General features: G+C 49.2%; 1 protein-coding gene and 1 long non-coding RNA gene across 4 annotated transcripts; both read left to right on the plus strand.

Moving 5' to 3' along the window:
* Positions 1–4,329: 4,329 nt before the first annotated feature.
* LOC309518210 (uncharacterized protein) lies at positions 4,330–31,961 on the plus strand. 3 transcript variants are annotated; one of them, XM_082198112.1, is made up of 7 exons: positions 4,330–4,423; positions 16,806–17,162; positions 18,173–18,565; positions 20,224–20,328; positions 20,433–20,457; positions 20,550–20,581; positions 30,558–31,961. In XM_082198112.1, exons 2-7 carry the CDS (start codon positions 16,934–16,936, stop codon positions 30,743–30,745), a joined length of 972 nt encoding a protein of 323 aa, XP_082054238.1. In that variant the 5' UTR covers positions 4,330–4,423; positions 16,806–16,933; the 3' UTR covers positions 30,746–31,961. The 3 variants fall into 3 exon arrangements, with proteins under 3 accessions (XP_082054238.1, XP_082054237.1, XP_082054236.1); XM_082198110.1 differs by lacking the exon at positions 4,330–4,423 and adding an exon at positions 7,070–7,306; XM_082198111.1 differs by lacking the exons at positions 4,330–4,423; positions 20,224–20,328 and adding an exon at positions 7,063–7,306.
* Positions 31,962–41,354: 9,393 nt separating this feature from the next.
* LOC309519206 lies at positions 41,355–44,867 on the plus strand. The gene is made up of 2 exons (XR_014213754.1): positions 41,355–41,479; positions 44,706–44,867. It is a non-coding gene; the product is annotated as an uncharacterized lncRNA (long non-coding RNA).
* Positions 44,868–53,195: the final 8,328 nt, after the last annotated feature.

Raw genomic sequence — 53,195 nt, forward strand, 5'->3', positions numbered from 1 at the left:
GGTGTCCTTGGTGGTCCGCACCATGCGTTCTGCTTGGCCATTGGTGGCAGGGTGGAATGGCTCCGAGCGGATGTGGCGGATGGCGTTCTGCGCTGTGAAGCTTTGGAATTCTCCTGACGTAAATGCAGTCCCGTTGTCTGAGACGAGAGTGTCAGGGAGCCCATGGGTTGCAAACAGCCTGCGTAGTACCCGGATGGCTGCGGACGTGGAAGTGGACGGTACCAGTGCGACTTCCAGCCATTTGGTGTAGGAGTCCACCACTATGAAGAATGTTTTCCCCTGAAAGGGGCCAGCGAAATCCACATGCAGGCGTGACCATGGTGCTCGGGCGGACTCCCAGGACTGGACTTGGGCCCTTGGGGGATCTGGGCGGGATTCTTGGCAGGCCTGGCAGTGTTTGACCCAGGCCTCTATCTCTCCATCGATCCCTGGCACCACACATAACTTCTGGCAAGGGCCTTCATTCTTACTACCCCAGGGTGTGTCTCGTGTAGGGCTGTGAGGACCCTTTTGCCGAGGGGCTGGGGAACGACTCTGCTTCCCCATAACAGGCACCCCTTGTGGGCCGACAGTTCATGTTTGCGGGTTGTGTAGCTGGCGAATTCTGGCCCGGGGCTGCTGCTGGGCCATCCCCTCCACACCCAGTCCAGGACCCGGGAGATGACCCTATCTTTCTTGGAATGGTGTGCAACTTCTTGTGCCTGAATGGGGCGGTCGGGAAGCAGCTCCAGGCTCATAACCTCTTGTGCAGGTGCTGGGTCGGGGCCTGTTTCCGGTAGTGGTAGCCTGCTGAGGGCGTCCGCATGGCCCATCGCCTTCCCAGGTCGGTGAATCAGTGTATACTGGTAGCTGGCAAGGAAAATTGACCACCTGAGGACGCGAGGAGACAGCACTTGGGGGGTCTGCTTTTCGGGGGCAAACAAGCCAAGCAACGGCTTGTGATCAGTCACCACGGTGAAGGGCCGCCCGTACAAGAAATCATGGAATTTTTTTACTCCCTTCACGATTGCCAGACCCTCCTTGTCGATTTGCGAGTAGTTCCGCTCGGTTGTGGTGAGTGTCTGGGAAAAGTACGCCACCGGTACCTCTCTTCCATCTGGGAGTTGGTGCCCCAGGACAGCGCCAATGCCATAGGGTGAGGCGTCGCATGCTAGCACCACCGGCAGCCTCTCGTCGAAGTGTGCCAAGACAGAGTTTGAGACAAGCAAGTCCTTGACTGCCTGGAATGCGGCCTCCTGGCGCTGGCCCCACACCCAAGGGGCCCGCTTGTCCAGGAGTCTGTGTAGGGGCTCCGCTACCGCCGCCTTATGGGGAAGGAAGGAATGGTAAAAGTTCACTAGTCCCAAGAAGGCCTGAAGTTCAGTCTTGCTCTTGGGCGCTGGGGCATCACAAATGGCCCGTACCTTGTCCCCAGTCGGGTGGACCCCTTCTGCGTCCACCATAAATCCCAGAAAGTCCACCTGAGGCACTCCTAGTAGACATTTTTCCCGCTTCACCTTGAGACCCGCCGTCTGGAAACGGTGCAGAACGGTGCAGAGGCGGTCCTCAAACTCCTCTGGTGTGGGCCCGGCAATCAACACATCATCGAAGAAGGGGGTGACGCCAGGAATCCCTTTAAGGAGCGAGTCCATTAGATTCTGGAATATGCCTGGTGCCACACTGACACCAAATTGCAGCCGCTTTACCCTGAACGCTCCTCTGTGCGTCACAATCGTCTGTGCCTCTGCTGTGGCCTCATCTACTGGCAGCTGTTAATATGCTTGGGCCAAGTCCAGCTTGCCAAAAACTTTCGACCCAGCCAGGGTGGCAAGGACATGGCTGACCACTGGCACTGGGTATGCATGGGCCGTGAGGGCCTTGTTTATGGTACATTTGTAGTCTGCGCAGATGCGGACTGAACCATTAGGCTTGACGGGAGTGACGATTGGGGTTTCCCAGGGGGCATTAGGCACCGGCTCCAGCACTCCTTGCTCCACGAGTCGGTCCAATTCCTCATCTATACGGGGTTTCAAGGCGAACGGGACCCGGCGGGCCTTGAGCCTGACCAGTCGTACTGCGGGGTCAAGCTGTAGCGCAATGGGGGGGCCCGTATACTGTCCCAATTTCCCGTCGAAAACCCCTGGAAATTCCTTGCATATGGCGTCCACGTCCACTTGTAAGTTAGTGTGGTTCACCCCGGTGACAGCTAGCCCCAGTGGTCCAAACCATGCCAATCCCAGTAAGCTAATGTAGGGGCCCTTGACCACAAGCAAGTCCAGTTGCCGCGTCCGCCCTCGGTATTGCACCCTGAAGGTCCCCACCCCCATTGTGGGGACCTTACGTTTCTGGAAGTCCCGTAGGGTGAATGGGGCCGTCCTGAGTTTGGGACCCCCAGTAGGACACAGTTTCCTTAAGGTCCTTGCCGAGATTATAGATAGAGTTGAACCCGTGTCAAGCTCCATGCGGCATGGGGCCCCCTCTATCTGTACCTCTACATAAATTTTCTCTACGTTGGGGTGGGGCAACTGGTATACCTGGCAGTCCGTGAGTTCCGTCGAGTTGCCTTGGTGCGTTGGGCCCCGGGACCTGGGGCTCTTGGATTGGTCATCTGATGCCTGGCGTTGGGTGGGTCGAGCTCGACACACCTGGGCGATGTGTCCCGATTTTCTGCACTGCCTGCACTCTGCGTTGTGGAAATGGCAGGTCCTCCTCTCGTGACTCTCCCCGCAGCTTGCGCAGTTTCCTCCTTCTCGTCGAGGCAGCTGTGGTCTGTGCGCTGCTTGAGTGCGCTGCTGTACTCGGTGCACCTCCTCCCTGTCGGATCCTGAGTCGTCGGTGAGGTCTTCGTGGTGGACCCTCGGTTGGGATGGCAGGCTCAGCCGTGCCTCTTGCGTCGACCTCTTGGCAGCTTCCGTTGCCAGGGCCTCCTCCAGAGCGACCTGGAACGTTAGGTCCTTCTTAGCGTAGAGGCGTCGTTGCAGCTTCTCATCCTTCAGGCCACCGACGAGGCGGTCACGAAGCATGTTCTCCAGCTCTGAGAAGTTGCAGAACCGGGCGGCTTGGCGGAGAGAGGTCACAAACCCAGTTATGGTTTCCCCAGGGGCTTGTCGCTTTGCGTAGAAGGCATTTCGACGAGCCACCACTGAGGGCTGTGGCGAAAAGTGCCCCTTCAGCTGTTCCATTATTGTTTTGTATGGAACAGTAGCGACGTCTTCAGGCGCAAGTAGAGCCCGGGCAATTTCAAACGTCTCCTCTCCGCAGACGCTGAAGAATATCGCCCTCTTCTTGGCGTCTTCTTCGTCGGTGACCCCTTTGGCTTCTAGGAGGAAGGTGAAACGGGAGGCGTATGCTTCCCAGTCTCTGGATGCTGGGTTGAACGGTGAGAAGCTGCTGTCGGTTGCCATTCTGAGTTCCTTGTGTCCCGGAGCTGAAGCCTGGATACATGGTGCGAGGCAGCGGTGCGGCAGGTGGCGGTGCTGCGGTGCTGTGTGTGGCAGTCAGCTCAGCGGGATCCCACCTTCGTCGCCAGTGAAATATACTCAGAGTTGCAAAGTGATTTCATGCTCTTTATTCAGCTCATAGTGGTGAGGAGGAATGAATGAAAGTCCCCTCACAGTATCTGCTTTATATACATTATTTACACAATGGGCTGCACATGATTGGCTAATTCCGGAATTCTACTGTAAGCCAATCAGGTTGTGGATTCACTTCTATCTGGAGCAGGATTGGGTGGTTCCTGCCAACCAATCATACTGCTGCATTGTTCTAGGACCAATCAGACTGCTGCATTCTGAATCCTATTGTTCTAGGACTAATCAGACTGCTGCAATTTGGATCCTATTGTTCTAGGACCAATCAGACTGCTTCAGTTTGGATCCTATTCAACTCAGTACATAACATTAACAATGGAATTATTTAACTCCTCCAAGTATTTTGGTCTTTAAGTTTCAACAGCTGACATCACTTTTCAGACATGCAGAAATGGTAAATGCAATGAGTTAAGGAACAACCCTTCCCCCCAGGGGCTATGAAACTGAAACTTTAGTCAAACTGAATTGAAAAACACCCAGAGTTCCACAGCAGAAGGAACTCGATTCACATTAAGTTCAGCTGGAAATTATAGGAAATACTTTCAGGTGCAATTCCAAGATTTCTGAATTAATTCAGTGAATTAGTTAACATGAATCAGAGTTCAGTCCAAGCCCTGTTCCTGTTTTATACTCCTTTCCATGCACAGTGAGGACTCTCACTCTGCCTACACTAGGCATATAATCTTGCTTTCCCGCTCAGAGAGAGGAAATGTTCTGCCACCTCGTGGCTGATCAGGGCAATACACGCAGAGGCCCAGAATGCGCCGAGCAAGTCCGGAGCATTTATGGATCTTAAAACTTTCGCGTTCGCTCATTTTCACCCGCTGCAGTGAAGGTCTCCTGGGTTTTATCAGGCGAGGACTAAAGGGAGAGATGGTTCAAGGGGGTGGGGGTGGGACGAGGGAAGTATTAGAGCACAGGCTATGCAGGCAACCCCCCCCTGCTCTTTCCGGGGGGGGGGGCAGAGCTTTCTGGCAGCCACAGGAGGGGGGCCGAGAAGGAGCAGCAAGACAGGGCCTGGGATGGGGCTGGAGGGGTTAATGGAGCTACAGTCATTTAGACCACATCTAACATTGTCTTGGGAAGTGTAATTTACCTCTCCTGGATCTACAGTTCCCAGCACTCTTAACAAACTATAGTTCCCACAATGCTTTGGGGGAAGCCATGCAATTTAAATCAGATTTAAATGTATGCTGTGGATGCGACCTGGAATTCTCCATGTGGAGCCAAGCCTGCTCCTGGGGTGCCACCAAGGACGGAAGAGCTGGAGACTGAGGTCTGAGCTATGGGCAAGAGTTGCTGAGAAGCTCTCTTTCAGAGGCTCTGTTGTAATGACCAGGAGTGGTGCTTGTGCAGTAGAACGTCCCAGGTAAGGCTCCTCCATTTGAGCTACTGGCTAACAACCCCACAACCTCTCTCTTTTTTTAAAAAAAATAAATCTTAATTTTCAATTACTAAAATCCAATATAAACCACATTTTAACAATCTCAAATTACAATTCAAATTCAAATATATATCAGTTATAAAGCCAATTATACATTTTCTGTGGCCTCCTGTGTACTAGATTTCAAGGTGAGATAATTTTATTTCATCTTGCTTCCGAAGTCTTAATTAATCCATTTACATTCCGTCTTGATCTTAATCCCTTATCAACAGCTACAGAGGTTTTTTTTACTTCCATTCATATTGGCACATTTAATAAATTTTATTTCTGCAAGAGGAGTTCTGTATCCCATATATTTCCTCTGTGTGATGTTTATTTTGTCCACGTTGTTTCTTCATTCTTCCTATTCTCCATCATGTCCTGCACAGCACTGCTGCTTCCGCTTCGCTCTTTCTTTTCCTTTGTACCCAGAGAATGAGGCTGTAATTTCAACTGTGTCACACACCATCTTTTTGTTGTTACTGTTTGAGTTTAGAGAGAGAGTAATCTGGTGTCCTGCCAAAGCCTTGGCCGATCTTCAAAGCTCAAAATCCAGGTCCTCCCATGGCAATACAGTGAAAGTTTGATGCTTTAAATCCATTTCAATTTTCTCACACAGTTCTATTTTTCATTGTAATCCATGAATATGATCCCGTTCTCTTTTGTCTCCTCTTGCCTTTTATCAGTTTGTTAGCATTCAAAGCGGGGGGGGGGGGGGATTGCTGAATCATTTATGTAGAAAGAAAGGGTAAAGACTCCCCCCTCACATACCATATTTTACATGGAAGGAAGTCTTCTTTCCAGTTTGAATTGTAATGGCTTTGTAGCTGTTTCAATTTAGCAGTTTATGATCTTGTTCCATCTGCTCCAGCACGTGTCTGTATATTAGTCATAATTTCTGTTATGTACTGAAGTTCTCACCCTGGGCCAGCAGGGGGATACTGTAGATAGTTATGCAAATGAAGGATCGAAAGTGATGTTCAGTGATTGGATAGTTTTAGAAAATGGCAACAGTTACATTGTTCTGGAGCTCTATATAAGCAGGCTGACTGAGCTCCTCAGTCAGTTCTGTTCCAGCTTACAAATAAAGAGCTGCTTTGGAAGAATCGCTGTGTCGTCTGATATGTTCACCCACAACTTAACAATTTCACTCTAATAAACAGAAGTACGTCTGCTTCCTAATGGCTGCGTATGAGGGTTACCGATAGGCGAAGTACTTTTGCACTCAGTGCCTCCCTGCCTCCCGTATTCCATGCCAGAGCGAGAGCCAGGTACTGAGACAATTTGCAAGTGAAGCTCATCCCCCCCCCCGCCCTGGGCCCTGTGGGGAGCTTGAAAGGACAATTACCCTCAAATCATCCTTGTTTATTCTTCGCTAACTGTCTCCACTGGGGACGCGGGTGGCGCTGTGGGTTAAACCACAGAGCCTAGGACTTGCCGATCAGAAGGTCGGCGGTTCGAATCCCCGCGACGGGGTGAGCTCCTGTGGCTCAGCCCCTGCTCCTGCCAACCTAGCAGTTTGAAAGCACGTCAAAGTGCAAGTAGATAAATAGGTACTGCTCCGGCGGGAAGGTAAACGGCATTTCCGTGAGCTGCTCTGGTTCGCCAGAAGTGGCTTAGTCATGCTGGCCACATGACCTGGAAGCTGTACGCTGGCTCCCTTGGCCAATAAAGCATGATGAGTGCCGCAACCCCAGAGTCGGTCACGGCTGGACCTAATGGTCAGGGCTCCCTTTACCCTTTACCTTTAACTGTCTCCGCTATTGTGGGAGTGGCATCCATTAAGGGAACAACCCCACCAACCTCAGTCCACCCTCATCTACCCACTGGTTGCATGTCCTCTAAATCACAGCCAGTCTATGGAATGGCACCACCAATCAGCTTCCAACTTGGCAGGGAGGAGGATGGACACAAAACTAGAATTAGTTGTCTCTGCCTATCATTGACTTTGATCTCGCCAATATAGGCTGGTCTTCCTGCCTTCTGCCCTGCCAATGCCATTGGGCACCAGCCACCTCTGAAACTTCCTAGTTTGGTTGTATCACGTGTTAATTCCCCAGAGGAGGTGTTTGAGGGGGAGTCAGTTGTGGTTAAAGTTTCAACCTTGAGTGATTTCTAAGCAGACGGGAAGTGAAAGGCTGTAAATAACTGCTGCACTTGCAAGTTGCTTCATGTCAGCTGTCTCTTCTTCTGCTTTCCTTTCCTTTCTCAAGCGAAGAGAACTTAAGGCGACAAGACCATTTGCCTTTTTTTGTTTTCCATTTCAGGATTATGTTTTTCATGCTGATCCTTCTTTTCCTAAGGGAAATTTCAGGTACGTGTCCTACAAAGAGATCTCATGGTCTCTGCTCCTGTTGGTTTCTTAAGGAGAGGAACTGTGAGGGAAGGTCCACCAAGGACCACGCCAGGCAGAGCTGTTGTGAAGTCATGGAGAGCCCCTGGCACTTCTGCAAAGCCAATTTTGGGCTCCTCAGAGCAGATGGAAGATGTTCAGTTTGGGGCAGTGCCTGAAACAGCCTTTTGTTGGTAATAGTAAAAACGAAATGTGAATCTACGCCACAGACTGAAACTGACTTAACCATCCTTCCTTTTACACCATGAGAGTGAATGTGAGAGGCCTTGACTGTGCTGTTTTCAGTGCATGCTTAAAGCATCTTGGTTTAGACATGCCTACCCAAATATCTCAACTGCTGATGTATTTTTAGTTTATTGCTGGTTTTAATTTTCTGAATCTTTTAATTATTTTTACTAATGATTTTACTGTTTTATTCCTTTCATAAACTGCTTCAAGGTTGTTCACAATTGGGCCACGTATACATTTTATGAAATAAATAAGCAATAACAATCAATGGGCTGGAGAGGAAAGGTTATTTCATTTAGGGAAAATGGCAGGTGAGGGGAACATAATGAGGGGTGTAGGAGACATCTGGAGAAAATGGAAACAGTAGCAGAAATTGCTGATGTTTGCTTACTTCTTCCATGCCCAGAATGGAAATCAGTCTAGCAAATACAATCAGTATTTGGTGCTGTTGCTATTTTTTCAACCTCCAAATCATATGTAACTGATTACAGTTTCCCTGCCCCCATTTGCATTGCATTAATATTAATATATTGGAATAATGTGATGGAAATGTAATTTACATATAATTGATTGTTTAAGTTCTGTAATTTTGTCACAGCCGATAGCTGCCCTATATCCTTTGGCATGGCAGAGGTGTCTAAAAGTCTGCATGATGTAAAGAAAATGGACAGAGGTCCATTTTTCTCCCCCTTTGTTGGTCATCCAATGAATCCAAAGGGGGTGAGATTCCCAGTGGCCCAAAGGAAGAACTATCTTGCAAGGCATTTACTTAAATTATGAAATATGCCTTCACAGGAAAGAGTGACAGCCACCCATTTAGATGGCTTTAGACAAATTCATGGAAGATAAGGTTCTGAATGGCTACTGGCTTTAGTGGTTACATACCACCTCTGGTGCTCTGAATTCCAGGGGCTGAGACTCGCAAGGGAGTCTTGCCATCAGGTCCCCTTGGGCCAGTGGTTCTCAGCCTGCGGGTCCCCAGATGTTGTTAAACCACAACTCCCATCACCCCTAGCCAGCAAGGCCAGAGCTCAGGAATGATGGGAGTTGTAGTCCAACAACATCTGGGGACCCACAGGTTGAGAACCGCTGCCTTGGGGGCTCCCCATAGGATAGGCATCTGGTTGGCCCCATTGAGGGCAGGATGCTGGAGTAGAAGAGCCTTTGGGCTGATCCAGCAAGCTGTCCTTAGGCTCTGTCAGCCACCCTCCAACTCCAGCTCTGTATTTGGGGAGGTGATGGCAGTTAAAACGGTGTAACACTGAAGAAATATATACTATCATAGATACCGTATTTTTCGCTCTATAACACGCAGATTTTTTTCTCCTAAAAAGGAAGGGGAAATGTCTGTGCGTGTTATGCAGCGAATGTGTGGTCCCTGGAGCCGAAAAATAAGGCAAAAATCAAACCGCGCTTCAGGGAGAAGGGAGCTCTGTGAGACAGGAAGCTGTTGCTTTCCTGCATTCTGCCTCAGGGTCTTACTGCCCTCCCTGCTCTGTTTCCTTGCTGTGTTTGCTCAAACGGAACAAAGTGCAGGGAAAGCCCCTCCCCTCCAGGCAAGAAGAGAGGAAAGCAGAGCGTCGCTCTATCCTGTCCCTGCTCCGGAGGGAACAATGTTTGTGAAGGGAAGAGAGATTACAGGTTCGGCTTAAAATTCTGATTTGACTTCCTGCTTTTTGTTTTTGGAGACACACAGCATTCAAATATGCTTTCTTCCATTTAAAAGGATGAAATCCTTAAACAGTGGCTGGCTTGTGTGGGTGGGTGGGGGGAAACTTTTGCCTTCCTTTCCTCACGTTATAGCCCTCTCCTGCATTCTTAGCCTTCTGTGTTTTTCCTTCCCTCCCCACTTAAAATGTGGTTACAAAGCATGGATCCACATGGATCCTCAGGATCTTTGCATTGGGTCACCCCAAATTCACCATCAGAGCACACAGCATGTCCATGGCTACAGCCTGTTCCCCCCCCAAAAAAAAATCACGCACCCACTGTTGCCTGGGGCTGCAATGGTGCAAAAACGTGGTTACAAAGCATGGATCCACATGGATCCTCAGGATCTTTGCATTGGGTCAGCCAAAATTCACCATCAGAGCACATAGCATGTCCATGACTACAGCCTGTCCCCCCCCCCAAAAAAATCACGCACCCACTGTTGCCTGGGGCTGCAATGGTGCAAAAACGTGGTTAAAAAGTATGGGTCCACATGGATCCTCAGGATCTTTGCATTGGGTCAGCCAAAATTCACCATCAGAGCACATAGCATGTCCATGGCTACAGCCTGCCCCCCCCAAAAAAATCACGCACCCACTGTTGCCTGGGGCTGCAATGGTGCAAAAACGTGGTTACAAAGCATGGATCCACAGGGATTCTCAGGATTTTTGCATTGGGTCACCCCAAATTCACCATCAGATCACATGTCTGTGGCCACAGCATGAAGCACAAAAATGATACGTCCACTGTTTCATTCAGAATATTTTTTCCCTTGTTTTCCTCCTCTAAAAACGATGTGCGTGTTATGGTCAGGTGCGTGTTATAGAGCGAAAAATACGGTACTGTCAGGGGTTCAGAAGCAGAGACGCAGAGAAGGGTGGAAACAGAGAGCGAGGGGGAGGAAGCCGAAGGGAGAATGAGTGATGATGACGACCCGAGATCTCCAAGCCTAAGCAGTGAGTCAGAGGACTCCCAAAAGGGAGCCCCAGTGAGCAGAGCAAGGGGGGGATCCGGGGGGACACCCCAGGAGGAAGGGAACAGAGGAGACTCAGAGAGCAGCAGCTGGAAGTCGGGACCCACGCTCAAGACTGAGAGCAGCAGGGAGGAAGGCAGCCAGGCATCGGGTTCCGGAGGCCGTCAGCAGGAGGGAGGGCACGAGTCAGGGGTGGTCACGCCCTCCTCAGAGAGCGAGGCAACGGTCAAGAGGAAAGTAGAGAGTTGGGCGCGCGCGCCAAGTTCAAATGCAGCGGAAGCTGGAGCAGTAAGCAGCCCGGAGAGTGAGCCAGGTCCCAAAGCCCGCCGAAAGGAAGCGGAAGGATCAGGGGGGTCAGCGTCAGAGGAGAGTAGAAGGGAGGAGTCCCAGGGGGGCAGAAGGACCCAGAGACGTAGGGAGAGGCGAAGGAGGTGGAGCAAGGCTAGGGTATTAAGCTGGTGTGCAAGAGGCGGGGACTCAGATGGGTCTTCGCCGACCTAGGGCAGAAGGTGTAGAGCTGCACGCTGCAGTTCGGAAATGAAACCTGTAACTCAATAAAGACTCTTTTAAAGTGGACGCTGTGTGGCGTGGTCCTATGTGAGCTGGGACCTGGTAGCAGCTCTGACAGTAAGACCCATCCCATCAAAGCTTCAGAAACCTGAAACCTCGCAGCGGGAGCAGAAGCCGCTAGGGGAGGAAGAGGGGTGTCTGTAAGCAAGCTCACAAAGGTTAGCAAGATGACGGAAGAACAGAGGATCTCCGCGCTGCAAGAGGCAGTGACCCAGTTGTCCTCAGAGGTATTGGCTTCCAAGAAACGGGAGGAGGAGACTACAGCCGCCTACAGAGACCTACACGCCAGGTTTGAGATGCTTGTTAAGCAAGGGCAACCGGGACCCAGACCGGAGGGCGTGGGATTGGCACGGAGAGCAGGAGGGCTTGTGGCTCACTTCGATAGGACTTTGCAACAGTACCCTAATTTTAGAGCAGACGTAATGTGCGCACTGCAACTGCTGGCAAAAGACTTTAGAGATGAGGAAGAGAAGGTGGGGTTCATATTGTCCCATTTGCATGGGGATGCCAAAGCCTGGCTGCGCAATTTGTGGAGGGATAAAGATCCGGCGCTTCAGAATGCAGATGCCTTTATCAAAGCGATGGATGCGTGTTTTTTGTCTACTATTGATGTGGATCTTGCCAGACGGGAGATTCATGGACTAAAACAAGGGAGGGCGAGCGTCCGGCAGTATCACGCCCGATTTTTTGCGCTGGTCAGTGCTTTAGAATGGGATCGGGATTCGCCCCCTGTCAGAGACCTCTTCTGGGAGGGTCTAAGTTCTGCGGTTAAGGATGAAATTGCAAGGGGGGAGAGGCCCCGAAGCACGCAGGAGGTGGTCCAAAGGGCGCTGACTGTGGGGGTGAGGCTGGAAGAACGTCCATGGTGCAGAGATGAAGGACGTGGAGGGCGCGAAGCAGCGAGAAGTTTCTCTTTCGTTCCGAGGGAAGCAGCGCGTGCGCAATCCACACCTCCGCCAGGAGGGGGAGGGGAACCGATGGAGGTTGGAGGTGCAAGGGCTCAGTCAGCAGCCAGAGCCCTAGCACCGGCAGCAGTGAAAGCGAAGCCTCCTAGAGGGAACAGGAAGTGTTACATCTGCGAGGATCCAGGCCATTTGGCGAAGGAGTGTCCCCGGAGGCTCCACAAGCACACTGCAGCCTCAGCAATGGTGACTGCAGCAACGCAGCAAGGAGAACCACAGCAGGGAAACGACGATGTCTGGCTGGAGACGGAGGCACTGGGGCCCAGCCAGACGCATCTGTGAAGCAGTCCCCAGCGATATTGCAACCCACGGATCCCCTCCCACCCAAACCAGTAGTGCAGCTCACAGCGTCTCTCCAGCTACCCGACGGCGTCACTATCGAAGTGCCGCTTTCTGTGGATTCTGGAAGCAACGCAGACTTTATAGCGCAGAGCTTTGTGGAGCAGCACGCTATACAGCTATTGCCTGCCACTCTGCCCCTGCAAGTCGTCACAGTGGATGGCAGAGAGTTGCTAGGGGGGCAGGTGGTGAAGCAGACGCCACCGATGGTGATGCGCCTTGGCAACCACAGGGAAGTCATCAGTTTTAATGTCACCCAACTGTCGGACACGCCCATTGTGTTGGGCATGAGTTGGCTGGACAGGCACAGTCCGACACTGGCTTGGTACCAGAGACAACTGATCTTCGGCTCCTCTTATTGCGCAGAACACTGCATCCTGCCCCGTCGGGAGGGAGAGGAGGAGGAATCACAACTGCAGTTGGGAACGTTGCAAGCGGTCCCCCACAAATACGCGAGCTTTTTGGAGGTCTTCTGCGAGAAGGAGGCGGACAAGCTACCCCCTCACCGGCCATATGACTGCAAGATTGACCTCCTACCGGGGGCGACGCTGCCGAAGGGGCGGCTATACTCCATGTCTGAAGATGAAATGCAGGAACTCAAACAGTTCATCGAGCATAATCTGGAGCGTGGCTTCATCAGAGAGTCCAAGGCAGTGGGGGGCAGTCCCGTTTTCTTCGTGAAAAAGAAAGACACGCCCCAAAAAAGACTCGTTGTGGACTACCGCCTTTTGAACCAGATGACCAAACCGTCTGATTACCCCATGCCCAGGATTGACGACCTCCTCGCGACGGTGCGCAAGGGACGCGTGTTCACCAAGTTGGACCTGCGAGGGGCGTACAATCTCATCCGCATGCGGGAGGGCGATGAGTGGAAGACGGCCATGTTCACACCGCTGGGCACCTACGAATACAGAGTTATGCCCTTTGGATTACAAAATGGCTCTCACTGTTTTCAAGCTTTTATGCATCACGTGTTGGAGGGACTCCTCTACAAGACATGCGTCTGCTTCCTGGATGACATCCTGATTTTCTCTGACTCGCAGCAAGCTCACGACCGAGACGTGAGGGAGGTGCTCAGCAGGTTGCAACAACATAGACTGTACGCCAAGCTGGAGAAGTGCCAGTTCGACACGACGGAGGTGGATTTCCTGGGATACAAGTTGTCGGACAAGGGGATAGCCATGGACAGCACCAAGGTTCGTGCGGTATTGGATTGGAAGAGCCCGCGCAACCGGAAGGAGGTCCAGCGGTTTGTCGGCTTCGCCAACTTCTATCGCAAGTTTATCAAGGGGTTCGCGATGCAGACGGCAGCAATTACGGACACGCTCAGCTCCAAAAAAAAGAAATTCATCTGGACGGAGCAGGCGGAACAGTCCTTTCAAGCGCTCAAGCATCTCTTCGCATCGGAGAAGCAACTGCTGCATATCGACCCCAGTAAACCGTTGAGGGTAGAGACAGACGCGTCAGACAGAGCCGTGGGAGCTGTCCTGCTGCAGCGAGACCCGCAGGGGGTGTGGCGGCCGGGAGCGTTCTACTCCAGAAAGCTCAGCAAGTCGGAGCAGAACTACACCATCTGGGACAGGGAGTTGCTGGCCATTCATGCAGCTTTCAAGGCGTGGAGGCACTTCCTAATCGGCGCCAAGCACACGGTGCAGGTCTGCACGGACCACAAGAATCTGGAGCACTGGCGCACGGCTCAGTTCCTGAACCAGAGGCAGATACGTTGGGCGGAGTTCTTTGCTGACTTCAATTTCCGAATAGAGTACGTCCCAGGCGACACCAACATCATGGCGGATGCACTGTCCCGAAAACCGCAATACCTAGAAGAGGTGACGCCAGCGGCGGCCATGCACATCTTCGCACCGACGGCGTGGGCGTGTGCCTCAGCTACAGTAGACCTGGATGCGGTGCGACGTGCATTGCGGGACGACTCATTCGCGCAAGACAAGATGGCGGAACTGCTCAGAGGCACGGCTACCACGGACGAGTTCCAGGTGCGGGACGGCTTGCTCCTACGCAAAGGGGCTGTCTATGTACCAGGAGACGACCTTCGCGCCAAGGTACTGCAACAGTTGCACGACGCACCCACGGCCGGTCACTTTGGCACAGAGAAAACGATGGAATTAGTCGCGAGAGACTTCTGGTGGCCCAGGCTGAGAGGGGAGGTCGCGGACTACGTCGCGAGGTGCGACACCTGCCAGAGGGCCAAGCCGGTACACAGACCACCGGCGGGACTGTTAGAACCGCTGCAAACGCCGTTTGAACCGTGGGAGAGGGTGGCCCTGGACTTTGTGACGGATTTACCCAGCTCGAGAGGCAAGACAGCTGTGCTGGTGGTGGTGGACTTGTTCACCAAGATGGCACATTTCATTCCGTGTGCGAAGGTGGCCACGGCGGAACAAACCGCCAAACTGTTCATAGATCACGTGTTCAAAGTGCATGGCCTGCCACGGTCTATCCTGTCCGACCGCGGACGCCAGTTCATCTCGTCTTTCTGGCAGAAGCTGATGGGTTTTCTAAATGTCAAGGTCAATCTGGCATCAGCAAGACACCCGCAGACCAACGGGCAAGCAGAGAGGGTCAATGCCATCATGCAGCAGTACCTGAGATGCTATGCCAATCAACAGCCTGCGACGTGGGTGGATTACCTGCCGCTAGCCGAGTTCGCTTACAACAACACGAAGCACGTGTCCACAGGAGTGACGCCGTTCTTTGCCAACAATGGGAGGCATCCCAGAACCTTCCCGGGACTGGAGAGAGTGGGGGAAGGAGAACCACAGACGGCGGACGCGTTCGCGTCAGAGCTGCAGGCGGTCCACGATCAACTCAGACGGCAGCTGGAGCTAGCTAAGCACGCCTACAAGGTGCAAGCTGACAAGCACAGGCGGGTTGGCGAAGTGATCCAAGTGGGAGACTGGGTCTGGTTGGCAGCCCACGCAGTGCCGACCAGGTCACTTGCCAAGAAGAAGTTGGGGCACAAGCAGATCGGTCCGTACCAAGTCGAAGCGCAGATCAACCCGGTAGCCTTCCGACTGGCGCTGCCGGAGGGTTCCAGAATGCATCCGGTGTTCCACAGGTCGGTGCTCACTCCCTACAAGGCACCTCACAGGTTCCAGGAGCCAGGGACGGCGCCAAGTCCGCTCCGGGAACGGACGGAGACGCGGGGGGTGAGGCACCAGGGCCACATCAACGAGGTCACGGAGATTTTGGACTCCAGATGGGGGGAAGAGGGAGTCGAATACCTCTTAGCCAGAGAGGGCACCCGGGCCAGCGCCAATAGCTGGGTGCCAGACTACGCTTTGGAGGAACCCCTGCTCAAGGACGAGTTTCATGCCCTCTTCCCACACAAACCCATGCCAGCGAGCTTCTTCGACGACTGGTTGTTCACACCCACTCTTTCTTCCAGCACGTTCCATGGATTCGACTCAGAAGGGGAACCCACACGGAGCACCCGTTCCCCAGAAGGTTCACCGGCAGGTTCGGCATCAGGCAACTCGTATTGGTGGGACGATCGACCAGAGGAGCAATGGCGCAGGAAGTGGCTGGAGATGCCAGGTCGAGCGACCGACGCAGAGACTGACATGGACGTGTTCGGGGAGGACCTCGGGTTCGAGCACGGCGGTACAGAGATGGAAGAGCAACAAGTCAACGTCGACGACCGCGAGGGGGAAGACTCGGAGGTCTTCAGTTGGCGGCCACCCACGGGGAGCGACCTGTATCCAGCATTCCCTCCCATGATGATGGAGCACCCAGCACCCACACCTGACAGCGGGGAGGGGGGAAGGGGGGGCTTCGAGGGGGGGATGGATGTCAGGGGTTCAGAAGCAGAGACGCAGAGAAGGGTGGAAACAGAGAGCGAGGGGGAGGAAGCCGAAGGGAGAATGAGTGATGATGACGACCCGAGATCTCCAAGCCTAAGCAGTGAGTCAGAGGACTCCCAAAAGGGAGCCCCAGTGAGCAGAGCAAGGGGGGGATCCGGGGGGACACCCCAGGAGGAAGGGAACAGAGGAGACTCAGAGAGCAGCAGCTGGAAGTCGGGACCCACGCTCAAGACTGAGAGCAGCAGGGAGGAAGGCAGCCAGGCATCGGGTTCCGGAGGCCGTCAGCAGGAGGGAGGGCACGAGTCAGGGGTGGTCACGCCCTCCTCAGAGAGCGAGGCAACGGTCAAGAGGAAAGTAGAGAGTTGGGCGCGCGCGCCAAGTTCAAATGCAGCGGAAGCTGGAGCAGTAAGCAGCCCGGAGAGTGAGCCAGGTCCCAAAGCCCGCCGAAAGGAAGCGGAAGGATCAGGGGGGTCAGCGTCAGAGGAGAGTAGAAGGGAGGAGTCCCAGGGGGGCAGAAGGACCCAGAGACGTAGGGAGAGGCGAAGGAGGTGGAGCAAGGCTAGGGTATTAAGCTGGTGTGCAAGAGGCGGGGACTCAGATGGGTCTTCGCCGACCTAGGGCAGAAGGTGTAGAGCTGCACGCTGCAGTTCGGAAATGAAACCTGTAACTCAATAAAGACTCTTTTAAAGTGGACGCTGTGTGGCGTGGTCCTATGTGAGCTGGGACCTGGTAGCAGCTCTGACAGGTACATTCAGGAGAGGGACCACATTACAGCTTCCAAAGGTTCAGGGAATTCTTTTGCCCTGAAGTGCAAGATCCTACAAATACGAGCCGTGAACACTTTCCTCCCCCTACAGGCGCAACCTTCATTAATATTTATGAAAATGAAAATCACTGGCTGAGCTGCAGCAACACATCAGCCGATCAGAAGGAATCAAGATGGTGGTTGGGGAAAGACTGCTCCTCCTTGGTCCAATTTCAGCCAATGCCTTGTGATCCAAGTTCTCAGTGCCCAGCAGGAAAGACCCTCACAAGCCGATATCTCAACTGTACACAAAGGAATGTCTCTATTGCTGCTTTCCCAGGTGGTGGAATATTTGCATGCAAAGCCCTGTCAGGTAGCAATGCGTCAGATGCACACCCACTTATTAATAAGGAGGAGCACTGCAGGAATTTCAACTTCTTCATTGTAGCAATAATAAACAACACTGTAGGTGAGTGCATTAAAAGACAGCATGTCATTTTGAGGTGAATTCAGAAAGCATAAGAGTAACAGGTGCACTGGAAAAAGAAATAGCAACACAGGAAATCTGCCATACAGAGTTAGCTAAGGATTATCTGCAGTGACTCCAGGGTTTCAGAGAGGGTTCTCTCTTCCTCTCTGCCCCTGAGCTAAGAACATAATTTCTCTTTTAGAACCATTTCCATTTATGTTTGCTAGTGGGAATGCAGGCAACAGCCATGAAATTCACAGCAAAAGCAAAAATGATGTGCTTCCAACTGAGGATAACTCCAAGAGTCAAAATAAATGAAAGACTTTTTTTTTTTTAAAGAGAGAAGGCATTAGACCAGATGGATGTGCCATCTTAGTCCTACGCAGATTAGACCCATTGAAGTTAATGGGCACAGCTCACCTGGGTCCATGAATTTCAGTGAGCCAATTCTTGATAGGATTAGTAGGATGCCATAACTAGCTGGTGTTTACTTTGGCAGGGAGACAGAATGCAAACCAGTTCAATCAGATCCATGCAGAATAAGCTGCAATAATGCACAGGTCAAAATTCACCATTGGAAGCAAAAGTATTGGAAAGCTCTCCCTTTTCAAACTTTGCCCATTTTGCTTGAGGGTCACTGACTTGAATATGTAATGTTAGTTTTCAGTGAGGTACAAATGCCAGAAAGAACCAAGGGGAAGCTTTTGCACATTTCTAGCAAACTGTATGAAAAAAATGTCATGATTATGCACTGGTACCTCGGGTTAAGTACTTAATTCGTTCCGGAGGTCTATTCTTAACCTGAAACTGTTCTTAACCTGAACTTCCACTTTAGCTAATGGGGCCTCCTGCAGCCGCCGTGCTGCCGGAGCACGATTCCTGTTCTCATCCTGAAGCAAAGTTCTTAACCTGAGGCACTATTTCTGGGTTAGCGGAGTCTGTAACCTGAAGCATATGTAACCCGGGGTACCACTGTTACTCTCATGTGACTATTCCATTTTGCATTGCAGAGAGTAGCATGCAATCAGAAGAATTAGTGGTTGTTGAAGGAGAACAGAACTTCACTCTTCCTTGTGAATTTAATTTGACTGGTGCCAGAGACATATTTACTTTGTATTGGATTAAGGAAACATTTGAAAGGAGGTGCCTTGCTTCTGTTTCAAATGAAGACCACTGTTTTTCTAATAATCTAAACTGCTGTGTTGGCACCAAGATCAAAAAGAGACAGGTCAAAAATTTGACTGACCCACTTGGCAGACATCAAAGTCATTACCTGACAATTTTCAACACCACCACTTCAGACACTGGAGTGTATTTCTGCCTGGTTGCTGTTTACACCAACAGACACGTGTGGAAGATTGTAAATAATGTGACTGTACAAGTGCGAAAAGGCAACAGTGAAGGTGAGTTTAGAAATTATTTTTAAAAATGTGTTCTCTTCCTTTAGTTGAGTGTTGGATGCTCAGAAACTCTCCTCATTGACTGGGGACTTAGGCAGGAAGGGCAGGCACCCCGAAGGCCTTCCCTCACCACTCAAGACATTTGGGAAACTCTCGGAGAAACCCTTGTGGGGGATGGATCATGGTCATCTGTCCTCAAATTGGGCTCTGCCACGAGTGGTGGGGGAAAACAATCGGTTCAGAACTTTCTAGTTTACCCTTCCTGAAACACTGAAATTAATACAAATGTAAGGTTCTGCACTTAGGCAGGAAGAACCAGATGCACAAATACAAAATGGGAGACACCTGGCGTACATGTGAAAAGGATCTAGGGATCTTGGTGGACCACAAGCTGAACATGAGTCAACATGAATGTGATAAAGCAGCTAAAAAAGCTGACACTATTCTAGGCTACATCAACAGAAGTCTAGTGTCCAGATCAAGGGAAGTCATAGGACCACTGTTCTGCCTTGGTCACACCACACCTGGAATCCTGCCTTCAGTTCTGGGCACCACAATTTAAGAAGGATGTTGACAAGCTGGAAGGTGTGCAGAGGAGGGCAACCAAGATGGTCAAGGGTCTGGAAACGAAGCCTTATGAGGAATGCTTGAAGGAGCTGGGTATGTTTAGCCTGGAAAAGAAGAGACTGAGAGGTGATAGGACAGCCATCTTCCAATATCTGAAGGGCTGTCCCATGGAAGAGGGAGGAAACTGGTTTCCTCCTGCTTTCAAGGGGAGAACACAAAGCAATGGATTCAGGTTGCAACTCCTCTTACCTTCAACAGGCTTGTGCGGGACAGTTGCTGCAGAGGTTTTCTCAACTGGCTTAAACCCAAAACAGACAATTTTTTTTTTTTGGGGGGGAGGGAGGTGCTGGTGCTCACCATGAACTTACTACACTGAGTGCCACACTTTTAACATTTGAAAGGAAAAAAAAAAGGTGCCGGTACTGCTTACCCTTGAGTACCCCCAGAAAAAAAGCACTGGAAGGAGTATCCCATTAAAAGGATTTGGGAGAAGTTGCTTCTGTCCAGACATCCAGGCGGGGGCCATAGCACTCCTCAAGGTGGCGATCCCATGGGGCATTCCTACTTGATGTATGTCACAGGACCTCACCATTGTGTTGACCTCCAAAAAGGCTACTTCCAGCAGGTGGCTGGATGTTGATGGTTGTGTCCAATGCTTATGCCAAACCTCTGACATTTGCAATCGATAAAGAGGTGGCCCGATTTGACTCAAAGCAGTGCCCGTTCTGTCTGGTTCTTCTCTGTGAGTCGGGCAAAGTGGGCTTGGGGTGCCTGGGCATGCAGAAAAGAGATTCTGACTAAAGACCAGGGAGAACTTTCTGACACTAAGAGCTGTTTGACAGGGGAACAGGGTCTTCTTGGAGTAGGACTAGCATTGAATTCCACTCCCCATAATCCCCAAAGCTCTAAGCCTAAGAAAATACAGACAGGATTTTGGCTTGTATGATCATATCAGCAGATCAATGTTTGCCATCCATTATCCTCACAAAACTTTGAGGAATGTTTAAGTAAATTGGAAACAATAAAATTAGCCTGAGGCTGCCATGTTTCTTTTCCTCCGCCTGATACCATATCATATTGGGATCTCTTTTCAGGGTCTACTTTTACAAAAGAGCTACAGATCTCACTGGGAGTGGTAGGAGGAATTGTTCTGATTAGTGGGATAATATTGTTCCTTTGCTGGAAGAAAAAGTCTAAAGGTAATGAAAGAAGAACATATTATAAGGTGGAATCAAAGGTGACTGTGATTTGCAAAAGCATTTTAAACTGCTACTTAATAATGCATATATTTTTTGTTTGACAGGAAAGGCATATGAATCGCAACAAAGGTACTACATGTCAAACAATATAAAGAATTCTGCTGGTGCTTCTCTCCCTTCCAGACCATAAAAATGACTCTAAATTTATCTCTTCTATTTAGGGATCAGACCACAACTGAAATGGAAGAAGACTGTAAGCACAAGCCCCCTTTTGAATAATGTTATAAGTGGTGTCTCATGTAAGAGATATAGGCAAATGTCCAACACATATTCCTTAGAGGATGTTACATGTGTCACATTTAGTGGACATGAATCATTAAGTGTGAATTCAGATAGTTAGCATTCATGCAATTAAAATTCTGCATAGAACTTGAGCAGGTTAGGAAAGGAGACTAGGTCGGCGAATGCAAAGACGCCATGCAAGAAAAAATCTTGCTTGTTGGAGAGAAAGGTGCACTTTATGCCATAGGAGCCAACTCCGAGGGGTCAAGGTCCTTTCGCCCTCCCAAAAATATTTGAAGGGGCTCCCCCCCCCCAGTTGATGGGTAGTGCCATTTAAATGGTGTGTGTGTGCTGTGCCATGTGATTGATTATGCAAGGTAGGGCTTACTTGCCCCCCATATTTTATTCAAGTTGGCACCCCTGCTCCCTGCCATGCTAGTTGTCTAGATGCAGGGAAACATTCACAAATATGATCTCTCAGCTGCTGTAATGGGAAGGTGGTGGTTCATTTTACCACCTTAGGATTCTAGAGCTTCATTCGCATCTCATTCTGTGGGGGACTCTTTCCTTTTGTGTGGGGGTCAGCCATATTTCCAGACTGCACTGGGGTAATAAAAATCCTTAAGAGGCCCTCAAGAATGACAGTGACCATTTCAGTTTGGAGCAGCAGGGAAGGGTCTAGCAGAGGTTCAAAATAATAATAATAATAATAATAATAATAATAATAATAATAATAATAATTTATTTATTTGTACCCTGCTTATCTTGCTGGGTTTCCCCGGCCACTCTGGGCGGCTTCCAACAAAGATTACAAATACATTAAAACATCAGTCATTAAAAACTTCCCTAAACAGGGCTGCCTTCAGATGTCTTCTAAACGTCAGATAGTCGTTTAGCTCTTTGACATCTGATGGGAGGGCGTTCCACAGGGCAGGCGCCACTATTGAGAAGGCCCTCTGCCTGGTTCCCTGTAACTTGGCTTCTCGCAGTGAGGGAACCGCCAGAAGGCCCTCGGAGCTGGACCTCAGTTTCTGGGCAGAACGATGGGGATGGAGATGCTCCTTCAGGTCTACTGGGCTGAGGCCATTTAGGGCTTTAAAGCACCAACACTTTGAATTGTGCTCAGAAATGTACTGGGAGCCAATGTAGGTCTTTCAAGATTGGTGTTATGTGGTCTCGGCGACTTCTCCCAGTCACCAGTCTGGCTGCCGCATTCTGAATTAGTTGTAGTTTCCAGGTCACCTTCAAAGGCAGCCCCACGTAGAGCGCATTGCAGTAGTCCAAGCGGGAGATAACCAGAGCATGCACCACTCTGGCGATGCAGTCCATGGGCAGGTAGGGTCTCAGCCTGCGTACCAGATGGAGCTGGTAGACAGCTGCCCTGGACACAGAATTAACCTGCACCTCCATGGACAGCTGTGAATCCAGAATGACTCCCAGGCTGTGCACCTAGTCCTTCAGGGGCACAGTTGCCCCATTCAGGATCAGGGAGTCCTCCACACCTGCCTGCCTCCTGTCCCCCCAAAACAGAACTTCTGTCTTGTCAGGATTCAACCTCAATCTGTTAGCTCTCATCAATCCTCCAACCGCCTCCAGACATTCACACAGAACCTTCACTGCCTTCACTGGTTCTGATTTGAAAGAGCAGAACCACTCTATGACAGTGCCACGAGCTCTCAGCTCCTCTGGACTGCCCAGAAGGATGTTATGATCGATGGTGTCAAAGGCATGTTGTGTGCAGGCATTGGAAATGACATGCTGTGCAGGTCTGCACTTTCTGACTGTGCATCTGGGACAGATGTTTTGCACCTCCTGTGCTGGTCCCGGGGGTAAGGTACCATGAGTGTAGCAGAGTCCACACGAAGAGGGGCGAGGTCCGATGCAGAGAGCCGGGCGGGGAACAGGAACGCTGGAACAGAAGGCTGAGCAGGTAACAGGAACGCCGGATGGTCGGGAACAGGAGGCCGAGCAGGGAACAGGAGTACTGGATAGTCAGGAACAGGAGGCCGAGTAGGGATCAAGAACACAGGAAGGTCCGTAGCCAACAACGACGTTGCTCCGGCAACCTGGGGCCGGCCTGACTGGGCTTTTATCCTCTTCCAAGGTCAGGGGCGGTCCCGACCCCCAGGGGCCCCACCTCCTCTGGCCTTAAGGCGAGCACTCCTCCTGGGGGCAACCAGTTCCCTTCGCCTCTCTGCCCTAAGCCTCTGCAGATCAGGAGAGGCCGAAGGGTTACTGGGCCCTGGAGGAGGCTCACCTGTGGCCACTGAGTCATCAAGCCCCTCTGGGGCCAGAAGGGCTTCACCTGGAGCCAGCTCCTGATGCACTGCCACAGGTGCAGGCTCCTCAGCATCTAGGCCTTGCCCCAGTTCAGCCGGCCCTGGAGGCGGGGACTCCTGTGCAGGCTGGGATTCCTCTGTTTCATCCTCCGAATCGGAATCCCAGGCCATCACACCATCCCCCCTCCCAGGCCCCCCCCTCAACCGAGGGTCCGGACCCGGCTTGCCGGGGTACATCGCATGGAACTCTCGGAGGCAGGCAGGTGCGTGGACGTTGGCCGCTGGTTCCCAGGAACGGTCCTCCGGTCCGTACCCCTTCCAGTCAATGAGATACTGCAGCTTTCCCCTGCGGTATCGGGAGTCCAGGATGCGTTCCACCTCGTACTCAGGCTCTCCCCGAACCAACACTGGCTGCGGTCGGGGACGGTTCGGGTGGAACTCGTCGGGTGGGGCCACCGGACTCAAAAGGGACCTGTGGAAGACCGGTTGAACCTTCAGGGTTGCGGGTAACCGGAGACGGAATGCCACAGGAGAGACTTGGTCTACAATAGGGAACGGGCCGGTGAAGCGGGCGTCCAACTTCCGCGAAGGTCGAGAGGGGTGGAGATGGCGAGTGGAGAGCCAAACCAGGTCACCGACGCGAAGTTCCAGCCCCACCTGGCGGTGGCGGTCGGCCTGGGCTTTGTACGCTTCCTTGGCCTGGTGCAGTTGCTCCACCAAAAGCTGTTGCTGGGACTGAAGCTCTTGAAGCCACTCTGTCACCGCCGGGACCGCGGATGCCGGCAGCACCTCTGGAAACAGCCGTGGATGATAACCATAACTGGCCTGGAACGGGGTTTGCTGGGTGGACGCATTCACCGCGTTGTTATAGGCGAACTCCGCCAATGCCAGGTGGTCGACCCAGTCATCCTGCTGGTAGCTGCAGTAACACCGGAGGTACTGCTCCAGCACCGCGTTCGCCCGTTCCGTCTGGCCATCGGTCTGTGGGTGGTAGGCTGACGAGAGGCAGACCTCTGTCCCGAGGGTCTGGTGTAATGCTCACCAGAACCGGGATGTGAACTGAACTCCCCGGTCGGACACCACGCGCTCAGGTAGTCCATGCAGGCGGAAGACATGCTGAAGATACAGCTGAGCAGTTTCCTTGGCTGTGGGTACAGATGGACAGGGAGCGCAGTGTACCATCTTGGTGAAATGGTCGGATCAAACCAGAAGGCAGGTACAGCCACGAGACGAGGGTAAGTCCACTATAAAGTCCAATGAAACCGTGTGCCAAGGGCGCGGTGGAACTGGCAATGGCTGAAGTAGGCCGGGGGGTCGCCCGGTAGGACCCTTGGCACGACGACAGACATCACAACCAGCAACGTAGCGAGCCACGTCAGCCTTCAGGCGGGGCCACCAAAATTCCCGACTGACCAGATGGGTGGTCCGATACCGCCCAAAGTGCCCCGCTGCTGGGGCATCATGGACCATCCGGAGAACCTCCAGCCGTAGTGGCCCTGGCGGGACGTACAGTCGACCGTGGTGCAGCAGAAGGCCCTGATGCAGGACCAGCCCCGGATACTGTGGGCTGGACCCTTCAGCCAGCTCCCGGAGACGATCCTGGGCCCAAGCGTCGACCCGCTGCTGTTCCCGCACCCGAACCTGCAGTGGCTGCGCCTCCTGGGTGGCCAGGAATGCAGCCGGAGGTAGGATCGTGGTGGGTTCTGCTTGCTGTACCGTGTCTGCGTTGTCTTCAGGTTTCCGGGACAGGGCATCCGCCTTCTGATTCTGAGAGCTAGGGATGTAGCGGATCCGAAACTGGAACCGGGAAAAGAACAACGCCCACCGGATCTGTCTTTGGTTCAGCTTGCGGGTGGTCTGGAGGTACTCCAGGTTCCGGTGGTCGGTTCTCACCTCCACCGGATGTCGTGCCCCCTCAAGATGATGGCGCCAGACCTCAAAGGCTACCTTGATGGCCAGTAGTTCCCGCTCCCACACAGTATAGTTACGCTCCGCTGGTAGGAGCTGGCGGGAATAGAAGGCACAGGGTAAGAGTGGCGCTTCAGGACCAATCTGTTGAGACAAGACGGCACCGAGAGCCGTACTGGAGGCGTCGGTCTCCACCACAAAGGGTCGAGAGGGGTCAGGATGTTGTAAGATTGGTGCCCTCTGGAAACAGGCCTTCAACCCCTGAAACGCCTCCTCTGCCTCCTTGTCCCAGGAAAACGGCGTCTTTGGGCGCAGTAGCCGGGTCAACGGGGTGGTGCGATGAGCATAATCAGCGATGAAGGTCCGGTAGTAATTGGCGAACCCCAGGAAACGTTGTAGGTCCTTGCGGTTCCGGGGTGCCGCCCATTCTTGAACCGCTGTCACCTTCCCCGGGTCCATTTGCACCCCATCCGGGGAGAGCCGGTGACCAAGGAAGTCCACAGTCCGCTGATGGAACTCGCACTTGCTGAGCTTTGCGTACAAACGGTGCTCACGCAAGCGTTGCAGCACGGTCCGGACATGTCCCTCATGGCGAGCCGGGTCACGGGAGTAAATCAGTATGTCATCCAAATACACCACCACGTACTTGTCTAACAAGTCCTGAAACACGTGGTTGATGTAGCGTTGGAACACAGCAGGCGCGTTGCACAAACCGAACGGCATAACCAAATATTCGAACTGCCCGTACCGGGTCCCAAACGCTGTCTTCCACTCATCCCCGGCTCGGATCCGAATCAAGTTGTAGGCCCCCCGGAGGTCCAGCTTGGTGAACACCTGTGCCCCTTGCACCCGCTCCAGCAGCTCCGAGATAAGGGGCAAGGGGTACCGATCTGGGACGGTAATTTTGTTCAGGGCTCGGTAATCATGGCCAGGGCGGAGTTCCCCACATTTCTTCTTAATGAAAAGCACTGGTGCCGCGGTAGGCGAGGTGGAAGACCTAATGAACCCACGCTCCAGGTTCTTGCACAAGAAGTCCTGCAAAGCCTCGCGCTCTGGCTCTGTTAGAGAATATAAGCGACTCACTGGTAAAGGCGCTCCGGGTTGGAGGTCTATGCCGCAGTCAAAAGGCCGATGCGGCGGCAGCTGGTCTGCCCCCCGTTCCTCGAACACGTCCTGGTAGTCCTGATACACGGCTGGGAGCGTGGTTGCTGCCTCCTCTGAGGGCGCGGCCGCCAGCGTCCCGGATTGAGCATGGGAACATGGGTCTGGGAAGTGCACGGTCCGTTTGACCCAGTCAATCTGAACATTGTGGGCTTCCAGCCAGTCCATCCCGAGCACCAGGGGGAAGCGGGGCATAGAGGCAATGTCCAAAGTGCGCAACTCCCGGTGCTGCTGGAAACACAGGACCAGGGGCTGGGTCTCCTGAGTAACGGCACCTGAACACAGAAGTCGTCCGTCAATCGCTTCCACCTGGACCGGTACTGGCTTGTTCCGAAGTGGCACCTGATGATGGGCGGCAAAAGCAGCGTCCATATAGGAGCGGGTTGCCCCTGAATCTACCAAAGCATGGGTGTGGATCCAGGGCCCACCTGGAGGGTATAAACGTACCGAAACCATAAGATGTTGCAAGTCCATTGGTGCAGGCCCATTCTGCGCGGTTTGGGACCCCCGGTAGCTAGGGCCATCAGCTACTGGGGTTGGCGGTTTCCCTGCGGCTGGCGTTTCTCAGGGCAAGACCGAGCGAAGTGTCCACTTCCGCCACAGTAAAGACAGAGATTTCCCTCCCGACGCCGCGCCTTCTCGGCGGGGGAAAGGCGTGGCCGCACTGCCCCGAGCTGCATAGGCTCCTCCGTTAAATCAGTTGTGACCGTGGGGCTGCCGGAAAAAGCTGGTGCCGTGAACTGGAAGTGTCGGCGACCCCGGACCTGACGACGATCCTCCAACCGGTCGTCTATTTGTAGACTCCGTTGAATGAGAGTGTCTAGCGTGGTGGGGCGTTCCATTGTGGCCAACTGATCCAGTACCTCGTCCGAAAGCCCTTCGAGATACTGGTCCCGCAGTGCCGAATCATTCCAGGTCAAGTCCTGTGCCAACAGCCGAAACTCCGTGGTATATGCGGCCACCGTGGACTTGCCCTGTTTCAAACGCCGAATCGCCCGGTTGGCTTGACTCCCTTTCTGGGGGTTGCCGAACGCGGCCTCCAAACGATTGCAAAACCCTGTATAGTCTGCCAGCAAGGGGGAGTCTTGCCTGAGTAGCGGCAACGCCCACTTGGCCACCTGGTCCTTTAACAAACTAATCAAAAAGTGCACCTTGGTGCGGTCGTCAGGAAAGTTCCGGGCTCGCCCCTGAATATACAGCTTGGCCTGGGCCAGGAACATGGGAAAGCTGGCCGGGGCTCCATCAAATTTCTCAGGCAAAGCCACTGGGTACTTGCCAGGCGCCGGGGCGTCGGCCCCAGGAGCCGGTAGGGCTTCCAAGCGTTGCTGAAGTGCCACAACCGCGTCACTGAGCTGCTGCACGGTGTGAGTCAAGGCCTGGTTCTCCTGGGCCAAAGTCACCAGTGCAGCCGCCTGGTCAGCCATGGCCTCTGGCTCTTCCCGAACGCACCCCTACGAAGGGGGAGTGCGGGTGTGGCGGGAGCAAACTGTGCTGGTCCCGGGGGTAAGGTACCGTGAGTGTAGCAGAGTCCACACGAAGAGGGGCGAGGTCCGATGCAGAGAGCCGGGCGGGGAACAGGAACGCTGGAACAGAAGGCGGAGCAGGTAACAGGAACGCCGGATGGTCGGGAACAGGAGGCCGAGCAGGGAACAGGAGTACTGGATAGTCAGGAACAGGAGGCCGAGCAGCGATCAAGAACACAGGAAGGTCCGAAGCCAACAACGACGTTGCTCCCGCAACCTGGGGCCGGCCTGACTGGGCTTTTATCCTCTTCCAAGGTCAGGGGTGGTCCCGACCCCCAGGAGCCCCGCCTCCTCTGGCCTTAAGGCGAGCACTCCTCCTGGGGGCAACCAGTTCCCTTCGCCTCTCTGCCCTAAGCCTCTGCAGATCAGGAGAGGCCGAAGGGTTACTGGGCCCTGGAGGAGGCTCACCTGTGGCCACTGAGTCATCAAGCCCCTCTGGGGCCAGAAGGGCTTCACCTGGGGCCAGCTCCTGATGCACTGCCACAGGTGCAGGCTCCTCAGCATCTAGGCCTTGCCCCAGTTCAGCCGGCCCTGGAGGCGGGGACTCCTGTGCAGGCTGGGATTCCTCTGTTTCATCCTCCGAATCGGAATCCCAGGCCATCACACCTCCAGATGTTTGCCGAACTAAACTCCCATCTGCCCCAGCAAGCAGGGCAGAGCCAGGGCAGAGCCAGTGTGGTGTAGTGGTTAAGAGCGGTAGTCACTTAATCTGGGAAACTGGGTTCGTGTCTCCGCTCCTCCACATGCAGCTGCTGGGTGACCTTGGGCCAGTCACACTTCTTTGAAGTCTCTCAGCCCCACTCACCTCACAGAGTGTTTGTTGTGGGGGAGGAAGGGAAAGGAGAATGTTAGCCGCTTTGAGACTCCTGAAGGGGAGTGAAAGGCGGGATATCAAATCCAAACTCTTCTTCTTCTTCTTCAGGGCCAACGGCCAAGGATGTTGATGATAATAATATTATATAATTTTTATTTATTTATACCCCGCTCATCTGGCTGACTTGCCCACCCACTCTAGGCGGTTTCCAACACAAAGAATAACCATAATAATAAAACATCAAACATTAATAGTAACAATCTGATCCTATATAAATAGTCACAATATCTTTAAAATAAACAACCTACATCAAATAAAGCAAAATTCAACAATCCACTAAAATTCAATAGTAAACAGCAAAATCAAACATCAAATAATAATTAAACTGTTTAGTAATTCTTTATTGTAATAAATATAATCTATAACATTGGTCAACAACAAATTTGTGTTTTTTCAGTTGATTTAGGACGAATCTGATGCGCTGAATCCAAAAATCACATTGGTTTTGCTCAATCAGGTCAAGTTTTTGAGCTATGGCCACGTCTTTTTTATGTTTTTGTTCACATGTACGCTTGTGTGGAGCATTTTAGAAGAAGTTGGTGGGGGTAAAATGCCATGTCGAATAATTGTTTTGATTGGAAATGATTATTTTAATGACAAGAAGTATTCAGGTCCAATAGTTCTGGGTGATTATGTCGAAAAGGGATCAGTTTGAAGTCATAAAACCTCGAAATCTTCCATAAATTGGTGCGGCTGGGATCAATAGAAAGAACCGGAGCAGCCTCAAGTATCCTGATCATTGTGATGAAATTCCAGTGCCTATCTTCGGAGAACTTCCTGACATTAGTGATGAAGATGCCTCCAGTGTTGAAGGACATGAAGAAGAAGAAGTGGTGCTTGAAGATGATGCTCCACATCCATTTTCCCAGAAGGAGTTGGATGATCTAGTTCGCAACCTCAGCTTGTCGAAGGACTCTGCCAAACTGTTGGCATCCAGATTGAAGGAAAAAAACCTCCTCTCTGACAGTGCTCGCATCAGCTTCTTCCGCAACAGGCATCAAGAGTACCTCCGTTTTTTCTTGGAAGAGAAGGACTTGGTGTACTGTGCAGATATTGCGCAGCTTCTGCTCAAGCTTGGAGTGCCACAGTACGAACCCAAAGATTGGAGACTGTTCATTGACAGCAGCAAGCGATCACTGAAATGTGTTCTGCTACACAACGGCAACCAGTTTGCCTCTATACCCCTGGCTCACTCGACTACACTGAAGGAGAACTATGAAGCGGTGAAGTATGTGCTGGAGAAAATTGGTTATGATCAGCATAAGTGGTTTATTTGTGTTGACCTGAAGATGGTGAGCTTTTTGTTGGGACAACAGTCTGGCTTCACCAAGTACCCATGTTTTCTGTGCATGTGGGATAGTAGGGACCGTGCTCAGCATTACATGAAGAAGGACTGGCCTGTGTGGGAGGAATTGGTGCCTTGCAAAGAAAGGAACGTCATCAACGACCCTCTGGTGGACAGAGACAGAATACTCTTCCCACCGCTGCACATCAAGCTCGGCTTAATCATGCAGTTCACCAAGGCTCTGGACAAGGATGGTGCATGGAGAAAGCTGACTCACAAGGAGAGCATTTGGCTAGGACATTTCCCCCTGATGTGCTTGGTTTCTATGTGCAGGGAATCCACACAACTCTTTTTATTTTTAAAAAACACACAACAGCAGACATAGATCAACATCACACAGAACACAACAAACAGTACATAGGGTAGGATCTAATGTTTGTCCTACTTAGAGTAGACCTGCTGAAGTTAATGAGCATGACTAACTTAGGTTTATTCAGTTTATTGGGGCTACGCTGAGTAGGACTCGCATTATTATTATTATTATTATTATTTATCCAATTCGTTCAACACAGAAATTTTGAATGTAACACTGGAAAAGAAAGATATTGTAAACTGCCCTATGATCCTTGGATGAAATTAAATAAAATTAAAATTAAATATAAAATAAATAGGAAAATAAAACAAAAGTAACATACAAAACCATTTGCTTACCTTTAGTATAAAATGGTAGAATTTAGAAAGGACTTTGCCATATGTTAGTTGTAGGTGCATAGCTTGGTTCTAAAGTGGTGCATCCATTTTCAGGTCCCCCTTTAAAAATAAGATAGTTGAACTTTCCATCTTAAAAATCCCTTGACATAACTTTGTAGGATAGGATTGAAAACTCATCTGAGTCTTTCCCCCTTTTCCCCTTACAGGCTCCCCATATGCCGTTTCCAGCCGCAATGACATAGATGGGAATGAAGTTGTGTATTCACTCGCGATGAGTCCTGGTGTGAACCCAGACAGACTCTATTCTTTACCAGAGAGCAAATCCGATCCTGGAATGCAACCTGGAGAGAATGTGCAAGCAATTTATGCTGTGCCAAAGAAAGAGAGATCTTGAGTAGCGCCATGGATCGAATGTTAGCTACAGATGTGGAAATTCTGGCTTGATGTCTATGTCGACACTAACTATAAAGCCAGTGGCCATGGACGAGTGTCCTTGATCTCTCAGCTTCAGTCAGGAATAAGCCATAAACAGTCTTGGCTTCCCCCAGAGAATTCGGGTTGCTAGGAGATCCCTGTTTTGGCCCACAGAGCTACAGTTTCAGAGTTCCCTGTGAAGAGGAATTGATTGTTAAACCACTCTGGAAATTGTAGCTCCAGAGGCGTAATAGGGGGATCTCATAACATAGGGTTGCCATAAATCGGACACAAAAGGTTTTTGAGCTTTTTCGGGGAAAGTTGTTGAGCTTTGGAAGATTGCCCACAGAAGGTTGGCAACCCTATCATAACAGCACTCAGTGCCCTTAATGAACTACAGCTCCCAGAATTCTTGGGGGTGAAGCCAAGACTGTTTAAAGTGGTATCATAGTGCTTTTAATGTATGGTGTGCATGCATGCCTCCCTCAAGAACCTGTGGCCTTCCAGATGTGGACCCACCCTTCCCTTACACCCTGCTTGGGGGCTGAATAGGATTTTTTTCGTAAGCCCCCAGTTGGCCTGGGGACTCACTCCTCTTTTTTTGCTGCCGCCATTCTGCTGGGAGTCCTGTTTTTTGATTGGTGTTCTGGACTGGTTTAGTTGGCTTTCATTTTGGGCAGGAAAGACAAGTTAAGATCTGGTGGGGCAAATACCTGAGGCACAATTGGGTTAAGGGCACTCTTTGCCACCCTACACTGTCTTGACGTTGGGTCCTTTGGCCTTGGCAAGTGCCTGGGCGTGAACTCCAGCCCGGTGGTGCCACAGTGCGCTTGTCAGGTTCACATGCCCATGGGGACAGCGTCTTAGGGGTGGGGGCAGGGCCAGAGGGGGATGTGGTTGAGGCAATTGTCGTGACTCTTCCCTTTATAGAACAGGCTACTTACCAGCCATGCAAAAGTCAGAGGTTTCTGCTTACACACCCCCCCATCTAGGCAAGCAACAGGCGTTGTTCCAAGAAGTGTGTCAAAGAGAGATCCTTCCCAGTCTGCATCTGTATTGGAACTGTTTTAAATATGTTTTTATTATTTTTATTACTTTGTTGCTTGGTGTTTTCTACCTTGAATGCCTTCAGGGGGAAGGATGGGATATAAATTTAATGAACAAATAAAATTTAAATAAATAAATAAAGCAAGTAAGTTGAGTTTGATTACCATCACCATCAAGGTTCTGGGACACATTTCAGCCTGGCAAAAGCACTCAAGGAGGGGATGGAGCAGAGCTGGAGAGGGTCTGGTCTGGGAGAGGAGGGGCAGCCTGTGAAGGGTTTGGGAGGCCGCACAGGGCTCATCCACACACCTGCTGCTGCTGCTGCTAGTCCCATGACTGCAAAACACGGGCCCAAGCAGCAGTGTAGCTAGCTGTTCAGGTGCCCGGGTGGCACACATGCCCTGCAGCCGGAGGTGGAATGAGCCGCCCACGGGGGCAGGGCGAGTCTCAGCCGTAGGGCGGCTGAGGCGGTGGGCAGATGCAAGCCCCACGGTGTGGCACCCAGTGCCCCCCGCCTCACCTAGCTACCCCTGTGCCTTCATGATCACCTAAGTGTGGACCTCCAAACATTCCCAGAGCCCTCCCCCCATTGCTCTTGCTCCCTCCCACAGGAGCTTATGGAGAGGGGAAGAAATGGGGCCGGCTGGTGGGTTTCTGGCTTATTGCAGAGATTCAAAAGCCGCTTTTTAGGGCAACGAGCCTCCAAAGGCGGCTTCCACCTTGCAGTCATAAAACCCAGAGCAACCCAGACCCACCAAACGTATTAACTCACTCCCACACCGCCCCCGACAATACCAGAAAAGCAGCCCTCATGGAAACCCGTCCCAAGCAGCCTCAGCCCATTTCAACCCGATCAAGCCTTGGAAGGTTTTCCAGGCGGCTGAAACCTGGCAGGAAGATCCCTGCCGCCCCTCCTGGCTCCGGGGGCAGCCTCGCAGGGACTCTCCTGGTTCCTGCGGAGGGAAGCGGTTTTCCTCCTCAGAGACTTACTGTGCCAAAGTGAGCAGGCGAGGGAGACGGAGAGGAGGAGGCAGCTTAGGCAGATTCATGGAGGAGAGGAGGCTCCTAGCCAGAAAGGCTGTGCTCTGCCTGCAAAGTTGCAGGCAGCAACGCTTCTGGTTTCTGGAAATCAGGCGAGGGGAGAGGGCGCCTGCAGTGGCGCAGGAAGGGGCCTGCGGTGGGTGCCGGGGCTATTTTTTGTCACCCTCCTCAGTGATGACACCTGGGGTGGCCTGCATCCCCCTTCCTAGCCACTGGGTCCAAGTGGTTTTCCGCTTGTCCCACCACTTTCCCAGGGAAAACCCACTCTTCAGCCCCAAAGAGCAGGTTTCCCTGGGTGAAAGCGGTGGGACAAGCAGAGGTTTGGATCGGCCAATAGAGAGGCTGGGGGGGGGGAGAGTGCATTTGGTCCCCAGGATTGAGGTTCCCTAGGTTCTGCCTTATATTTGCAGAAGTTCGTTATGCAATTATGCAGAAGCATAATTTTTGCCTGAAGATTGCTCTTTCCCCTCCCAGTAGTAGGAAAAGCTGTGAAAGCAAAGGGATAACAGTTCACCTCTAACAAGCACATCAGTGGCAAAATCCTCCTATAAGGCTCCATTTCACAGCTTCTGCTAGTTCTTTTTCACAAGCTGTATTCTGCCTGAAGGCTAAAGAACCTTTTTCAGAGAAACAAACCCTGATTTCTTTATTATATTACTCATTTGGATAATATACTGACATGATTTTTAAAAATGGAATGCTTCTTCAAAGCAACTATCCAAAAGGCTACCTGGAGATGGCGAGGTGGATTTTATTTCTGGACCACTAGATGCCACCCTCACTCTTGCTAGAAAGCTAAGCTTTCCTTTCCCATGGGAATAATATTCTGATTTCTGCACATCTGGAAATCCCAGGTGCTCCTCTCCCCTGCCAAGGGGTATTGGACCATTTCCCTCCTGCTGCTCTTGCAATATTCCTGAGGTGTGCTCCTCCCTCTGGGACTTCAGGGCAATAGTGGCCAGGAGGGGAAGGACTAAGCACCCACCTTGCTCACCGCGTCTCCCCTGCAAATCCTTCCTGTCATTTTGAAGTGAAATGCACCTGGCATAGATGTCAACTGGATGCCAAACATTTGATTCTGGCATTGGGGAAGCTTTGTAAAAGTGTTTAATCACCTCCCCGCAGGCGGATCCTGTGCATTTTTACCAGTCAGTGCACTGCCTCAGGTCTGCAAGCAATCCTGCGTTCCTCTGCTTGAGAGTGAGCAGTTCCTTCTGTTTAACCATGCATTTGCCTTTATTGACATTGCAACCCTAACCATGTCTGCTCAGAAGTATTATGGTAATTCAGTGGCACTTAATTCCAGTTAAGTGGGGTTAGGTAAGAGGGGCTCTTCAAGCTTACCTGGGAGTAAGTCCCCTTGGCTTACTTCTCAATAAATATGCATAGGATTGTGCTGTGAATGTGTTAAGAGTACAGTGGTACCTCGGGTTACAGATGCTTCAGGTTACAGACACTTCAGGTTACAGACTCCACTAACCCAGAAATAGTACCTCAGGTTAAAAAGTTTGCTTCAGGATGAGAACAGAAATTGTGCTCCGGCGGCGTGGCAGCAGCAGGAGGCCCCATTAGCTAAAGTAGTGCTTCAGGTTAAGAACAGTTTCAGGTTAAGAACAGAGCTCCAGAACGAGGTACCACTGTAATAATATTCCACATTTATATAACTCTGAATATTCAGCGTTTCACATACATTATCTTATAGTAATGTATCTACTGCATAATGGATTTGTGTGTGCATTTATATATGCAGTTGTTTTATGGATATTTTTATCGTATTGTGAAATCATTTCAAGATGCTTCATTGGAAATGCTTCATAAATAAAATACCGTATTTTTCGCTCTATAACACGCACCCGACCATAACACACACGTAGTTTTTAGAGGAGGAAAACAAGGAAAAAATATTCTAAACGAAACAGTGGATGTATGATTTTTGTGGTTCATGCTGTGGCCACAGACATGTGATCTGACAGTGAGTTTGGAGTAGCCCAATGCAAAAATCCTGAGGATCCATGTGGATCCATGCTTTGTAACCATGTTTTTGCACCACTGCGGCCCCAGGCAACAGTGGGTACATTATTTTTTGGTGCAAGATGTAGCCATGGACATGCTATGTGATCTGATGGTGAATTTGGGGTGACCCAGTGCAAAAATCCTGAGGATCCATGTGGATCCGTGCTTTGTAACCACGTTTTAAGTGGGGAGGGAAGGAAAAGCACTCAAGGGACAAAGAGCATGCGTGGGGTGGGTGGAGAAGGATGCTGCTAATAATGAAGAAGAGGAGGGGTATAAGGGGAGAAGGCTCCTCTCCTCTCCTGCTTTGCTCCTTTAAAGCAAGCAGGCTTTCTGTCCCTCTCTCCTCCCCACTCAGTGGCTCTTCTCCCGCTTTGCTGTTTCAAAGCGAGCCACGGAGGAGGGAAGGAAGGGGAACCATGGATCCTCTGCTCACGACTGCAGCAGATCCCCCCCGCCACCCATAGGCATTCCCTCCATAACACGCACAGACATTTCCCCTTACTTTCTAGGAGGAAAAAAGTGAGTGTTGTGGTGCAAAAAATACGGTAAATAAAATACTACCGTGGCTGCTGCTACTACTAATTCTTTCAGCAGAGTATTACAGCCTCCTCATTGGGGGTGGGGGGTGGGGTGGGGCTGAAAGTCTTCAGCTTGCATAAGATCAAGAGGTGAGTTAATGGAAGAGGCAGGATTTGAATGGATAACTTCTTGGTCTGCAGCTCTGTTTCTTAGCCACTGCTGCACCAGCTAGAGCAGGCCCGGCCTCTTTCATCAAGGTGGAGTGCCCCTTAAGTGGCTTTGACAATAAGTACATTTTAAAAATGTAAAGGCTGTATCCAATGTAAAGCTCCCATAAGTTAAAGTCACTTAGTGGCATTCTTCTTGCGGAACATTGTTGCATGTTGCAAAATGCAAGTACAGTGGTGGTTGTTGTTGTTTAGTCGTTTAGTCGTATCCGACTCCTCGTGACCCCATGGACCAGAGCACGCCAGGCACTTCTGTCTTCCACTGCCTCCCGCAGTTTGGTCAGACTCATGTTTGTAGCTTCGAGAACGCTGTCTAACCATCTTGTCCTCTGTCGTCCCCTTCTCCTTGTGCCCTCCATCTTTCCCAACATCAGGGTCTTTAACAAGGAGTCTTCTCTTCTCATGAGGTGGCCAAAGTATTGGAGCCTCAGCTTCACGATCTGTCCTTCCAGTGAGCACTCAGGGCTGATTTCCTCAAGAATGGAGAGGTTTGATCTTCTTGCCGTCCATGGGACTCTCAAGAGTCTCCTCCAGCACCACAGTTCAAAAGCATCAATTCTTCGGCGATCAGCCTTCTTTATGGTCCAGCTCTCACTTCCATACATCACTACAGGGAAAACCATAGCTTTTACTATACGGACCTTTGTTGGCAAGGTGATATCTCTACTTTTTAAGATGCTGTCTAGGTTTGCCACTGCTTTTCTCCCAAGAAGCAGGCGTCTTTTAATTTCCTGGCTATTGTCACCATCTGCAGTGATCATGGAGCCCAAGAAAGTAAAATCTCTCACTGCCTCCATTTCTTCCCCTTCTATTTGCCAGGAGGACCATAAAGAAGGCTGATTAAAATATGCACATTTTTGTATCCAGTTGTGCCTAAGATACACATTTTTTTAGGCAAGAAATTCTCCTAATATAAGACACTCTTGTCTGTTTCGATTCAAATACACATATTTCTCCCTTATATATGCATCTTTGAACATATTGTTGGGTTGGAGAATTGCACTGCAAAATTAATAGAAGTACAAGCTCATGGAACCAAAGAATTATAGAGTTGGAAAGGGCCACAAGGGTCATCTAGCCCAACCCCCTGCAATGCAGGAATATTTTGCCCAATGTGGGGATTAAACCTATGACCCTGAGATTTAGAGTTTCATGCTCTACCAACTGAGCTACCCCTCATAATATGCAAGTGTTTGTATGCAATTCCGCCTTTAAATGTGAACCGAATCAAATCTCTCCCTCATGCCCAGAGAAGAAAGGCTCAGAGCCAGGGGACTGGTGGTGGGACACCAGGGAGAGGGCAGAGGGAGAAGAGTGGAAGGAGTTGTTGGAGACTGAAGGGGCAACAGGATTTGGTGAGCAAGGAGAGCCTGTGACAGAGAGCAGTTCTGACTCAGAGGCTGAAGCAGAGGTGGGGCAAAGGCTGCAGAAGAACACAGATTGTCCTACTGTGACAAGCTCCCCTCCCCACTTGTCTCCAAGGACACACAGAGTGATGCACAGAGTGGAACAGAGATTGGAGATGCCCCGTTGAAGTTTGAGACTGCTTGGGAAACTTCTGGCAAAGTAGGAGGCTTGGAGGTGGGTGAAGGTGGAGAACCTCAGTCCTGGCAACTGCTCTACTGGGGCAAAACTTGCTGGGATGTATTGCTGAGTTGTATGCCGTTTCTTTGAATAAAGAGTTAGCTTCTCTGAGAAACTCTTGCTTCTTGCTTGCTGACCTGCGTCTGATATATTTGCAGTTGTAAAAGCAGGACAATGCAGAAGGTCCATGGCTCAACCCCTGACATCTCCGATTAAAGAGAAGCAGGTAGGAGATACCACTTGCAGTCAGAGCAGAGAAGCCGAGGCTGCAGAGGCCTTCTGGATGTTGCTCAACTACAACTCCCACCAGCCAAATGTTCCCCATGCCTGACATAGATAAATAGTTTGACCAAGTACAAAGCAGCTTGGAAATAATATCTTCAAAGTCTCTTTGGCCTTACAATGCAGCCATTTCTGAGGAACCAAGAACTCTCAGAGCTTGCATACAGTTCACTGCCAATGACTCAGACACATCAACATCAATGGCAAGGGGTGCCTCTGCTTCACAGGCAGCTGCTATCCACACCCCCCCCAAAGCAAGACGGAACTGTTAATTAAAAGAAAAAGAAACGAAATCAAGCCTCCTTGATATTTCAAGTTGGTCTGCTGCATGCTGAAAGTGTTTCCTGTCCGCTACATTTTCCTCTTACAAGAGAGAGCAAACCTGCTGGCTGCTCCCTTTCTTCCTGACACCCTGAAGCCACAGCTGACACAGACAGCATCAAATGCAGGCACTCAGGGGTGCCAAGTATGAGATTGCTCTGTAACCATCACATCTTAAAGAAAAATGTATCCATGGTTTTTAGATCCGAAAGCTCTGATCCAGCGTGCATCATTAATTCAAGGAATCTATTCAAAACCATCCATAGGAGCCAAAAAATTATCTCACTAGATGCTTTTAACACAACACTTTGTCTCCAGCAGTGGTCATTCAGATGCTTTCTGATGAATATGTATTTTCAGACCTGAAAATTGTGATTCAATGTGCATCAATGTTTCCATGAGTTAAAGAAAGTACCAGGGGCATCATCTCACTCTCAGGATTGTGGGTGCCCACCACCTGCATGTAGTGTGTGTGATGTCACACACACAGCATGCAATGTTGCATCGCATTTTGGGAGGGGCTCCTCTTCCTCCTCCTTCTGCAGTCAGTGAGGCACCCTTTTCTGGCGCTGGAGGGTGGAGCTGAACTGCTTCTCTCTCGGAGGCAGCACCACAGAGGCTGGCTGGCTGCATCTCTCTGGCTTTCCTCATTGACTTTGTGGGTGCCCAGCTCCCACAATTATATTATTGTGAGTGCCCATGTACCCAGGGCCCCCTGGAGTTGGCTCCTATGGAATGTACCTTTCACACCAACAGTATCTCCAAGGGGAGGGTTTTATACAACCAGGGCACCACCCCAGTGACCAACCAGTGGTCAACCAGCTGCGTGCCAGCAAACAAGACCCAAGCAAAGAGAAGGTTCCCTTCCTGTGGTTTCCAGCAACTAGTGTTCAGAAGCATTGATGCCTGCACCATTCGAACATAGCCAGTGTAGCCAGTGAGCATCCATAGCCTTATCCTCCATGAATTTGTCTAGTCCCCTTTTAAAGTTGTCTAGCTTGGTACCCACCACAGCCTCCTGCAGGAGGGAGTTCCATAGTTTAACTATGCACTGCATGAAGATGCACTTCCCTTTAATCTGATACCATGCCCTAGGTGGGGTGTCAGCTGGAAGTGAAGAGAGCTACATCTAAGCAAGGTGAGCTGACACCACCCACTGATGGGCAGGATATGCCCTGCAAGTGCTCAAAGTGACTTCTTGCCCTTCCTCCTGTTTCCCCCAAAAGGCTTCCACTGCCCAGATATTGCCAGATATCAGAACAACAATGTTTCTATTTAAATAAATGGGACTGGAAAGTGCATCATTTTGGCTACAGCATGTGCAGTGAGATTAATTGACTGAATAGAATGGGCTCCTCAAAACCAAATGCATTGGAATCTGGAGCAAAAGAGCCACAGACAATCCACTTCCAAATTAAAGAATTGCAAATGCAGAATAATCAATAAAACATCATTGATGCATGAATTATAGGCTGGCCATGAACACTTTTTTGTTGTTGTTTAAAAATTAAAGTACTTATATGGATCACTATCCCTGCTGGCTGCAGTAGATTAATTCTCTTTAATGCATTTTGTTATCTTTCAGTTTTAATGGCTATTGAACTTAAATTGGCAAGGCTTTTAAGCAGCACGAGCCTTACGTTTTTTTTCCTGCAGAGCTCCAGAGTCTGGTTCAAGGGACAGGAGGACATGAAACCTGAGGCTGCTGGCTTGGAGAGCCGTACAACAAAATTCAAGGAAGTGTGAATTTCAAAGGATGGCAGTATGTTGATTCTTACATTGTTTCAGAAAGTGTGAATTAGCTGGGCTCAACTTTAAATGCAAACTGAATTGAATTTCTCCCTCACTTCTACTCCCAGGATTGTCGTCCGTGTCTGAGTGCATGAGAACCTAAGATGAGCCTTTAGCTGGATCCGGCCAATGGCCCATCTAATCCAGCCTCCTGTTCCCACAGTGGCCAACCAGATGCCCCCAAGGGAGACTGGCAAGGAAGGCCTGGGCACAAGAGCAGAGGCAGCCACTGAGGTCAGCAGTCACCTATAGCCCTCTCCTGCGTTGGCCCTGAGAACAGGAAACAAAAATGATGGAACCAAAGGTTATTCAGCCAAGTCATGTCTAAAAAGGGAGGGACACATACTGGCGTAAAATGTGCATAGAATGCATGTACTATGGAAAATCACAGACAAAAATGTGTTACATTAAGGAAATATATTAGACAAGATTGCATAGAAAAATGTGTATATTAGGAGAGCATCATACTAAAATGCTGATGAATTTTCACGATTTTTTAAAAGAAAAATAAATTGTAAACTGATGTGACAATGTGGAAAATGGAACTTCAGTTTGGCAAAAGGGGAAACTGAGAAAGAAACGAAATGGACAGGTTTACCATCCCTGCTCGTAAGGGAAGTTATGCTGAGAAATGGACGTGCCTCTAAAGAAGGATAACAACAGGAGGACTCAAAGAAGGAACTTTTGGAAACTCAAGGCAGTAGAAACATAAGATGATTGGACCCCACTGAACTTGAAGCATGGGAAGCCCCAACAAAAATGTATAATTTGGCAAAATATTTGGACTTTATGATATATATTTGTATAATTTGGAATATTTAATGTGATTTGATTGGATTGTTAAAATGGAAAACTTAATAAAAATTATTATATGAAAAAGAGAGAAATGGACGTGCTTCTGGTCAACTCAGAGGAAGACCATGCTGTTCTGAGGCCCCCAGGGCTTTGCTTGCAGAATGTTAGTCTAATCAGCGGAAGAAAATATAACTACAGATATCTGACAATGATACATTGGAAAAGCACGGACGTTGATGCACCTCCAAATGCTTGAGTTATCTCTTGCTTCTAGACTAATTAAAAGTATCACACTGAGCCCTTGACCCCTGCTTGACGGAGGAGGCTGGCAGCGCTTTGTGTCTAGGAGGCAGATCTTGAGCTACCTTCATTCTCTGTTGCCTGTGCCTGCTGAGTCTGTGCCTACATTGTCTCTAGTATTTCTTGCCTTTTGAAGACCCCCAGTTAAAATGTTGACGGTCTAAGTTGCTACAGTTGGCACCATCAGCAGGCGGCTTCTTGCCCCAGTCCTTGGAAAGCAGGAGTGGGAAATGGCTATATGTAAAAAGGAAAGAGTCACAGTCATTTTCCTGCCCACTTTGTCTGTGGCTCCACTGGAATGTCACCCCCAAAGTGTTGTGCCAGGGATATGTGGCCCTTGGGCTGAAAAACGACCTTCAGCTCTGCTTGCAGGTCTGCCAGCTGGAAGTGGAAGCATCATTCAAAAAGAGCAGCACAGCTGTCTTGATTTTCTGGAAGCTGAACTCCACTGTTGTTGGGGTTTTTTAAAACTGACTTTCAGTCTAAATATGGTGTTCAGCCTGTGGATGTTCAGCTTGGATGAACAACCGGTAAATAACAATAGATGCAAAGCCGGAAAGAACCAGGTGAACACCAAATGTCACACTAGGGGGCAGCACTGAACCATGGATTCTTCCCTCGCCTCCTGCTGCTTGTTGAGGGTCTTGTAGTTTTGGTTTGCAGGATCACAAATGGAAATATTAGAAGTATATCTCACAGCTACGGCATAATAATCTCCAACATTGTGAGATGCAGATGATGAAAGCACCTGTGTGTCTCTAGGGGCTGGCTCAATCTTCCTCCTGATTCAGGTATTTTCCTTTCCCCAAACTGTGTTTATGTGCCCCTCTCTCCCTCCCTCCCTCCCTCTCCAGACACATATACAAGAGGAAATATGATATAATTCAACTCCAATCACACAGTTTCAGATGAAAGTATCTGAAAGGCTGTAGTCATGCCAAGGACAAATTTTCCTTTTTGGCCTTTTAAAGACTACATTGCAAAACACCCTTAGAAACTTAGGGAGCTGCCTTATAGTGAGTGAGACCAACGGTCATAGGAGCCAGCCCTGCCAGTGGCCTGCCTAGCTCATTACTGCACACAATGGCAGGCAGTGGCTCTGCAGGGTTGCAGACCAGGGGACTCTCTAAGCCTTACCTGCAGAGGCCAGTAACCAGGTCTGTCACCTTATGCATGCCAAGAAGTTGCCCACCCCTGGGCTACAACCCTTTCCCTTAAAAAAAGTCAAATGTGACCAGAGTGATGGAGGTAACTTCTACCTTGTCCAAGTAGGCATCTTCCTTCCTTCCTTCCTTCCTTCCTTCCTTCCTTCCTTCCTTCCTTCCTTCCTTCCTTCCTTCCTTCCTTCCTTATGCAACTGAACAAAATGGGATCTGCTGTCTAGTTTGGGGCTGAATATGCAGCTTTCCCCCCTTCAAACCCACATGGGAGTTCAGTGCATAAAAAGCAGTCAATACAATCCTTCTTGGGAATTTTTTCGTTTATCCAGAAGGATTATATCCACAATGGTATGCTGAAAGTGAGCAAAAAACACGAGAGGAATTGTATTGTCATACTACAAGGCAGTTATTGGACTACAGCTCCCCCCCCCCCGACTCTTGGCAATAGGAACTTGGGCTGATGGAACTTTAGGGCTGCAAAGGTTGAAGGATGACATCCTATACAAGCTTGCCTGGGGCCAAACACATTCAGACGTTCTTCTGGGTTACACTGTGCATAGGCTTACAGTGGAGCCTCCTTTCTTCTCTTCGTGCATGCCTTTGAAGGGAAGAGTGGGTCAACAGTGACCTATGTTTGCTGATGGGGTCAGATTCAGGGAGTTGGATGGCGCCTTGTAAGCCATCTACCCCAAAGACATGTTTAACACAGGAAATCCAGAATCAGGGCATTGTGGAAGTACAGATATGCTGGATGGGATGCTTGCACTCTGAATGCTATACGTAGGGCTGCCTCTGAAGATGGTTTGGAAAATTCAGCTTGTGCAGCATTTGGCAGCCAGATTGCTCATTGGGGCAAGCCAGTTTGGGCATATTACACTGATCCTGGTCTGACTGCACTGGCTACCAATTAGTTTCTGGGCCCAATTCCAAGTGATGGTTTTAACGTATAAAGCTTTAAATGTCTCAGGACTGCAATACCTCAAGGACAGCCTCCCTGCATATGAACCCTGCAAGCATCTTCTGAGGCCATGCTTTGTGTGCCTCCTCATTGAAAGGTCCAGAGGGTGGCAACATGAGAACGGGGCCTTTTCTGCAGTGACTCCCCATCTGTGGAATGCTCTCTCACTGGCAGCTTCTTTACATATCGTTACATGGCAGGCAAAAATGTTTCTCTGTAACCAGGCCTTTGGTTGATTGACATTCCGTGGCCTTTAAAAAAAACACATGTGTGTGTAGGGAGGTTATTTGTTTTTTGTTTTATTATGCATTTTGTGTTCTCATTTTGTATTTTTATGCTGTGAACACTGGGCATGCTGTCTGCAGCTAATGGGAACTGGGAGCCCAGCCACATCATAGAGCATCCTATGACTACTTGTTCCATAAAAGAACTCACCGTAATGCAATCTCAATTACACCATGAAAATTAACTCTCAGCTCTTGATCAACTGATTCTAAATTTTGGCAAACTTGGTACTAAGAAAGAAAATTAACTATCAGCTCTTGATCTACTGATTCTAAATTTTGGCAAACTCTGTACTAAGAAAGAAAAGCCCAGGGAAGTTGCAGCCTCATTAAGGAGATGGGAATAGCAAAATGACCTAGCAGTCTCAATTATTTTGGTTAGTCTTTCAGACACCCAATTGGTTCACACTAACATATGTGACACAACTACTGAGATTATTACAAATTTACTAAAGGCTTTTGGATTGACAAGCAAGCTTTCATATTGTGCTTGGATGAGAGATTTGTTTAAATTAAAGTTTGAACGCAAGAAAGACTGTTAACAACCACATGACAGAGTTCCTAGCCATCACTGAGAAGCTGGAACTTTTAAACTGAATGGTGGACTGAAAGTTTGCTACTTTTTGGGGTCACTAGGATAAAAATATGAGATATTTGCCACTTTCTTGGATGGTGAACCACAGTTAACCCTAACAGATGTAATTGGCCATCTGGGAGAGGAGTGTGCAGAGAGAAGAGAAATCTCTCCAGCCAGGAATGGAAAACCCAGTGATTCCAGCTATGTGTTGTGATCTTAGAGGAGAACCAAGGCTCCATCCAAAAGAGTTGCTGTTTCTGAAGTAACAAAGAGGGACACATATTCAAGTTTTGTGAAGCCCCCAAACCAGCAAAATCCCTTTCATTTAAGCACCAAATCAAAATAATGGGAACCACAACAAGAAGAGGAGTTTGGATTTGATATCCCGCTTTATCACTAACCGAAGGAGTCTCAAAGCAGCTAACATTCTCCTTTCCCTTCCTCCCCTACAACAAGCACTCTGTGAGGTGAGTGAGGCAGAGAGACTTCACCGAAGTGTGACTAGCCCAAGGTCACCCAGCAGCTGCATGTGAAGGTGCGGAGATGCGAACCCAGTTCCCCAGATTACGAGTCTACCTCTCTTAACCACCACTCCACACTGGCTCTCAACAATGAACAAGAAAGCAATTTTCTTTTGCATGAGAAGAATCTAAATATAAACAATTGTGATGCGAAATCAAACAAATGCTTCAGTAATTCTGGATGTTCTTTGCATATGAGTTATGATGAAGATTTCTTTGGAGGCGTTGTCAGTATTACCCCATCAGTGGTTGACAGTATTCAAATTGCAAATGGTGAAACCATAAAGAAATGTGGTATAGGTTCAGGAACCTAAACTGCAAACTTAGCCATCAGTTGAAAAAAACCATGTGAAACAGGTCCTATATGTCCCACAATTGAATTGCAACATGATCAGTGTGTCCACCTTGGACAGAAAAAGTATTCATATACAGTTTGGAAATGGTAAATGCCAAGTAACCAAAGGTGGCAAATTGTATGCTGAAGCATATTTGATTAATGGTATCTATAATCTTTCAGAACTCGAGACTGCAAACGTGGCACACATGTGCCAGAAGCAAGGAGCAGACTTCCCTAAAACTCTGGCACAGAAAGTTTGGTCACATAGACATCAAAGCCATGGCGGAACTGCAATGCAATGAGCTTGCAAAAGGAAGGTAAACCAAAATGCACCAGTCACAACCAAGTGTGTAAGTTGCTTCACTGAGAAGAGTGTTTAGCCTTTCCCCCGTCTGTGTACTGAACAGTGAAGCACCAGAGTGACACACGTAGCCTACCCTGCTGTACACTTAATCATAGAATCATAGAATCATAGAATCATAGAGTTGGAAGAGACCACAAGGGCCATCGAGTCCAACCCCCTGCCAAGCAGGAAACACCACCAGAGCACTCCTGACATATGGTTGTCAAGCCTCTGCTTAAAGACCTCCAAAGTAGGAGACTCCACCACACTCCTTGGCAGCAAATTCCACTGTCGAACAGCTCTTACTGTCAGGAAGTTCTTCCTAATGTTTAGGTGGAATCTTCTTTCTTGTAGTTTGGATCCATTGCTCCGTGTCCACTTCTCCGGAGCAGCAGAAAACAACCTTTCTCCCTCCTCTATGTGACATCCTTTTATATATTTGAACATGGCTATCATATCACCCCTTAACCTCCTCTTCTCCAGGCTAAACATGCCCAGCTCCCTTAGCCATTCCTCATAAGGCATCGTTTCCAGGCCTTTGACCATTTTGGTTGCCCTCCTCTGGACACGTTCCAGTTTGTCAGTGTCCTTCTTGAACTGTGGTGCCCAGAACTGGACACAGTACTCCAGGTGAGGTCTGACCAGAGCAGAATACAGTGGCACTATTACTTCCCTTGATCTAGATGCTATACTCCTATTGATGCAGCCCAGAATTGCATTGGCTTTTTTAGCTGCCATGTCACACTGTTGGCTCATGTCAAGTTTGTGGTCAACCAAGACTCCTAGATCCTTTTCACATGTACTGCTCTCAAGCCAGGTGTCCCCCATCTTGTATTTGTGCCTCTCATTTTTTTTGCCCAAGTGCAATACTTTACATTTCCCCCTGTTAAAATTCATCTTGTTTGTTTTTGCCCAATTCTCTAATTTGTCAAGGTCGTTTTGAAGTGTGATCCTGTCCTCTGGGGTGTTAGCCACCCCTCCCAGTTTGGTGTCATCTGCAAATTTGATCAGGATGCCCTTGAGTCCATCATCCAAGTCGTTGATAAAGATGTTGAATAAGACCGGGCCCAAGACAGAACCCTGTGGCACCCCACTAGTCACTCTTCTCCAGGATGAAGAGGAACCATTGATGAGCACCCTTTGGGTTCGGTCAGTCAGCCAGTTACAAATCCACTGAGTGGTAGCATAGTCAAGACCGCATTTTACCAGCTTCTTTACAAGAATATCATGGGGCACCTTGTCAAATGCCTTGCTGAAATCAAGGTAGGCTACATCCACTGCGTTCCCTTCATCTACCAGGCTTGTAATTCTGTCAAAAAACGAGATCAGGTTAGTCTGACATGACTTATTTTTCAGAAATCCATGCTGACTATTGGTGATCACAGCATTCCTTTCTAGGTGCTCACAGACTGTTTGCTTAATGATCTGCTCCAGAATCTTCCCTGCTATTGATGTCAGACTGACTGGGCGGTAATTATTTGGGTCCTCTCTTTTCCCCTTTTTGAAAATAGGGACAACATTTGCCCTCCTCCAGTCTGCCGGGACTTCGCCTGTTCTCCAGGAATTCTCAAAGATGACTGCCAGTGGTTCTGAGATCACATCTGCCAGTTCTTTTAATACTCTTGGATGCAGTTCATCTGGCCCTGGAGACTTGAATACATCTAAACTAGCCAAATATTCTTGTACTATCTCCTTAGTTATTCTGGGCTGTGTTTCCTTTGCTGAATCATTTGCTCCAAATTCTTCAGGTCGGGCATTGTTTTTTTTATCGGAGAAGACTGAGGCAAAGAAGGCATTGAGTAGTTCAGCCCTTTCTGTGTCCCCTGTTTGCATTTCACCATCTTCTCCTCTGAGTGACCCCATTGTTTCTTTGTTCTTCCTTTTGCTACGAACATACCCATAAAAGCCTTTTTTGTTGCTTTTAACCTCTCTAGCAAGCCTGAGTTCATTCTGTGCTTTAGCTTTTCTGACTTTGTGTCTACACGTGCTGGCTATTTGTTTGAATTCCTCTTTGGTGGTTTCCCCCCTTTTCCATTTTTTGTACACATCCTTTTTTAATCTTAATTCAGTTAAAAGTTCTTTAGATAGCCACCCTGGCTTCTTTAGGCACCTTCCATGTTTCCGTCTCATTGGTATTGCCTGACGTTGTGCTTTTAGTATCTCCCTCTTAACAAACTCCCAGCCATCATGAACTCCCTTTCCTTTTAGTGTTGTTGTCCATGGGATCTCACCCAGCACTTCCCTAAGTTTTATGAAGTCGGCTTTCTTAAAGTCAAGAAATTGAGTCCTAGTATGCTTGGCTGCTCCTTTCCGCTGTATAGTAAACTTCAGAAGAGCATGATCACTCGCGCCTAATGATCCTTCCACTTCTACCCCACTAACCAGGTCATCAACATTGGTTAGGACCAGATCTAAAATGGCTGTTCCTCTTGTTGCTTCTCCCACTTTCTGGACAATGAAGTTGTCTGCAAGGCCAGTGAGGAATCTGTTTGACCTTATGCTCTTGGCTGAGTTTGACGTCCAACAAATATCCGGGTAATTGAAGTCCCCCATTACTACTATCTCCCTTCCTTTTGCATGCTTGGCCATCTGTTCCAGGAAGGCATCATCTATGTCCTCCGTTTGGCTTGGGGATCTATAGTAAACTCCCACAATGAGGTCTCTGTTATTCTTCTCTCCCTTAATTTTGACCCAAATGCTCTCACTTTGGCTTTGAGGATCTAAATCTTGGATCTCTTCACAGGTATACACATCCCTGACATATAACGCCACTCCTCCTCCTTTCTTGTCTGGTCTGTTTCTCTGAAATAGATTGTATCCCCCCATTATTACATTCCAATCGTGGGACTTATCCCACCAGGTTTCAGTGATGCCTATTATGTCATATTTAGCCAAGAGCTCAAGCTCATCTTGTTTATTTCCCATGCTTTGCGCATTAGTGTACAGACATTGAAGTCCATTAATCATTCCCCCGTGTCTCTTATTTAAGGATTTTTTCCTCCCACCACTAGGTCCGCGTGCTGTTTGCTCCATTTGGTCTATGACATTTGGATGATCATCTTCATTAATTGATAGACTCCTACCTTCAGGAGCACTGTCTCCCTCCCCCCTAGGGAAGAATAAGTCCATACTAATTTTTCTGGATGCTTTCTCAAGGGACAGTGTTGTATACGTTCTAAAGGAGAAAAGTGAAACAGTACAGATGTTCGGAAATTACATGACCATGGTGAGCATCATCACCACCATCATCATCATCATCTTCAAATATTACGGTCATAGACCAGCATAAGTAGGGTTGGGTACAATCATTTAGAATCTGTAAAATGTTTTGGAAAGCTAAAAAGTATTTAAAACAGAAGGTACTGTATATATAAAAGACTATAAAAATCTAAAAAGAATCTAAAAGAAGGGTTAGGAGCATTAAACGGATGTAGAAGTACATAAAAGATTAGTATATAAAAGACTATAACTATCAATTTAGAGAGCACTCTGATGTGAGTGTTTATTAAGTCTAGTTTGTGGCACAGGTCATCATCCGACAAATTTTGAGCACTGGCAACATGGTATGTTGTAGCAGGGTTGGTATCTGAAAGCAGCAGGGAGGTATAGAATTGTCCTGTACGCCCTGGGTCCTTATGGAGCAGTTGGGAGAGGAGGCTGATACAAATGTCTCTATAATACAGGCACTGGAGAAGCACATGCTCTATTGTCCAGAGTCACAGAGGCATTGTCTCTCTGAGAAAGCAGTCTTCCTATATCAACCTTCAATGACAGCCGAGGGGAGGGCGTGACCTCGTGCCAGGGTAAAAGTCCTCCGGTGCTAAGGGACTTCGAGTTTAGTTTGATATGCCATGGGGGAAGCAGAGTACCTGGTGGATTCATTGGCAATAAAAGTTGGGGTCCTAGCTAGATCCAATTGGCGCTCTGTGTCTGCTACATGCTGTTTCATGAATGCTTTGGCCTGATTGTATCCCATGCTGAGTAGAAGACCTAGGGATGAGATTTTAGTTGCCACCACCTGTTTCCATGTGGACTGAAAATCACCACTCATAGTTAGTGGGGCAAGGCCAAGGGGAAATAAAGATAGTTTGAGCCAGTAGTTGAGTATGGTCACCCACACTCTAGCCTCCACTTTTGTGAAGCTTGTCTCTAGTCTCAGAGTGGCATTAGAGATACATTTTGGGACTTGAAGGGCTGATCTTAGAAATTTGGATTGTACAAGTTCTAGTGGTGCAAAATTGGAGAAGGGGCCCAACTGGGCACCATAGAGAAGTTGTGCTATTGGCTTGGCTTCAAATAGTTTGAGTGCTGCAGGTATATAGTGACCACCTCTTGTTTTTTAAAAAAATTAAGGATTGCAGATGAGCTTCTTTGAGCAATTTCAGTAACATAGTCCCCATGGGCTTTCCTACTGCTGGCAGAATGAAGCACTACCCCCAGGTGTTTGAAACAGAAGACCTGCTCAATCTTGTGGCCATCTATGCTCCATGAGCGGCTCATAAGCCTTTTGGTAAATGCCATGATTTTAGTTTTCTGATAGTTGAGTTCTAGCTGGTCCTCCTTGCAATACTGTGTTAGTGCTCTCAATGCTCTTTTGAAGCCAATAGGTGTTATTGAAAGTATTGCTGCATCGTCTGCATAGAGCAGAACAGAGATGTGTCTTCCAGCAAGTTTTGGGGAGTGAAAGTTTGTGCTATGGGGGTGACCCACTATGGAGTTGATGTAGAAATTGAATCAGGGTGGGGCCAGTATGCAGCCTTCTTGACACCTTTCTCAGTTTCAACAGCATTGGTGAGATGGCCCCGGGGGTTACAGCTTACTTTGTGAGGTCCCTTCATTTAACATACAAATTAAATGGAATAGATGTTGATCTATTGAGGTCGCCTCCAGTTTTTCCCCACAGTTTAGCTCTGGGTATGGAATCAAATGCTGCTTTGAAACCTATAAAAGCAGCATAAAGGGAGGTTGTGTTACGAGAGGAGTACTTCTCAACGAGATGATGGAGTACTAGGCACTGGTCAATAGTGGACTGACCTTCCCTAAAGCCAGCTTGCTTCTCTGCCAGTATATTTCATTGTTCCATCCAGTCGTGGAATTTCCACTGAAGGTGTCTTGTGCAAAGTTTGCCAATTACGTTGAGGAGTCTAATCGGTCTGTAGTTTGCAGGATCATCCTCCCCCCCCTTTTTATATATTGGGACAATGATTGCAAGCCCCCAGTCCTTGGGGACTCGGCCATGGGTTTCAATGTAGGTGAAGAGTGAGGCCAGAATAGAGGCCAATAAGTCCATATTGTTTTTAATGGCCTCTGGCAGGATTAGGTCTTCCCCTGGGACCTTCCCCAGTCTTAGCTAAGCTACCAGGTTCTTAATCTCTGTCACCGTCACTGGTGCCCACATAGGCAGATTCTCTATAGTTTGACTAGAGCCTCCATTTTTAGCAAAGGTGTCTGAGTAGAGTTCCTGAAAGGCATGGTGAGCATGTTTCAGAGGAAAAAGATAACTTTTGTGTCAGGGACTGGATTGAGGAGGAATGATGGGAACCCACCCCCCTTTTCCTGAACCTTCCCAAGGGCAGGAGGATTGTATTGATTTCAAACAGTGGTTTGCAGAAAGGCATAGTCCAGAGGGGAAAAGCTGGGAAATACTGGGTGAGGAACAGCTAGAAGAGGAAACACCAGGGGAGAGACAGCTGGCAGATTCAGTGTCCTTGGACAGTATTCCTGACCCCCCTTCGTCTAAGACTAGACGGGCTTTGAGAGTGATAGAACAGAGAGCTCAGCGGCAACAAGTTCAGATTAACTGATGTAGGAGTGGTATAGATTAATATGGATGGAGGGGGTGAACCTTTACTGGGAGCAACACCATTTCTAGGGAGCTATGCATGTTGGGATTTCATTTCTCCATTGCTGGATGTGTGATTGTTTTCATCACATGTCCACATGTCTGTGTTGACATTCCATACCGTTGGAGTCATGAGAATAGAAGTTCAGTTACATTGTTCCATTATGTTGTGCTATTGCTGGTCCCATCACCTCCTGGCAAATAGAAGGGGAAGAAATGGAGGCAGTGAGAGATTTTACTTTCCTGGGCTCCATGATCACTGCAGATGGTGACAGCAGTCACGAAATTAAAAGACGCCTGCTCCTTGGGAGAAAGGCGATGGCAAACCTAGACAGCATCTTAAAAAGCAGAGACATCACCTTGCCAACAAAGGTCCGTATAGTAAAAGCCATGGTTTTCCCAGTAGTGATATATGGAAGTGAGAGCTGGACCATAAAGAAGGCTGATCGCCGAAGAATTGATGCTTTTGAATTATGGTGCTGGAGGAGACTCTTGAGAGTCCCATGGACTGCAAGAAGATCAAACACATCCATTCTTAAGGAAATTAGCCCTGAGTGCTCACTGGAAGGACAGATCGTGAAGCTGAGGCTCCAATACTTTGGCCACCTCATGAGAAGAGAAGACTCCCTGGAAAAGACCCTGATGTTGGGAAAGATGGAGGGCACAAGGAGAAGGGGACGACAGAAGACGAGATGGTTGGACAGTGTTCTCGAAGCCACAAACATGAGTCTGACCAAACTGCGGGAGGCAGTGGAAGACAGAAGTGCCTGGCGTGCTCTGGTCCATGGGGTCACGAAGAGTTGGACACGACTAAACGACTAAACAACAACAACAACATTGCTTTTAGTCTGCTCTCTCTCAGAGAAAAGGAAGAGAGAAGATCCATGTTCCTTTGTTCTGTAACACTTGTATATAATAAAGTAGCTTAGATTCCACACCTCAAATGCCTAGTTTCTGCTTGGACTCTGCTATCAGATTGTGTGCCTATATCCTCGGATATATGTCGCAGAAGCGCATCGGGAAAGAAGAGTGAAGAATCATCCCGAAGGTTGCTTGTGGGGGAGAATGCAGCTGCCTGGCATTTTCCAAGTTGGTTCAGAAGCCCAGCGTGGCTTATACATACCAACAATGCATTCCTTTTTGTCTCGCTGTGATTATTAAAGAAACTAACTGGTAAGAATGTTCCTTTCATTTGATCTGCTTATTTACTGCCACCAGGGGAGGGATCCTATTCCCTGAAGACTGACGTTTAGTCCGTGACAATGGAGGTGAGTTTACATCAAGCCACATGAAAACCCTCCTGGAAGAGGAAGGGATGACTTACACACATGAGTGTTAGTCACACCCCACAAGAAAACTCAATTGCTGAGAGAAAGTTTAGAACCCTTCTGGAGATGACCAGATGCATGCTGAATGTCTCTGATCTCTCTCTCCCCCCCCACATGTGTACATGTGTGTGTGTTTGTGTGTGTGTAATGGAGTAGACCCTGCAGCATATTTCCAGAACAGGCTGTTCACCAAGAGAACTACATGCACACCTTTTAAACTCTGGTATGGAAGAGGGGCACATATATGTATTTGGCACATGGGTGTTGCCAGGATTTTTTTTTTTGGGGGGGAGCCAAAGTTCTTGACTTTTTTTTAAAGAAAGAAATCAAAGTTGTTGAGCTTTGCCATGGAAGAGTGGCACATATGCGTATTTGACTTTGGCAGTGTTGCCAATCAACTTGAACTGCCAGCCAAGAGCAATCTAAAACTAACAAGTTACATGGATGCTGTCTGAGTAAGAGACTCTAAGGATTACAAATCAACAGTTGGGTTTCTCTTTATGTTTGGAAATGGTCCTATTTCCTAGGCTAGTTATAAACAAGGATGACTAGTTTTTCTTCCATAAAGTGCTTGCTAATGATATTGTTAGCATGAGCACTTTCAGCAAAACGATTAAAATGAAACCAACCCTCGGTGTACGAGGAAATTGGAACAATACTAAAGTGGAAGAGAAAAGACCAGCCCAGTTTACTGTTAGTCTAACATCCATCTGGATCCTGAGTTGGCAAATCTGTTGATGCAGCTTTCTATCTTAATAAGATGGTTTTCTGATTTTTAATTCCAAGAGATTCCTTTGCAGAACAATGCTGGTTGGCTGAATGAGCATCTTCACAGCAGGGGGAGGACAGCTTCTCCAGTCCAAGGACTGCATTCTCTCTTGGGAAAGCTCCCAGGGGCCACAAGCCAGTGGCAGGCAGGGCCAGAGGCAAAAGTGAGGGCAGGAGTGGGCTGCTGGGCTGCATTTCAGCCATGCAAAAGCCAGGTGTTTCTGTTGGACCTTCTTCACAAACCGAGTTTGTGCAGTGACTGGGGCAAGGGAATAAAAACTTGCCTGCAATATCTTTACTTATCTTTATTTTTAAATAATAATCAAACAGCTGGAAAACACCCCTTCTCACCACCTTTCCTCAACAGTATTCTATAACAGCACACACTA

Source organism: Podarcis vaucheri, assembly GCF_965113315.1.
Source record: "Podarcis vaucheri genome assembly, chromosome: 14".
In the NCBI taxonomy this organism is placed as follows: domain Eukaryota; kingdom Metazoa; phylum Chordata; class Lepidosauria; order Squamata; family Lacertidae; genus Podarcis; species Podarcis vaucheri.

Coding starts and splice junctions, on each gene's coding strand:
- LOC309518210 (XM_082198110.1), top strand. CDS start 7,264: ATGTTTTTCATGCTGATCCTTCTTTTCCTAAGGGAAATTTCAG. Junction 20,329..20,432: donor CTGGAAGAAAAAGTCTAAAG/GTAATGAAAGAA, acceptor TTTGTTTGACAG/GAAAGGCATATGAATCGCAA. Junction 20,458..20,549: donor GCATATGAATCGCAACAAAG/GTACTACATGTC, acceptor TCTTCTATTTAG/GGATCAGACCACAACTGAAA.